Genomic DNA, 72,089 nt, shown 5'->3' on the forward strand with positions numbered 1-72,089 from the left:
AAGATGTGCATGCCACGGTGCTAACAACCACCAGCATCCTCCGAGCTTCCCATGGCTTGCCAAACACTTGATCTCATATGTGATGCACTGTATCAGTGTTGGTGAACCGATGGCACATGTACTATTGTGTTTTTCTTTTAAGATAAAATATGGTAATGCAGAGTTTTGGTTTTTATTTTTACTAAAACTTCAACATTCAGGATTAATTACAGTGTTGACACTTTGCGATAAATAAGTGAGTTTTGAGTTGCAGTTTTCACTCTGCAAGGTTTGTCATCTCTACACTGTAATATTTAGTGGATTTATATTTAATGGGTGGAGAATCTAGCTTGATAGGGCTCAAATTACCATCCAGTGTTTTCAGGTGGGGAATCTGAGGCTTCAGTTATCTCTGGCTATGTAACAAGTAACCCCAACCTTTAGTGGTGTAACACAATGACAACCATTGTATCATTCATCTCTTCTCATCCTAGGGACTGACTGGATTCTCCCAAATAGTTGTTATTAGGGTGTTTCTGAGGCTGTAGGTAGACGGTTGCTGCACCAGGTCATCTGGAGGTGGCCTGGGCTCACTAATTTATCTGTCACCTGAGCTCCAGAAGACTCAAACACAAAAGAGTCCCTCCTCCTCTTCCCTCCCAGCCTCTTTCCCTTTCCCTCTCCCTCTTCCTTTTCTCTTTCACAGTTCAGGTCACTAGAAGTTCAGAATCCAGACATTAGCAAAGTTGGTAATTTTAGGAATCTGGCTGCCGGGCGGGGTCTGCTCCTGGCCTCTCTCCTGGCTGCTGGCACTGTTCACCCTTCTGTGGCTCTCTGCCTGGGTTGTCACAGGAACATGTTCCCTCCTGTGCTTCTCTGTGTCCTCTCTGTTCCTATAAGGACACCCGTGTTTGGATTTAATGTTCCCCTTCATTGAACACGACTGCATCTTAATGATGACGTCTGCTAAGATACTTTATCCAAGTGACACCACTTTTTGAAGCTCCAGGTAGGTAAGAATTTGGTGTAGAGAAACAATGGACTGGGTGCAGCATTTTAAAATAAACTAATGAAGTACCGGTACATTATAAAATACGTGCGTAAATGTGATATTGTGCAAAATGTTGCAACCTACTTGATCCCTTTATTGTTTTGTCTCTTTGTTTTACATTGTATTTACAAGTATAGAAATTTCTTTAAATATGCTAGGCAGATTTGGACAAGGTATTTAATATTTATTTTCTTTCTTTCTGTGTTTCTTTCTTTCTTTCTTTCTCTGTCTCTGTGTCTCTATCTCTCGGTCTCTGTGTCTCTTTCTCTTTTTCTCCCTCCCTCCTTCCCTGCCTTCTTTCTAGTGGAACAGCAGCCTCCTGCCACATTCTGCTCACAGATGTGATCCCAAAGGCCTGTTCAAGTTTAAAGGGAGGGAACTTCAGCTCAACTCCTTGACGGGAAGCACACTGCAGAATTTACAGACATCATTTTCAAGCCACCAGGCCAGATCGTATGACTCCTCATATCATGGTGATCCATAACATCATTTCCTCTGGGAGTTAACCCTGGAGAGCATTTATTATTGCTGCCTCTCCACACCTCGTTTATCCCTTAGCCACACCCTTAGTAGGGCCCGTGTCTCCCTCCTTGGGGCCTTGAAGAGGCGGGTTGAAGACAGAGTTGATCCTAGAGGATATATAGCTGGAAACCACTAAGGTTCAAGGTTCAGGTAAAATGCAGGAGAGAGGGATGAGAGAAGGAAGACCGGATGAGGCACAAGAAAAATACCAAATGGCTTCTGTACTTCCTTGGCCATTTTTCCTCCTCCTACTCAGACATCAGGCAGGAGAGCTGGGTTTTACAGGTATGAAAGGCTCCACCACTCTGCCCTCCTCCCTGGCCAGCCCAGTCTAAGCCTGGTGTTGTTTTTATAGGATGAAGCAGCTGAAAGGAAAGGATTAAATTGATTCTGCCTTTACAAATCATTGGTGAAATCGATGCTGCTGGTAGCTTCCAAGTTCATGTACGTCTGAGCTCCTGGGCTCTAAACACCTTGTTTATTTCCAGCAGTAAAGCGTTCATCAAGCCATCTTTTCTTTTTAATTGAGCTAATAATTTCACTCCTGTCTGCTGAGTTGAGTCTCACCAGCTGAACAAATCCCAGAGAAAAGAATGAGGCCATCATGGGACAGAACTGGCACAGGAGGCTTCCTGCTCTGGCATCTGCAAGCTGGGTGTCCCTGAAAACCACTCCCCTTTTCTGAGCCTGTCTTAACCTCATGTAAGAAAAGGAAAATGCTTTCCATGCAGGTATATGTTAAATAGGTGCATCAGGACCTACACCAAGGGCTGGTGTGCAAGAAGTGATCGATACATGTAACTTGAACTTTTTAAATTAAACTTGTTCTAAATCTGATCCAACAGTCTTACAGACTTTCTTGGCCAGTCTTCATGTACTCCAAGAATGCTTGCTTCTCTTTGTCAGATGAGATAGGGGGCGTGACTAATGCTCATTACAGAATGCATATTAAGGTAACACTAAAATAACAAAGAAGAAACTGAAAGTCACTGCCACAGAGGAATATCCCAGCTCTAAATATTCTGATGCTGTCTTCTCAAGCTCTACATGCCAGTGTACAGGTGCATTTGTAGTTGAACATATGAATGTATGAGCTGTAGTCTATTCAGGACACTGTAACAGAATACCTTAGACCACATAGCCTATAAACTATGGAGATTGTTCATAATTCCAAAGATTTTGAAGTCCAAGGCACCAGCAGGTTTGGTTTCTGGTGAGGGCTCACTCTAGACTCCAAGATGGTTTCTTCCTACTGCCTGTTCTCATGACAGACGGGCGAGCATTTTCCTTGAGCTATTTTCCTAAGAATACTAACCCCAGTCATGAGAGGGAATTCCTTGTGATCAAGTCATTTTCCAAAAGTGGTGCCTCTTAATACCACTGCTTTAGAAATCACTGAACCATGTAAATTTGGAGGAAGACACAAATACCAAGACCACAGTAGTATGTATAAGAGGTGGAATGGAAAAATACACTGAATTTTTGCTTTAAAAAAACACAGTAAAAGAAATATTGCCATGGATTCCCCTCTAAATTGTCCCCATTCTGTGAATGTATTTATCCTACCTTTCTCCCAGCTCCCTGAAGCAGGTCTGGAAGTTTTCCTTCCTGAGTTTCTTAAATTGTATTGTTGTGGCTGCTTCGATGTTCTGAATCAATTTGTGTATCTTCTTGTCGTGGTCATTTTGGCTTTGGGGAAGAGCCAGAAGTCAGATAGTGCTTATCCAGTGAATTATGCAGGTGAGCACACATTCTGATGTTTTAGGAGTTTGCCTTTCTGTTGGATATGTTCGGTAGCAGCTTCATTGTATTTTTGATCATACCTAGAAGAGACATTCACAAAAGAAGACTTCCAGAACTGCTCCAGCAAGTGACAAGAACAATGGGATAAGTGTGTTCAAAGTGAGGGGAACTATTTTGAGAAGAATCAATAACAATGTGCCTTTTACTGCCATATATTTTTTTAAAAAGTTTAACACACATCATATTTTTGATAAGCTGATGTGCATGTGTGTATTAATGTATGATTTACCATTTTATATCTCATTTCTGACATGCTATTTTACTGTAAGCATTTTCCCATGTCTCTACATGGTCATTAAATTCTGCTTTTCAGTGGCTGCATGAGAATCCATTGTATGGACTTGCCTCAGTTTAAACCGTTCTTCTATTGTTAAACATTTCATCTCCCTCTAATTTTCTCTACTAGCTTGTTAATAATAGAGAAATATGGATAGCCTTCTCCATACATCTTCGTCCAACCCTGTGATTATTTTCGCAAGACAGATCCCTCAGCACTAAATCACTGTGTCAAGGACATAAACAATTTAAAAGATCATCACACATATTGCCAGAAAGCTTTTCAGAATTGGCATCAATTTATATTCCCATCAGCTGTTGGGAACTCCAACTATAGCGCTGTAGCACGCCCACTATTACTGCCAAGGTTTAGTTCTTTGCATGTGTGGTAGGGAAAAGTGACCTGGTGTTTTGCTTTGATTTGGCAAACCCCCCCCCCCACCACCACCTTTTCTTAAACTCACTGGGTTACGCAATCTTATTAATTTGTTCTATCTATTTAGGTCTTTTTACATTTCTCCACTGTGGTTTTCTGTTTCTTACACATGTAAAAGCTTTCTCTGAATAAAGTAATGATGATGGTCTTTGCACTTAATGTTTCTGTTGTTGTTCTTGCTGTTCGTGATATTTGCATGAATAGAACTTTGGAATACTTGTTTGAATACTTGTTTGAGCTACACACTGTTTTGTAGTACTGAGAATTGAATTCAAGGACTTGGCACTGAGCCACATCCCTAGCCCCTTTTTTGAAGTTTATTTCATTTTACTTTATTTTATCTTATTTCATTTTAAACAAAGTCTCCTTGAGTTCCTAAGACACCTAGGGTGGACATAAAGTGAGATTACAGGCTTGTGCCACTCTACATAAAGATTTTCATGATTAGAAAAATTTCCTCTTATCTGCTCACATTTAAATTTGTTGTGAATTTATTGTCTTCTTTGAACTTTAACCCAGGTAGGACTTATTTTGGAGTATGGGATACAATGAGGATTTCAAATGGTTTTAATTCAAAAAAATTAGCCACATTTCTAACATTGCAACCCCCCTCTTTCACGTATGTGCTGGTACTGACCCAATTTAGTTTTTGATTGTTTGTTTGTTAGTAAAGTTTTGAAGTACTGGAGATTGGCCCAGAACCTCTTACATGTTACAAGTGCTCTACCGCTCAACTGCATTCTAGCCCCTGATGGAGCTCTGTCCTGTTTCTTTGACCTGTTTGTTGACATTTGCATCATGTGACCTCAGGGTACGTACTGTATATGGCAGGGTACATTACATCACACCAATCTTCATATTTAAGTTTCTTAATTTTGAATCTCATAATCCTTTGTAATTCTTAACTTTTGCACTTCTTGATGGTTTTAAAGCCTTTTATTTTGAAGAAAAATGTGCTGATTGCACATAAAGTTAGAAATTTAGTACCTAAATATGTGAATAAGTCTCACATACTTTTTTCACTCATTGCTGGGTTTCATGTATATTCTACTACACCTTGTGCTAAAGACTTAATTCTTCAATATGGCAGCGTTAGGAGGTGGAGCCTGGTGGGAAAGGTCCTGGAGTATGACCTCCAGGTCACAGAGTGGAGCTTTCTGGAATGTTCTTTCATGAACGGGTAAGCATGGCAGGAGCTTGGACCACTGTTTCCTCTGCATACTCACTTGCCCTCCCTCCATGAAATCCTAACCAAACCAAACGTAAGAAGATACTTTTGACTTGCCAGCCCCCAAACCCATGAGTCAAAGTAAACTTCACTGCTTTGCAGATTACCCAATCACATGTGTTCTATTAAAGCAACAAGAAAACACAATAACACCTTTCATCAATCATGTTTACATGACTGTAGCACAATATCAAACCAAAAATGTGAGAGTGGCAAAATATTAAACTACCAACATTGTTCAGCTGTTATGATTTTTACTTGCATTCATTTGCATGTGTCTGTGTGTGTATGTGTGTCTCCATCCCTGTGCTAGTGTACACAGCTTTGTTTCGTGTACAGACTAGCAATCGAGATCCACTTCCACTCCGTCACCACCAAGGAGCACCGTCAGGTATGATACTGTTTTATATCTGCATTTCCATCAGTGTCCTGGCAATCACTAACCATTGCTCCATCTCTATAGGATCAGCATATTAAGAATATTTTATAAATTAAAGTATACAGTATGTGGCATTTTAAGTTGATCTTTTTTCTCTAACCATAATGCCCTTGTGGTCCATCAAAGTTTTTGTGCATATCAGTTGATTGTCCTTTTCTTTCATTGTTCAGTCAGTTTCATTTTGTCAGAATTTGTTTCACCATTCATCCACTGAAGAACATTTGCACTGTTCCCAGTTTGAGGCTGTTATAAAGCAAGACTTCTGTGAGCCTTCATTTGCAGGTTTTTATATAAGAATAAGTTTTTATTTCTCCAGAGTAATTCTCAAGGGTGTAACAGTTAGATAGTTTGGTAAGAGTATGTTTGTTGTACTAAAAATTATCAACAGCCTTACACAGTTACAGTCCCATCTTACATCATTTGCAACATACAAGTGACCCAATTTTTCTGCTTTCTCCCCAGCATTTGTTATGACTGTTATTTGGAGCTGTTCTACTCAGTAAGTAGTGATGTCTCACTGTGGTTTTAATTTTTATTTCCTTAAAGGCTAATGGTGAATTATCTCAATATTTTCTTTTTATTATTCTAGAAATAATTTTCTTTGTCATCACTGGGGATTGGTAGACCTAGGGCCTCCTCCTTTTTTTTTTTTTTTTTTGGAGATAGAATCCTGCTAAATTGTCCACACTGGACTCAAATTTGTGATCCTCTTTCTTATCCTCCCAGAGTGCTGGAATAATAGGTGTGTAATACCATATCTGTTTATTTTCCAGATGAACTTTAAAATCACGATTCAGTACCTTTCAAAAGATCCAACCAATATTTTTCTTGGATTATATTTAATATCCATATACCTTTTCTTTTTGTATTTTTATCAGTGTTTGTAGCACGTAAATGTCACAGTGTGTGACAGTGTCACAGAGGATGAAAAGATTACTCAGAGATGACACTTGATCTGGACAGTGAGAGGCCCAGAACGGCTTTCTCAACTCAGAGCACCTAAGATAAGGGAGACGGACTCGCAGGAGTAGCACTAAAGCTGAGGGCTCTCTGGCTTTTATTTCTACTAAAAAGCATAACATAAAAACAGAAGAAAAGCAGTCTGAGCAAGGAATGATCTCAAGGGTAGGCAGTTTGTCAAGGAAAGGGGAGGAAGACAGTGAAACACAACCGTCTTGCTGTTCATTCATTCCCGCCTCCCAGAACCTGCAGGCCTTTGCCCACAGTTTAACCCTCCCCTCCTCAGGTGAGTCTCCCCCCATGAGGAGCACGCTCACGTGGGGAGTTAGCACATGTACAGGGCACGTGCCTCCTCCTGCACTCCTCCTCCTTGCATCTCTAGATAGACAGTAGACAGATAATGTTTATAGCACATGATGACACATTCCTCGTAAGAACTTGGTGCATGTATAAGCACTTCACAAGCCCTGTTTTTTAATCTCATTTCTCTCCCCTTTCTCCCCTGCCCCATCTCTCAGTTCCCTTCCGGTATACCAAAGAAACATCTCACTATTTCCTATTGAATATCTTTTATTTTGTATTTTATTATATTTGGGGTATCTTATAAAAGAAAAGCCATGCAGTATTTAAGATTTACTTTGGTTAACATTATGGTCTCAAGGTGCTCTATTTTCTTACAAATGAATGAAGTTTATCCTTCTTTAAGGCAAAGTAGCATGCCATTGTGTGTAAACGTCACATTTTTTTTATCCATTCATCTGTTAATGGCTATATAGGCTGCTTCCAAGATATATCGATTGTGAGCTGTGCTGCCATAAACATGTGCATGCATATAGCAGTCTAATATGACATATTTAACTCTTTGAGAAGATACATAGATGGGGAATAGTTAGGCTGAATGGGATTTGAATTTTTAGCTTTTCTTTTAAAAAAGAGATTCTAAGTCTTTCCAAATTTTGCCTCCATTTGCAAACTCTATATCCCTTGACGAATACGACCACAACCATCTTCCCCACACAAACACAAATGCAGCCATCTTCCCCCAAATCATAAGACAATTAAGTTTGTAAACGGAGGTCCCAACCATATATCTTAAATCATGAGCGATTTACATTCTTAAGTTATACAATCTTCTAATAAAAGAATAAATTCCCTCCACTTATTCATGTTTTGTCAGCAATCATCTGTGTTTCCTTTCATACGGATCCAGCATTTTCCATCACACTTTTCCTTCTTCTGCTTACGTTTTCCTTGCTTCTGCTTTCTTTCACTTTCCCAGCTGCGTAGGATTTTCTCATTAAGCACATAGTAGAAGTTTAGAAGTATGTTTGTCTCGTTTGTCTTTTTATTCAGACTTTTACACAGTTCTATGATTAACTGTAGTAGTTTTACAGATTTTCTGTGCGCATATACATGTGTGATGAAATAAAACAGCTCAGCAGTTCATACGTGCTGACCATTTGGAATGTATCAGACAGGCACTGTATGTTCTTTCTGTCCATGAATCTATTTAAATTCATTTGTCCTCTTAAAAAAGCTCATCTGCCAGATGTGCCTCTTGCTTCAACCGATCATGCCTTACACTGGTCTCAGCTATTAACTGTAATTATAGGTTGTTCCAAAATGAGGATCTTTACATAGTGGGCAGTTAGATGGAAGCGCTGACTGAATAATCACACCTTGCCCTGTTGTTCTATGTATGAATGTATCCAGGCTGGATATTGTTTGCTCCCTTCAAATCTTGTATCAAAATGTAAACCTCATTAGATGTTAATACAGGGAACCAGCTGGGACCTTTAAGAAACTCTCCTTGTGAACAGATTGATCCAGTCATGTGATTAACAGATTAATGGGTTAATGGGTTACCTCACTGGTAGCTCTGCCAGAAAAACCAGTTTGACCTTGTCTCTCATGTGATGCCCTCTGCCACCCAAAACTATGACCCTGAAAGAAGACCACTGCCCCACATGGACAGTCAAACTTGTATCACAGCCATGAGCCTAATACACCTTATTTCTTTAAATTTATGGAAGACAGGATATAGTGTTATGGGCACAGAACAAGAACTAGGCCAGGAGTAAAAAAGACAAACTCCTAGTGGAACATATCATGTCAAGTTGGGAAGAAGGGCCTTCCTTGGGCGAACGTGAGGAGCCCTGGATTTTACACCAACAGGCTGCCTTCCCCAGATCAGTCTGCACCCCATCTTGGCAGACATGCCAGGCCTACCACAGCAAGGGGATACATTCTAGTCCAGCCTCTACCTGCCTTCTTCCAAACTTCCCCACAGCCATGCAGCTGGATTTCTGAGCTAAGTATGCAGTTTATTTATTTACATCCTTTCCTATTTAAAAAGTTAAGTACATCCAAGGGCACATTTATCTCTCACTTCTACTTTAACTGCATTCTGTTCCGTTGATAGGCTTTGTCTCATTGGCATTATTTTTTTAAATGCCTATAATTATGGTTCTGATTTCCTCTTTGACTCACAAACTTATTATTGTTTTTGTTTTAATTTCTAAGCAAGTGAGTATTTTAAGCATTTATAATTATTGTTATTATTTTGCTTTGTGATCAGAAAATATGAACCCTGCAATTTCTGCTTTTTGAAATTTATTAAGTTTTCCACAAGGCCTGGTGAATGGCCAACACTTTCATGAATGTTTAATAAGGAAGTGACTTCCCTGTAGATGGAAAAGGCTTATAAATATATGGAGGCAGGCAAGAGGTAGAGATACATACCAACGAATGCAATCTTAGTGTTTGAATATTTGATTATTAAAACACAAAGATGTTGATAGAATTGAATCTTCTCTCACACTAATTGTTTCTGTGGTATTTCTTCTATTTTGAATAGCTCTGATTCTGTAAATTTTGATATTATTGACTATTCTTTTATTACCAAAATAAAATGTCTCATTATTTAATGTATTTTGCCTTCAACTCTACTATTCCTGGTGACTCTTGAGTCTGCTAGTTGAAATTAGTGTCTCTACTCTTATTTCTGTTTTGTTTGCATTTACCCCATAATGTTCAATCTTTGTTCATTCTTTAAACAGGGGTCTCCAGCCCCCCATAACCAGGCCTCACTCTAGAAGGTGAGCAAGTCAAGCTTCATCAGTGTTCCCAGCTGCTTTTCATGACTGGCATCACTGCCTGAGCTCACCTCCTGTTAGATTCTCATAGAAGCGCGAACCTGCTACAACCTGTGCACATTTGGACTTAGGCTGACACTACTTTTAATCATCTTGAAACCATCGCCCCTCCCTCTGATCAGTAGAAAAATTGCCTTCCAGGAAATCAGTCCCTTGTGCCAGAAAAGTTGGTTACTATTGCTTTAAAAGATGTTATGATTCATTCTGTACAAGTACCAATAAGAAAATTAAGCTTGAAGAAAGTCTGAAATAATGTGGTTAAACCAAACAAAGATGGGCTGGTAAGAAGTACGTTGATCCAACTTCATCTTGTCATTCACTGGAGATAGAAAAGCCGATTCCAGGGCATTTCCTTGTCTTCTGGCAGGTCCACCCTCTAGGCATAGATGGAGCTACTATATTCCTTACTAGTTTATGGAGAGGATAGCCAGACCTTTCCTTAAGACCCAAGCCAGTGTGGCTGAGAAAGCCATTCCTTGGTTTCTATGGGAGCCAAGACTATTCGGTTGCCACAACAGCCTCCTCTTGCTTCTGGGTTATGAATGCACCCTACACACCCAAAGGGAAGAAGAGAGCACTAAGTTGCCAGCAGGTCAAGACAGATTGCCAGTCCTCGTTCCTCTTTCAAGATCTTCTCCATCTCTGATTGCAGTCACTTGGGCCCTCGGCTAAGCCAGATACACCCTGAAAACTGAAGCAGGGAATGCCAGGCAAAACTTTCCCTACTAGACTTGTCATTTTACCATCATGCAATTATGGTCTCACCAATCAAAGCTAAACAAATAGGGTGGCAGTAATTTAGAATTTCTGGAAATGTAACTATGGCAACAAATTAAGAAATGTGGCTACAATTTGTCATTCCTTAAAGTCATACATATTACATTATCCTAATAATTTATGTAGTAATTGCTTCACAAGCCCAAATGAGAGGAATAAATAATCATATGAGCATGAGGTTGGGTTTGTGTGTGATTTAAGAGTAGATGGCATTGTCTTAATTTTTTTTTTGTTTAACCTTGTACTTTCTATGTGTCCAGCAAAATAAATGATTTCTGCTTTCACCAAGATCAAGGCTGCAAAGGCAAAGGAGATAGTCACAAAGGAGATAGTCACCTGTGTGGAGATAGTCACAAAAGACTGGAACTACTGTTTTGGTTAATTTTTCATTGCTGGGAGAAAATACCTGACAATCACAAGTCAAAGAGGAGAAGTTCATTTTACACCGTAGTTATAAAGGTTTCAGTTCCTTCCAGGTTACACCCACAATGACCCATCAGGATTTATCTCCCAACATAATAAACCTCTCTCAGCTATAAAAAATCAGTGAACTAATCCAATATCTCACATTCATCATTCGGTAACTCCCAAAAGCTCCACCTACAATCACGTGAGACTTTGGAAGACGTAAGTCATAACAACTGCACATTGTACTTTTTCATGTGATAGGCGTAATTCACCAGATCACAAGTGGAATAATCCAGCTAACTGTCATATTGTGGAGTACCTTTTTTCTGGTTTTTAATTATAGTCCACTTACCATATTCATGGATTCTGCATCCACAGAATCAAACAAGCACACAAAAGAATTGTGTTTATACTGAATACACAAAACTCATTTCTTTGTCATTGTATTGTAACATTACATTATTACAACATTATGACAACTATGTACAAAATATGTACAATATATTACCTAATATCTTGGTTACTTTCTCAGTTGCTGCACAAAATACTTGACATTCATAAGATTAAGGAAGAAAAGTTTATTTTAGCCCACAGTTTGTAGAGGTTGTAGTCCATAGCTGGCTGGTTCCAAAGCAGGGCAGCATGACACAGGACCATCATGGAGGAGAAGCAGTTCATAGGATGGCAGGTAGGAGGCAGTAGCCTTCATTCTGCTTTCCCTTTTTATCCCATCCAGGCTACAAGCCTATTGGTTGGTGTCATCCACAACTAGGATAGGTCTTCCCTTTTCAGTAAATCCGTCACCCACACCCAGCACTAGGCTAATCCAATCAGTGGACTAATCGAGTATCACACAATCACAATCCAGTCACTGTCCAAAGCCCCACCTGTGAGTACATGAGGCCTTGGTGGGCCATCTATGTACAACTCATAACAATTAGTGTAAGTTACTGAGAGAAGATTCAAAGTACAAGAGGTAAAAGGCATAGATGGTATGCAAGCACTACACTATTTTTTGTATTTCACTACATGTGTGTAGTACGTAGCACTCACATTCCTGTGGGAAATTGGTACATGTACATAATGCATCTTAATTCTTGTGCCCTTTCCCTTCCCTCCTTCCCCTTTTAAGCATCCTTGATCCCTTTCTCTCTTTTTCGCCCCACCTCTCTCTCTCAATGTTTGCAGTACTTATGTAATCTTTAAATGTCTTATCTAGAATTCATATATGGATCCAACCTTACAGTATTTTACATAAGATACTTGAATTCCATGAATTTTGGCATCTTTTGGGATACTGGAGCCAACACAGTCACGTATAGATTGCATTTGGTCATTAGGGATGTATCCACTTTCTTTTTATTTACTGACTTTTTATGAGAACGTGTTTGCTGTACATAATGTCTGCATTCCTGTGGGAAGATAATACATATACATAATGCATCTTAAATCTTCTGCCAGTTATTTGGAATGTGGCAGCCAAGCTCTTTGCTGTAAGTGAGCATTCGAAAGGGCAGACCTGCACATGTCTATAATCCCAGTACTCTGGGAGGCTGACTCAGGAGGATTGGAAGTTTGACTTAGTCTAGCCAGTGTAGCAAATCAGCAAGATCTGTGTCAAAATCTAAAAATATTTTTTTTGAAAAGTCAAAGATTTAGCTTGATACAAACCCCTCAGATTCTTCCCTACTAACTCTTTTCCCTGCAAAAAGACAAAACTGCCAAATGAAGAATGAAGGTGGGTTGGAGCTTCCTGTAAGACTAACCAGAAGCAGGGCAGCTGAGAAAACTTAACATCGGTTCTCTGCCAATGCAAATAATTGGTAAAATTCACTTTTCCAATTTTTCTCCAAGTGAAAGTTATTTCTTGGCTTCCCCTCACAGGTAGTTGGAATATTCACTTTGGAAATTACTTCCTCTGCATGTTCTCATCTTTACCTGCAGATTCTGGGCACTTGATTTATTTTCCAGGTCAGGTCAAGGTGTTCACTGAGTGCTTATTATATGCGAGGCACTGAGATAGATGGTGGGAAATGGTAGTGACTCTGGATGTCTTGGCTTCCCTCCTATTGAGGTTTATGGACCATGGAGGAGAAAGCTGTGCTTCAAATATTTTACCCCTGTCTGCTTGTGCCAAGACTTACTCCTTTATATCCTGTGGTCGAAGCCACCTGTCCTTCTAGCTGCTCTGGTCCCCAGGGACTGAAAAGTTCTGCTTCTTCAGGGTAAGTACTGCTGCCATTATTCCAGTGCCACTGATGTTTCTAGGTCCTACTGATCCTTCTGTTCCCCCCCACCCAAGGACCAGCAAGGGATTTGCCTGAAATATTGTTTAACTGTGAATCTCTGGCCCACTGTAAACTTAATGATCAGAATGGATACAGTGACCACAAATTTACCAGATGATTTCTAATTGCATTCTAACAGTGTGAGCAAAGCCTCAGTGTAGTGCCCTGGCTAGAGACCTCCCATCACTCCAAACACACGCTTCATTCTTGCCATTATCCAAAGCAGTTACGGAGATCCTCTTTCACAAGTTTTTTAGCTGGACTCTTGTGGCTTCCTCCACATCGAAATTGAATCAAAATGCTTCTCTTCTGTGGTCATGTTGACTTTGGAGAAGGGCCAGAGGTCTCACAGAGCCACAGGTGCCAGATCGAGTGAATAAGGTGGATGAGGATATGCTGTCATGTTTTATCAGCCTCCCTTCCCCCGATAGCTCTCAGCAGCAGCACTCCTCATAGTGTTTTAATCACATCCTGTAAACAGTCAGGGAAGAGGACTTCAGAGCTGCATCAGAAAATAACGAGAACAACGGGCTGTGTGCTTGACGTCAAAGGAACTGTGTGGAGGAGGACTGTGTCTTTTACTGCAATAATCTTGTAAATTTTAAAATCTCAATTTTTAAAAATTTAAACATTCACTATGTAGTTTGATCACACTGCAAATCCCTGACAGTGTGCAGTAATAGTCTTGTGCTTTTATAACTCTAGATAGATATACTCTATCTGTCCCCTTCTGCCGGACTCAGCCACCTTCTTACTCACTCGTTTTCCTCTCCTGGAGTAAAGAATAAATACTTTCCCAGTGTCTTAGTTACTTCTCTAATTGCTGGGACAAAATACCCAACACTTACAAGTTACAGGAGGAAAGGTTTATTTAGCTCGCGGTTTGTAGAGGTTTTGATTCCTAATCAGCTAGCTCCAAGGCAAGGTGGATGGCAGACAGGCATTGCCAAAGAAACAGCTCATGATGGGCAGAAAATATCAAAGTAACGAGGGATGACTGCAGCTTTCTATTCCTTATATCTTATCCAGGCTACTTAACAGTTGGCAGCACTGACACCCTTGATCCTAGCACCTTGTTCCTAGTTTTGCACCATGAATCAATCCCAGTGTCCCACACTCTAGATGCAGCCACTTCTAAAATAAGCCCAAACTATGACCACATGAGGCTTTGTGGGGACATCTAGACACAAGCCATAACACCCAGCTACCACATTGCCTATCTTTCCTCAGTCACCTTTCATTTCCTCTTCTCTAGAAAAATTGTACCAGGCTAAGTAAATGGAACTTTAGCTCCTCTTTATTCTTTCTGCTATATTTTTATTTTGCTGAAATTATATTTCATAAAAAAGCCTCTGAACAGCAGAGAGTTCTCTGAAGACAGGCTTGCGTTTGTAGTGAGCACCTCGGCAAAATAAATAACATTTCACACGGGGGAGAGATTAAATCTTATTTTTAAATAAGGGAAATTTATTATTTGAAATGATCATATGTTTAGATTCTTTGAAAAACAAATAATTCTCTCTTTTTCCTGTTCATCTAGACTACTAATCTGCCTTTGAAGAAAATCTGCTCCTAGATAGGCATGATTGTGCATGCTTGTCAACACAGCACTCTGGGAGGTGGACACAGAAAGATCAAAAGTTCAAGTCCAGCTGAGGCAGCAAAGTGTATTAGTGAGACCCTGCCTCAAAGTGAAACAATGGACAAAGATTTAGCTCAGTGCAAAGGCCTTGGGCTCAATTCCATGCACCTCCCCCCCCCACACACAAATAGCTGCTCACAAGTACATGCACACAAGCACACACTAGCACAGCACAGACACATATGTATGTGTGTTTTAGTACCACAGGGGCATTTGTAAACACACAAACAGACAGCCATGTGTGGTTAAATCCTTTTTCCCTCTACTGGATGGTGGTAAGAGGCCAGGAGAATGATTAACAGGTTAGAAGCAGACAATGAGGAAAGACTAAAGGAATTACGGATATTTGCCTGGAGCCAGATGGCTGATATGTAGTTAATTACAGTCTTCACATTAATGAAGCAATATTTTATAGGTGATGGTGAACCACTGATTTTTATTTTAAAAACAAGATCTCATGCTACAGTAAGATAGACCAGATTTTCATGGAGCTGTTTTGTTTTTGTTTTTTTTCTTGGTTTGGTTTGGTTTGGTACCCAGGATTGAACTCACAATCTCATGCAAGCCAGGCAGGCACTTGTGCCTCTGAGCTCAATTCTCAGCCCCTAGATAGACTAGATTTAAAGTAACAGTTCTGATGGTAAATGTTTGGGGAGGGAGAAAATTCACACCTAATAATATCATGGAATTATCTCTAAATTCTTAGAATAGATTGAGTAACCTTTATCCTAAGTGTTTGAGACCAAAAATGTTTTGTATTTCTGAAATTTTGGAACCACTGCATGAGCACTCCTAGGGAAAAAACCCTCGAAGTCTAAGCACGGAGTTTATTTCTGTTTTATATACACCTTATATCTGCACAGCCTGAAGGTATCTTTACTGCTTGTGTGTCAGTGACCTATCTCAGAAAGTCATGTGTAGAATTTTCCACTTGCAATGTCATGTTGGCATTCAAGTAGTTTCGGACTTTGGAGAAATTTGAATTTAGAATTTTCAGACAAGGATGCTGAATTGGCAGGAGAGAAGGAACTTGATGGGAGTCTGGTTCCAGCCTGGTAGCCCACAGACAACAGTTACAATCTTTGTGCCTCTTCTCTCTTTATCCATCTTTTTTACTTTTCAGTTTTCTAGTTTATTATGTAAATTTTTTTCTCTATTTCAGAGCACCCTGTCACTTCTTGGCTTTCACTGTCTACCGCTTTGCTACAGTGGCTTAGTCAGGATAAGCTACTCTTCGTTGCACTAACAAAGAACACCAAATATCATTAGCTTCAAATACAAGGGTTCCTTTTCCTTTTGTTTTGATTCATTCACAGTGCTTGCTAAGGCTGTGTCACCTTCCCCAGACAGCCCAATCTAAGCAATAACCCCAGAGTTCTGTCTCGTCTGTTTCAGTGAACTTATTATCTCTGGGTTTCTCTGATGTGTACAACAGTTATGTGCCAACCCAGACACCAGCCTGTAAACCATAGCGTCATCTACGCTCGCATCCCACTTGCCAAGATTAGCCTCCTGCAAACCTAACTCGCTGTGAGGAGATTGGGAAAATGCAGGTGTGGTGGGAAGCGGCTTCTGGCATAGACCACTCTCACTTTCCCTACCACCAGAATCTTCTCTGAATAGAAAGCTCTGTCTCCAGGTGAATCTTGGCACCTTGAAGTTGGTACATGATGTGCCAATTGATCATGGTGAGGGCCTCCCTGGTCCCACTGATGAACGTCTGTTTAGATTATGGCACAGATCATTAAATTCAACATAAGCAGAGAAGAGAAGAGAACACGATACTGAGAGATGGAGTCTTCCACATACGCTGCCATCAAACATGTCTGATTTCCTAGACTTGACTCTGCATCGGTTTCTGCCTGTCATGGACTCAGAGTCTTAGGACACCAGCTCTTACTATGTCCTCATTAGATTTAATGTTTGCCTTATTTCCAATACAGATATTGAGCTATATGCTTCTCACTGAATCACTGAATGGTCATGATGATCAGTCCCTCACTGTCCCAGGACCAAGCTTCAGATTGATTGGGGATTTAGGATCTGACCTACGATGTCTCTCAATAGTTAACATGATTTTTGTGGCATTTATTGAAGTACTTTAGCATCATTTATATGTGGGTTTAAATCTCATGTGCCCAGTGGAACTAATAGATTCATGGAGATAATAAAAATTGTGTGGCCTTTGGTGAGAAGGAAATGAGGTAAAAACATATGTTTTTTTAGCTCAGTGTCTGGGATATAGTATGTGTTCAATAAATACTAAGTAATAGTATTTATTGAATAAATCATTAAAATATGCAAGTTTGAAGTATTTAGGAGGAAGTGTTCAAATGCCTTTATACTGTATCAAAAATGGAATGGATTAACATAGGGAGAGAGGAATTGAGATATAACTACCAAAGTGTAGTAGTTCCCTTATCCAGAGCCTTCTATAGTTCCAGTTGCTGAGATCAGTGCTCATCCATGATCCAAAAATAGTAGATGGGAAATTGCAAAATTAATTCATGAGTTTTACATTGAACATCGCCCCTTCCACTGTGCCCTGCTCGGGGTGTGAACTGTGCCTCGGTACAGCATAGCTGTGCTGTATTATGCTTTTATCCCAGTAGTCACTTGGGTAGCAGCTGTCTTATTTGTGAAGTCAACTGTTGTGGTATCACAGAACTTGTGTTTAAATAACCCTTATTCTGCTCAATAATGGCCCAAATCCTAAGAATAGTGAAGCTGCCAGTGTTATTACAGTAAATTATTAAGATTCCTCTCTGGTATTAGTAGTTGTCATTAATTTCTTGCTCTGCTTTTGCGCAGGTGGATATTTGCTATGGTTTAGATCTAACGTCCTCCAAAAGTCTCATATGTGTGGAAGCTGGATGGATCACGGGGCACGATTCGTCCATGGGTGACTTCAGCAGCTGAAAAAGCAGCTCGGAGGTGGGGCCTGTTGGAGACGGTCACTGGCCTCGGGGCCTGAAAGGGTGTGTTCTGGCTCTAGCCTCTCCCCATCTCTCTGCTTCCTGGCCACTGTGGGCTGAGCGCCATTTCACACCTGGTCCTCCTGTCATGTTATTTCTGCCTTAGAGCTGGCTAACCATGGGCTAAAACCATGAACCGGAATACACTTCTTTTTCCCCAAATTGTAGGTGTCAGGTATTTGGTCCTGGTGATGAGAAAGTGACTAGAATGGTATGAATAGGAAAAACATAGTATGTAGAGAGTTTGGTACTATCTGTGGATTCGAGCATCCACTGGAAGCCTGGGAACATATCTTCTTTGTATATCAAAGGGGTTATAATACAGTAGAGGTGAGGGGGGGGAGAGAGAGAGACAGAGAGCGAGAGAGAGAGAGAGAGAGAGAGAGAGAGAGAGAGAGAGAGAGAGAGAGAAGAGAGAGAGAGAGAGAGAGAGAGAGAGAGAGAGAGAGATTGTACAAACAAATAAGATACAAATGGAGTTAAAACCTCAAGATAGCTATGCAAACCCATTTACAGCCAGGTCTCCAGGTTTCCCCTCCCCTGCCAGCCCCTCTGCCTCCTAGAGGGAAATCCTGCAGCCACTGGTGCTCTGGGTTCCTCTGCTCCAGCCTCTCAGTCTCCATACCTTTCCATCCCTGTGTGTACCCCCTTGGGATGTCCTACAGATGTTGCGGATTGATCTTTCTTAAATGTAGTTATGATTTCACTCCCATTCCACTTGCTTCTTGATAGCTGGCCGTGCCTGGTTCCTGCATCTTTTGGGATAACAGCTCACCCAAGAACTTCTTATCCTTTAGGCTGCAATTGCTTCCACCAACCCTGGCATGGGATGCACAGAGAACTTGTTCCACTTGAGACTCTTGCTTGGTGTGCAAAGTCAGAGATTCTACCCACATGCCACTCCCAGAATTCCAAAAACAGAAATTCCACATCCACGAAGGGAATCTCTGTAACAAAGGGTGTGCCTTACCTGTGACACATTGTTTGGCCTTCACTAATGGTATTTCCCATACTTTGCATTATTGTCAAATTTGAGTTTTGTCTTTGGTTTGTTGTGTTAGCTGCTTTGCTACATTGCAGTGTTCTTGAAGCTCCAGAAAGAAGCAACCTGAGTCCTTCACAAGCCTTTACGCTGCAGCAGGTACTTCCTCCTTATCCTGTGCTTAAACCTCATCACAGCAAGGCAGACAACACTGGGACTTTCCATAGCTCGGCAGGGCTAGATCAAGAGAGACAACACTTTACCCTTCATTAAATCACCTCAAATATCTAAGGAATTAATTAAATTGTAATTTTTTCTAAGGTTTTTGAATTTATTAAAATATGCCTTCTCAACCTTTCCTCCACAATGCAAAGATGAAAATGTGTAGTGCTAGTTTTAACCCACATTTATTAAGGATGCTTTATTACGTACCCATTAAGTGGCTTCCCTTAACCTCATTCTCAAAAATAGCTCCATGTTTTTGAAGTAAAAAGGCTCTTACAGAGAGGTCAACCCGGTAATGGTGAAACGCAGACAGAGAAGCAATGGGCTAAGAGTCAGTTTGAAAATCCCAGCCTGCTCAGAGAAGGACAGGAAAGTCAAGAGGCAGGGATACTTTTCTTCAGTGGGAGGACCAGTCCCAAGCTTGGGTATACTTGTGTGGAGAAGAGGGGGAAATCGGATTCACCCTGATCATAACGGAAGAACTGGCGTAGAGGGAGGGACGTTAGCTTTAACTCACTCAGCTCAGCAACAAGCGCAGCCCTATGCTTTTTCAGAGAGCAAGAAGGCTTGAAGCTGTTGGAGGATGACAGTGGAAATGCAGCATACTCAGAGGGGCGGGGCACAGCCGTGCCTTCGTGCTTGGCCCAGGAGAGCGCCGGCACAATTTCTACTCATGCCCAAAGTTGAGGAACACACTAAGTTGCTCCAGGAAGAGAAATGTACTCAAAATATGAAAGATGTGATCAAAGATACATTATCATAAATGCCTCTTCAAAATACTCCTCGTTTTGAACACACGTACGCCACAGTTCATGCCACTTTCTGAAACGCTTCTGGAAGTCTTCTTTTATGAGTGTCTTTATGAGATCAGATCAAAAATACGGTGAAGGCCATTGCCAAGTACCATCCAATGGAAAGGCAAGCTTATAAATTATCATGGTGCGTCCCCATGCCCCTTATTCTTCAGATCTGGCACTGTGCCACATGTAATGCTTCCCTAGGGTCAAAATAGCTGTGAAAAGAAAGATTAATTTTCAATCTATTCAGGACATGCAAGCCACCATGACAGGACAACCAAAGATGTGCACCAAAGAGGACTTGCAGAACTGCTTCAGACAGGGGGAAGAAGGCTGGAACAACTATATGAAGCAAAGGGGAGTACAGTGAGAGGGATCTGTGGAAACTATTTTTAATTTTAAGTATTCACTATAGTCTTGTATTACCCCTTGTACAATTAAGCATGATTTAAATAGTACAGAAGGAGTCATGGTCAGAGAAAGATTTTCAGAAGGTTTGGAGGGGCGTGAATTTTGACTTCACTTTGAGACTGAAAAGCTCTCAATAGCATTCATACGGAAGCATTGCTCCCTTCTGAAAAAAAGTCAGAATTTAATAATGCTTTGGAGAATTGGTAGCTCCTCATGTAACAAATCCTCTGTAGCTGTGCTGAAGTTACACTTGAATATACTGTATTTGCATTCCATTTATTAATCCACATGGGTTGTTCTTTCTAATCTCTACATCACAGCACAAATCCTTGTTATGCCCCATTTCCTACACACAGCAGCCTCCTATTTTGCAGATAATGTTCTTTTTTTCCACTATGATTACAAATGACTGGAAAAGAATACACAAGTCCAACCAGCCCCAAGTAATAACCTGCTCACCGTCACAATGTGGATCGGTCTTGACTTTTGACTTATTATTTTTCCCATGTAGGATGGGGACATGCCAAAGGCCAGAGGCTCTTTGGAAGATTAAGAGTGGATTAAAGTATATGATTGTACTTTAATCTCTTGATAGTGATCTGATTTTTTTTATTTGTCTCTACCTTTTTCTCCAAATCAATCTCCCCCCCCCAAGTTTATTGTACCTGAAGTTTTCCAAAGCACTGTTTTTTAGAGAACAACATTGAAGTGTAATGTGTTTTTTTCCCCAAATCTTCCAGATCAATATATCTGGCCCCAAATATGCTTTTAGAACTGCTATTACCCAGTCAGTGATGCAGTCTATTTTTCTTCACTTTGAAATAGGATGGTGTCTTAGTCACTTATTCACGGAGACACAAAACCCAACATCTGCAAATTAAAGGGGGAGTGTCTTATGGCTCATGATTCCTGTCGATGATTGACAGGCTCAAATGAAGAAGACAGTAAGTCAGAGGGGTACAGCAAGGAAAAACTGCTCATCGCGTGGTGGCCGTGGGGCAAAGAGAGACGTGAGGAGCAGAGAGAGAGGTCCACTGTTCCAGGTCACACCCCAGTGACCTGTCTTTCCTGACCGGACCCTATCTGTTAAGGGGCAGTCAGCTATAGTGCCACCATGATCCATTCATCTTCCAAGAGCCCACCTATGAGCCCCTATAGGCTTTCATGGACATTCTCAGTCTGAAGCATAATAGATGACTTTGGTTCTGTGTTTGCTTTAGTCTCTCCTGATGAGAAAAATTCAAGGTTGGTGACACTACATACTTCTGAGATGAAGTTCCAAAAGGCAGTATGACTTCCCTTTGACTCTGGCCCTCACAAACCAACCACCATGTTATAAGGAAGCCCAAACTAGATGAGGTGTCACCCTGTGGGTGTCCCACCAGATATCCTGGTCCTAATTCAGTTTCAGCTAACACCAAACGCTCAATCTAGAAATGACCAAGCCTCAGATAATCCCAGTCACATCCGTTCAGCAGCCTCAGTTTTGATGATGCCAACTGTAATGAAGATAAGCTATGCTTGTCAAGCTCTGCCCAAACTGCAAATTTCCTGGGAAAAAAGTAACATTATTATTATTTTAAACTACCAAGATTTGATATGATTTGTTACACAGCACTGGATAACTAGAACAAAACACGTGCAGAAAACATACATCTTATAAATATAAATTGGTGAGTTTTTACAAGTGAAAATAGCCATATAACCACCAAATCAAGAGGTAGCATTTTAGAAAGCTTATCCTTCCTTCTGCTGCCATTATGTCCTAAGTATAACCACCATCCTAATAGCCTTGATTAATTTTGCCTATTTTAATATTGATCAAAGACTTCATAAGAGTGTTGTGATCCCATTAGGGATGACTTCCCAGAAAATAAGTTGAAGTCCTAAGAACAAAGAATTCCTGCTACTGGAATGGATATCAATTAGAGAAGTTGTTCAGTTTTATGCAGTAGCTGTATGCTCCTCAACTTCATATGTTGAAACTGTAATGCCAATGTTACCATATTTGGAAATGAGGCTCTACAGAAAGTGAAGTCAAATGAGGTCATATGAATGGGGGTCAAACAATAAGGCTGGACAGAATATATCAGCAGAATGTGTGTACAAGAGAAAGGCCAGGTGCAAACATAGTGAGAAAGCAGCCGTCTATAGTCCAGGAAGACATACCTCACCAGGAGCCAACCGTGACAGCACTCTCATCTGGGACTTCCGGTTTCCAAACTGTGATATAAAGACTTTCTATTATTTAATCACCTAACCTGTGTCATTTTGTAATGTAGGTTAGCATTAGTTGAGCAGAGTAACATTCAGTCACATACCACCTAAGGTCATTTCAGTAGATGATGAATTGAAAATAGGACATGGTTCCATAGATTATATCTAGTGTTAAAGTTTAAATCTGCCACATCAGTTAAGTTTGGTATTGCGTACTTGAAATCCCAGCACTCGGGAGGCTGAGGCAGCAGGATCACTGCAAGTTCTAGACCAGCCTTGGCTACAAAGGGAGCTCAAGGCTCACCTGAACTGCATATTGAGACCCTGTCTCAAAAAAACAATAAATAAATAAATAAATAAATAAATAAATAAATAAATAAATCTGCCATATTCCCCAGACACTCATGTGTTGAAGGTTTGGTTTCCTGCTGTTGGTGCTATTGGGAGGCTGTAGTAATATTAGGAGGTGGTATCTGGTTGGAAGAAGTAGGTCATGGGAATGTGTTCTCTCAGGGTCTATTAGGACTGGGGGTGGCTATCATAAGATGAGCAGTTCTATTCCACCATATGCTCCCTATCCTGATGTCCTGCCTCACCAGGGGTCCAGTAACAATGGGGCCAAGTACCTGTGGACTGAATCTTCTGCAACTGTAAGTCCAGTAAACCTTTTGTCTTTTAAATTGTTTGCCTCTGGTATTTTGTCCCAGTGAAGGAAATCTGATTAAGATACTAGTGACATCATAACTATCGTAGTTTGTATGAAAACATTCAGGATGTTCACATGATGACAAAACCTTCTAATTGCCTACTTCTGAGAACACAGTCCCACTGGTAAGGTCACTGATGCATGATTGATCTTGGAAGGCTGAACAAAGAATTTGGTTTGAAAACAGCAAGTGAGGTACTGTCTCCTGAAATATGGCAGACATAGATGAAGGCATGGTTCAGAGGCAATAACTAGTAGATAAACTTAGGCCACTTTCCCAGCTCATGCCACCTCATGGCTAATTCATCTCATGGCTATTGATATAGGAGGAGCCCAGAGGTTCTTGACTGTAGGAGGTAACCCTCTCCCTGGCCTGGTGCACACTTGGACCAATATCTCCATCAATGTTGCCAGCCCAAGGCTATCCAGCAGCTTTTAATCCTTTTCTAAGCCAGCAGGGAATGCTTTCATACTGTACTCTCTCTGCAGTCCTCTTCTTCACTGTGGGTCTCTCTTTGCTCAGATTATGGTGAACTTACTGAAAACAAGCTCTGTGTCCCACTCAACTCTTTAGTCCACCAGGATCAATCCCAGGGGCTATGTACATGATGCGAAGGAGATGATTTCTCATCTTGAGCTGTCACCAACCAGCTGTGTCACCTTAGGCAAATCAGTGAACTTCCCCAGCCTTTGGCTTTCTAAAAAAAGTCAGGAAATGAGGCTATAACATCTTTCATTCCCTTCAAGCTTTAAATTTCAATATACTCTATTTATATTCCGGCAAAGCTATGAACTACTTACAGAAGAAAATCCAAAACCCTAGTGGCAATCATCTCAAAGTAGTATCTAAATTAGGCTGTGATCTGTCCATCTGTTTATTTCAGAGATCAGTCGTCCTCCTCTTTCAGGCGCCAAGCCCACGGACCACCTCCTCCGCTCTTGCCCCCTTCCAGTCTTGTCGAGTGTGACAGGCTGATGTTTGATCTTCAGTTCACATTTGTTCCTGCTCTCACTGCTCTTGGGAAGCTGTATTACCCTCTTCTAATGCCAGCAAAGGCCTTTAATGCCTACCTTTCAACATACTGTGTGTCATCTTGTCGACACTGCTGCGTGTTAGCTCAGCATCGCCCGGGGATATCCCAGACCCAGCGAATGACAAATGAGAACGAACTGAATTTCCTCTCTTCTAACTTGTCTCAGAATAGAACTAACAAATCATAAGATTCATCTGCCCTTTTTGTTAAGGGGTTATTGAATATAATTTCTACACATCCCTGTCTGTAGAAGCCAGGGGTGGTAGGTGTAACAGGAAAATCTCAAACTAGGAGCAAGGACAGCTGTTCTCAGGGGGCCACATCCTTACATCAACTTTGGGATACTCGACATCATTTCTTCTGGATGCTACATGGAGATTTTCTTTGATTACCTTATGGAGCTTTTAGCAAAATGTCCTTAAAAGTAACCAACCAGAGTATACTAACATAGCATCACAATTTGCTATTAGAAATCCTCAGTGCATAAATAGATTGTCAGCAGGGTGATGGTTTACTTACTGCTAAATTTCAAGCTTTGAGCAGCATTCTTAACTTTGCGTCTTGGAGCACTTTCCGTGCTTCTCTGTGCTACAAGGCCTTGCTTCTATTGCTCAAAGATTTGCAAGAAGCAATCTTGGGTTTTTGTTGTTGGTGGTCGTGTTTTTGTTTTACTTTAAAGGGAATAAAACCAAGCAAGATAAAACAGAATAAAGCCAATCAAAAGTGACACAGTACTCTAAAACTATCAGCAATGGTTACCATAATGCCTTTTATGTTCAAAATAGCTGCAGATACCTCCAGATGTAGCAAAATCAAAAAGGAACAGAATAGAACCAATAAAAATAAAAAACTAATGAAATAAAGGACTTCAAAATAAGAAAATAGCAAATCCAAATGGCTACCATAATATATCTTGTTATCTTTAAAATAGCTGCCTATGCCTTTGAGTATAATATGATTAAACAAAAAATGGAATAAAATCCAACCCAACAAAACAATGAAAATAATACAGGACTTGAAACAGGACAATAGGAAATCAGCAATGGCCACCACCCTCAGAAAGGGATCCCCCCATAGTTGGTACATGATTTAGGGTTATCCTCTGAATTGATGATTAGACCATCAGCTTTAGGCCCACAAACCAGTGAAACACTAAACACTACAAGCATTAAGTTGTATTCCACCTCAGTGGGCATCACTGTAGCCTGTGTTTCTCTGGATCAGCTGGTCGCTTACATCTGGATTGTAGGAGTTGGCTCTTCTTGTTTCCCAGCCTGAACACCGGAAGGGGCTGGCATCTGGCTCTCCGGCCAGTGGCCTGCTCACGGTGCCAATTCACAGGCAGGGCTTGATTTTTGGTGACTGCTTGTAATCTTCCCCCACAGTCCACAAATGACTCTGTCTCATGGGAAAAGGCTGGCATCTGTTTGTCCCAACAGCCCACACATGGTGCTGATTTTCAGGGATGGTTTGAAGAAGCAACCCTTGGATCAAGCATTTGGGGTGGATTCTAGCTTGGATGGCCTGCCAGGGCCCTGCTCACACTGTATATTCTGCAGTTTCATTGGTGTCATTTCTACATGAATAGGAGGTAGTCAAGATGATCAAGAAGTGCTAGAGCTCAAGATACTATGCAAAATTGCATGTATTCCTCCAAAAAAAAAATCCCACCTTAATTTCTAATACTATTCCCATTGATTATTTTAATAGCAAAGAATTAAAGAAGACCTTAGTCAGTTTTTACTTAACATTTTAAACAGAATGGAGACAAGGAAGCTTCTAATCCATTCAGCACACCTCAGGAAGAATGACAGCAGTGGAGTTTGGCGCTGAAGCTTTAGCAGAGGGCACTGGCTGTGTCAGCCTGGGAAACCTGGCCAAAGCTTCTGGGATCTGAGTGCTCGCCAGCTCCATATTTCTCTGTTTAAGCCACATGACCAAACCTTTTAACTTAGGGTTCAGCAGTGCTCCTTATTCTGTTTACCCAAAATTGTATCTTTGTAAGAGCATTTCTTTTAGGAAAAACCCATTTCCATGACATTTCAGAAGTGCTTCCCCCCCAAACACAATGGAGGCACAAGCCTGCAATCTCAGCATTCTGGGAGGCTGAGACAGGAGGATTGCAACTTCGTGATTCAGAAATCTCAAAAATTAATAAAAATAATAGGGATGTAGCTTAGTGTGAAGGCCCTAGGTTAAATCCCCAGCAGCACCACCACCACCACCAAAAAAAACTGCAGCATTAACAGTAAGTACTGCACATAACTGAAAAGCAAACAAGCCCATTAATTAACTTCTAACAGGCCCATCCTCATTTACATTCTATCCGAAATCTCTCTGTCTCTGTCTCTGTCTATATCTCTGTCTCTCTTTGCTCTGTTTCTCTTCTCTCTCTCTCTCTCTCTCTCTCTCTCTCTCTCTCTCTCTCTGTCTGTCTCTATCACTATCTCAGAATAATGATGCAATCCTCATACAGTTTCTCTCTGCCACACGATGCTCTGAAACATCTAGTTTACATTTTCCCTTCCTCGTGAATCTCTCCTGCCGCTCTCAGGCATATCTGTGTACCCAGCCATGTGGGCAGCGCTTGTCAATAATGGCACTCAACACTCAGAGTAATGATCTTGGCACACCTCCCCCATCTGTTATTTCCATACATCTGACATCTTCAGAGCAGCTTTGCAGGGAATAACACGTTCCTCCTTTACAAACCATACTTCTCTCTCTAAACCCTTAATGACAAAATTGTTTGGGCTGTACTATATGAGTTTTCCGCAGCATCATGCCTGAAACTATCATTCTAACTCTTTGTAATAATCACAGCTCAGTTTTGCAGCCCAGACTGATTTCTGGCAGGTTTTAGGTCAGGACTCTATATTCATGGGGTATATATCATCTCCTCCATTAGATGTGGGCTCTGGCTGGATCAGTTGATTTCTCTCATGTGCAATGTTGCTCGCACCATTTCATGTGGTGCATTATCCTCACATGAGCTCAGGGCTGACCTTTCAAATGACATGAACTGTCCTCAGCTCCTCGTGGTGGGTGGGAGTTGGCAATAGCGACATGGGACATTGACCCTCCCCCTACCTATGTTAAATCCAAGCCCACAGTCCAAACCCAGGGAGTAATGGAAAGAATACAAGATCTAACAGTGGGGAAAAGAAATAATAGCCCAGTGTGATTCTGGAGAGTTGGCAGTGTAAGGCTGGAATATGGAAGGTATGAAGGACACCAGCAACTACTGCAGTAATAGTATCTAGTATTTATGGAGTGCTTCCATATATCCGTGGCTGGCTTAACCACTGTATCAGTAAACTTCTCCATCTTCAGGGATCTGCTTGGGACATGTTGGACCATCACCATAATTGTACAGCAATTTATATCAGGGCAAAAACCTTTCAAGAAGGAAAGGGGAGGAAGGAAAAAGAGAGGAAAGAGGGAGGCGAATGAAGGAGAATGGGTAAGGTGGGGTGTGGGAGGGAAAGGAAGGAAGAAGGAGGAGAAGGAGGGTAGAGAAAGAAAAGGGAAGGGACGGAGGGACGAGGGAGGCACGGAGCCTCCGCTCTGGGCAGGAGGCTAAGCTGGCCTCCAGACACGCGGCTGTCTGCCTGCACTTTGCACACGGAGGAGGTCAGCTCCCTGTGAACGGCCGCTCCAGCCCCTAACTGGATTTGGCGAGCGCCCGAATGATAGCGCCAGTTCTCTTGCCCTCACAAATCAAAGCTGAGGAATAATTCTAACAGTACATAAACAGAGAATATGAAAATTAATGCTTGCAGGAACCTTATTTAATTTTGCTGTAAACCGATTTCCGTGACATTTATGTTGTTTGTTTTGCTCGGTGGTGCCTCTCCCCCCCTACACTGTCACTTCTTTTTATTTTGCTTTCTGTTTTCTTTTTCCTTTTGGCTCCATTTCTGAGCAGCTAGTTATCTGCACATTCATCTCCAAAATGACCTTCCTTTCTTGAAATGCATGTCCTTCTGTTTGTAATAAAAGGTCATAAACTTGTTGGGCCCATCAAAACCATTAGGATGGCAATCCACTACAGGATTGCGATTATTAACCTCTGGATAAACAGGCAGGCAGGGAAGATGGATGGAGCAGGATCCGGCTTGTGTTTATACACATTTATCTTTGGTAATTAGCCATCTGGGGGAAACCGCAAATACAGGCAAGAGAAATTGATTTATCTTCAAATAATAAGTTTTGCTTTACAACCAGGTCTAAAAGTGGATCCTCTCAAGTGCTAATTTTGCATGTCACTTGCATGCTTTAAAGATGAAAGTAGTAATTACCAGGCCTTTTATATGCAAAAGCAAGGTGCTGAGGAGGGGCTGGCTTCATCCGCAAGAGAAAAGAAATGATGTTTTTCCTAGAGAGCTCCCAAGGTCCTAAAAGTCTTGTCACCAGAGGACAATGTTTCCCTGGGAGGTCAGGGCCAATCCTGAGGGCTGTGATCTGGATTTGGGGAATCAAAAGCTCTGTGACTGCTCCTGTGGGCTTGGGTTTGGGTTTAAACTGACCTTTCTCCATGAATGGTAAGGAACAAGGCCAAGAGAGGGGCCACCCACACCCAAGCCACAGAGCCCTGCTGAAGCCACAAGACAGGAGAGGGGCTCTGGCAAGCCAAAGCAGCTTGTGTCTCATTTCCATCACTGGCTCAGCTCCTAAGAAGATGAAAGACCCAGGCAGGATTTGTTCCCATGATTGTTCTTGTCCTACATTATCCCTCAGGAGAGCCCCTGCTCTGACTGAGCTGTGGTTCCATACTACCCATCCAAGCTCACAAGTGGAAACCTCTGACTTTACCCAAAGACAAAGGAACACACACACACACACACACACACACACACACACACACACACACACGGACTCCACAGAGACCATGTCCACATTTATCTGCTACAGCTGAGCCTCTCCCATTAAATGTTCCTCATACACAGCATTCTGGTGCCAAATGTTTTTGGCTGTTTTCACTAATAACAAGTCAGAATGGTTGCTGTCTGAAATATGCCCAGCCTGTTTCCACCTGGAAACCCCTTTGGCAGGGGGCAGAGCTGCCCACCCCTAACACCCGTCTGCATGTTAAGGTTGATGCCATGACTCAGTCCCAGATGCCAGGCCTCAGAAGCATCCTATGACCTAGGGGATGCCCGTACTATTTACCCACAGTGTGGCCTTGAGCAGGTTTGTTAACTCTCTGGTCCTTATTTGCTAGTGTAAAATGGAGATGTTAACAGTGACCACTCCATAAGGCTGCAGTTGGCAGGACCAGGCTGGGCTGCTTTTTGAGCATCTTGGCAGAGGCTCTGATACTCACTGTGTGATCCTGAGTAGCATCCTAATTTGGAGCCTCAATTACAGAATTAAATTATGATTTTAAGGAAAGATAAAGAAAATACGTACAAGCTCTCAGCCAATGCCTTGTACGTATAACAAAACGTAATGACTAGCTTTTAAAATTCTGCAGTTAGCCCATGCCGTGACTGTGTGAGTTATTCTAACCATAGGGAGAATCACAGCATAGAGAACAATTTTTAGTTAGCTTATTAGTGAGGCAGCTAGTTAGCAGAAGGACATGAGACAGAATTAAGTGACTAACCATATTGATAAAAATGAAGAATAGAGAGGAAGCTAGGATTTGGACACAAAGAATGACCCTCCTCTGGCAGTATGGGATGCAGCACATTCCCTATTAAGCTGCTAAATTTGGAGGAAATTACAATGCATATTAATGAGTTTTTCTAAGATCCCAGATCCCTGTAAGCCCTACATGTTGAACTGGGTGAAAAGTCTGAATTCCAGCTGATCATTTTAAATCCACAGAGCCATCTATGATGGGTGGCCACTAAACAGTTCTCCAGTCCTTGTGCTGTTGATCAATAATTAGCTGTTGGGGTTGCACATGGTCACCCCACTCAGCAGCCTTGCAGGAGCTATTCTCCTTCTGCTTATCCTAAATTCCTAAGTTGCTTCTCAATTTCATTCCTTGGCATTTGTGGAACCACAAGCCCAGTACACACAGTATCAGTATCTCCTAATTTATGAATAAGTGTCTTCCCAAGGCCACTTTTGAATTGATTTGCATATTGACATATCCTGGCAAGATGAACAGATCTGGGCCAGAAGAGAGATTAACTGTCCACCTACCCCACCTCACAAGTCTTCTTCATCTAGTAATAAACGCTTCACATCACAGCAGGACCCATGGCTACTGCAGGCAGACCGTATTTCCTGCACCCACTGTGGGCCTCCACTCTGAGCTGCATCCCCAACTCTTTTATTTTGTATTCTGAGGCAAGGTCTCGCTAAATTGCTAGGTTGCCCAGGATAGACTCAAACTTGTGATCCTCTTGCCTCAGCCACCTAGAGTGTTGGGATTACAGACATGCACCACAATGTCCAACTTTGTTGCTAATTCTCAACAGAGAAGTATGAACACAGCCTTAAATGGAAAAAAATTCCTTCACAGGTCCCCTTTTAGTGCAGGAGCTGGGATGTGCTGATCCCAATTTTGTCATAAAGGTGAATCAACTTGAGAAGACAGAAACAAGGCACAACACAAAATGAGCAAAAGGCCCTGTCCAACCTCACAGAAAAAGTTCCTCACATTTCTTCACCACCCAGTACCTCCTAACAGTTGAGAAAAAATTGATTACTATTTCATTAAAGTCATGGAAGTCCTGAGTTTCTCTGAATAAAAAAAAGTGGTGAGTGATTTGAGTCACAAAGCATTGATGACAAGTAGGGCACAGATCCAGAGGGAAAACTGTTACACAGCTTGGTTAGTTTCCTGACTAATATATGGCAAGGCACTCCTGGGTACTCCTTCCTTTCCATTTCCTTTAAATATTATCACATGAAATGTTCTACCATATTCGCTTCTGCTTCATTCCTTCACCTCACTACTCTCTCTCTGCCACTTCGCTTTATTATATGAGTTAAGTTGACTTCACTCAAAAATCTCATTCTATTTGTGCACTGATATTTTCTATCTTCCCTTCATAACTGTTCTTATTTAGCACATTCCTTCTTTTTCTTTCTTCTTCAATTTCACACCACAGTAATTTCATGCCTTTTCTTATAATATTATTTTCTCTCATTCTTTATTTCTTTGAGAAGACAAAACCAGAGTTAGTAAAAGCTAATAATGATAACAACCAATGTTGGCGATATCCCTATAGCATGAAGGCAGAAAACTGTAAATGGGAATCCCAAAGTATTCTGGGGGACGGTCCAGATACCCAAATTAACAAAAGCTTGTGTCTCATATTTGTTTGCATAGATTTAATGCAATTCCCTGTACAATGTAAGTTATCTCTTGCTCACTTTAATTTTACTTGGATTGTCCTTCAGAAAATAATTAGAAGAAAAAAGTCTGTACATGTCTGATACAGACACAATTTTTAAAAATATTTTAAACCTAGAGTTGATGGGATGCATGGATACAGAATGCGGAAGGCCAGCAGCGTACTATGCTAATCAGTAGTTTAGGGCCACTTTGGAAAAGAGTGTTGGAAGACTTTGGATGAGACTTTTCAAATAGGACATCGGTGGCCATGAAGAGATGACCATGGCATGTCGTGGTCTCAGAACAGGCTAGGAACACATGAAAGCTTTTTTTTTTCCTTCTTGGCAGATTATAACTGCTAACTCATACTGTATCTCCATTAAAACATTTCCAAGAAGTAGAGCACCTGCAGTGGAAACTTGCCTTTCTTCAAGACAAAAGTTAGGTAGTTCGTATCCTACATTGTTGTAGTAGGTCTCTAAATCTTTCTGGTTAAGGCCATGCTGGACTTAGCAGGGAACTAATCACCCTTCTTAATATGAGCTTCACTCTTATCCTATCTCTGACCATTTCCCAAACAGAAGGCAAATTCTTTGAAAAAGTATTAATCACTCACCACTTTTTTTTATTCAGAGAAAAAAAGCAAAATAGAGAAAAAAGACTAGAAATAATACAGAATTTTGAAAAATAACAGTAAGAAATCACTAGTTGGTAAATTACACACCGTTATCTTAGAAGTGGTTGTTCAAGTTACAAAATCAAAGCACAAAATGTGGACAGACAATCAAACAACATGAAGAAATGTTCACCATCACTGGTCATTCAAGAAATGCAAATAAAACAGCATTGAGATTTTTATCTCATCCACCACTTTTAGCACAGTTCTGAGAAAATACTTACTGATAGACTTTAAATTCTCAGGGAAGATTTTCCTCTGCTTGTTTTAATGACTTCCCCACCCACCTTCCTCTCCTGCCTGCCAATGCTCTTCCAGACCCTATTGTCCACTGATTATAGTGCTTACCAATTTAGTTTTCCCTCTGGATCTGCGCCCTACTTGTCATCAATGCTTTGTGACTCAGAACTTAAGCATACACCATCAAGTGTCCTTGGTTACCATTTTAAATGTGTGTGGCTCATCTTCAGGTAGACAATGAGATGCTTTTCTTTGGGACCTACCTGTTTACACACAGCCATGAGTTGGAAAGCTGATATGACTTACCAACCTTTCTCAGATATGGGGGACCATTTTCCTGATACCATCCTCTCCTGTCTGAGTCTGCTTGATGATTATGCCAAACATACTCTAAGCCCACTGTGTCCTTTCCCAGTACCACTGCCTACAAAACTGAGCTGAACTGACCACCCTTGTATTGGCCAGCTTTCCATCACTGGTAAAAATTCTTGGCACTGCAAATTAAGGGAGAAGGGCTTATGGTTTCAGAGGTCACAGTTAATGTATAGCTGGTTCCAAAACAGAAACTTCATGGTAGAAGGGGCAGGTGAAACAAAACTGCTCACTTCATAGTAGCCAGGAACCAGAGCAGGGGAAGAATGCCAGGGAGAGATACACTCTTCAAAGACACACTCCCAGTGACCCATCTCCTCCAACCTGGCCCCACCTCCTGACACATTCAGCACTGAATTTTAGTAGATTAATTCACTGATAATATGTACAACATCCCAAACTGATCACTTCTCCAAAAGTCTCATAATCCAATAAAGCGGAGAATTAACATTAACTGGCACAGGTCTAATGTCCTGAACGTCTCACTGGTCTACTCCATGGGTACCAGATGTGTAACTAAAATCTCTCCTCTTTCTATAAATCCTGAATGTCAATCTCAAAGAATGTCTCAAAGACAAGTTTTTATACCTATGTGGTCTTCATTACATTTTGAAAAGTAGAATATGCCACGTCAGAATATGCCACTTGATGTAAGGAATATTTTGAACTGAAGGCAGTTGAGGAGAAGCAGATACAAGCAAAGGTCCTGTATTACCTTACAGCAAGTCATACATTTGTAAAGATGCCTGAGCCTTCACGTCTCTTCCTCAAGGGATAGAAATTAATCACTGTAAGCAAATCTAGAGCTTTCCCAGCATAGAGGAAAAGCCATGTGAAGTGTTACTTTGCAGTTTTATCCCACTGACTGCCATTTTTCCTAATCTAGTGAACATTAATTACCCCAGCAGGGGCTCCCTCACCCTGGCTATAGAAATTTCTCTCTGTGGCAATACTAGAATCCAGTGGGCAGTTTTCCCAACATGTATGGAATTAATCTCACAATCTCTCACCATTCCCTATGCCCACCACCAAGACACAGCACCAGACAAGCAGAACTCTTCCACAGAACCCTTCCCCTGGCTTCTAAATTTGAATCATTCCAATTCTGAATCTGAAGTCCTGAAGTCCTGAAGAAGCCACATCTATACTAAGGATCCTACAGATTGGTTGGCCTTGACTGAGTCAAACCAGCATTGTAATTGTGGAGAGAAGGAATGTTGCATATATGTGGAAAGCCAAAATTAGCTGATGCTATTCTAGAGCTTTAGATAACCAACTACTTTCAACTTCCATATAACATCTAGTATTCTTCTGTTAGGTAAAACTCTGAGAACATTAAATTTACTATACATTTCTAGTTTGCAACAAAAGTAAAGCTAAGAATGTTTATGACACCTGAAACCATGGAAGAGATTTTCCCACTTTAGTCTACCTACCTAATACCTCCATCAATATATTTGGTAAATGCATCCTTTATTCTGTGATTGTAAAAGATCATGCAACTTCTGCCACACAGAATGTGTCATTCAGAGTAATTTAAATTCCCATTCCACTGCCCCTCATACTTGGCTTAGAATGAACTATTTTCAAATTTCCGTTAAAGCAGAATCAATATCTTCCATCTGCACAACTTATTCTTTTTGTTTCCATTCCAAAGCATGGCAGTGTTCATTCATTCACTCCTTTCCATCTCTGTATCCTGTAATAGGTCTTCTCGCTATGCCAGGTACCTGGAAAACTCTTCATGCTCATTTCTCTACACTCACATGGCTTGTGTGGGTCTTTCTTCTGCCTGGCCCTTGATCAGTACGCCAGGAGAGGTTATTTCAACATGGACGTGAGATGAGGCAACTCTTATTCTGGATTTTGCCTCACTCATAACATCTCAGCTCTCTGCAAACAGCTCTTTAAAAGTTTACGCCCAGTGGTGTTCAGGGCCATGTGATAGTCAAGCAAAGCCACAAAGGTGAGCATCATTCCAGGGGGAATCAGCAGATTCTCCCTAATGAGTGTCAGACAAGTGTCAAGATTCATCCACATTTCAGGCAAGGTCTAAAAACTTCTCTCTCTCTCTCTCTCTCTCTCTCTCTCTCTCTCTCTCTCTCTCTCTGCTTCTCTCTCCTCTGTCTCTCTCTTGCTAAAATATTAAAAGCAGCTAACTTCTCCTTCTACAGCATTGCAGTCTTACAGTGCAACAGCTTACAAGCAGAGCTTCACAGAAGGAGCAGAAATGTGGCTTGCAGGGTCCCATCTTCAAGCACCCTAATGCAGAGCTTAGAAGGGAGAGGTTAGAGCGAAAAGACAGCAGCTTTGTAGCCGCTATGCTGAGGGCAGGGAGTTGTCCCCACCTGGTGTCTGTTTTATAGAAGTATTCCTCCGAAGTCCTTGGGATGAGAAAATCAAGTGTGTGCACATCATCTACCTTTAGGCAACGGGGACAGTGAATACCAGAGAGGCTCAACTTCTCCAATGCAAAGGCAGGAAGAGCAGAGAACTAGAAACACAGCACAGATGTGCAAGACTATGCCTATAAGCAGGACAGGGAGACCTGGGCTATCTGTGTCTGCTATGAACACATAAGCAAACTCAAGGCAGGAAATTGGAATAGACAATTCTGCTAAGGCTCACATCATATCTCCTCTAGTTCTCAGTTCTTTCTTCTGTCCAGTTAATACTTCAGTTCAAATGCGAAACCCTGTTCAGCACTGACACTCTGTAACTCCATCTCTTTGTCCGGTAGCACAGGATCTAGGAAGTAACTAGTAGCTTTGCATTTCCCTTAACTTTCAATTCTTCCTCCAAGCAGACATAAATATTAAATGAATCCTCCCTGTGTACAGAGATAAAGACAGGAGGGACCTTGCTCAGCAGTACATGGGAAGATCAAAAGGTACAAAAATGTAAAGAAAAAATGTACATCTGCAGTTCCCAGAGATTTTGGTGCTTTTGAAGTAAAGCTTCATGATCTTTGGGGGAAGGAGGAAATCAGAGGGCATGAAAAGAGAAATTTATACTGCTTTATTTAAATCTTTACCATAAATCCAGCATCTGCAGAATGCTTCCAGGGTGCAAGGCAGGTAAAGAGATCAAGAAGTTAAAGGCACAGTTTCTGACCTTAGAGTATTTGTACTTAACAATTTCAGTCATTTTATGAAGGCTTCTTATGCACCTGCTGCGGTGAGTGGCTTAAGCACAGAGGACAGAACTGGCCATGTGACTGTCCTCCAACACCTGAGGGAAAGACATAGAGAATATATTCCCTGCCTCGAAGCTTCTCTCCCTCTCATCTCCATCCTGTGTCTAGTGGGTCTCAGATTCAATAGCTCTTCCCCAAGCAAAGAAAATAACACACTCCAGAGTCCAGATAGTTGAAAGTATGGCCTGTTAGAGAAACTTAATTTTTTGTGGCCAGAGGAACAAGAATAACAGAAGAGAAGGAAAGTAGATAAATAAAGCTGGATAGGTGAGACAAGCCAGGTGAGCAAGCCAGGCCACTGTGCTCTGCTTTGTATATTAAGATGACATGGGCTACTGAGGTAGACCAGATGGCAGCAGAGTGCTCAGTAACAAGTTTGTGCATTAGAGATCACAGTGGCTTATACTATTGTGGAAATGGAAATGGATGAATGAAATATATATATGCAGGCTTTCTCCTAGGCTGGATGAGGGGGATAGAGAAATCAAATTGTTAGTTTTCTTAAAGGACGTTTTTCAGGGAGAATCTGTGCATTCGTAAAGTAATTATGAAAAGATGTATATTGGAGACAATAAGGCAGACGCCACAGAAAGATAATGCATAATTTATTTCCAGCTGCACAGTGAGTGTAGTAAGTGCTATCAGTTACCAAACACTGAAGCATCTAAGAATAGTCTCATGGGAGACAAGAGATTTGACAAGGACTTGAATGAGGACTAGAGCAGAAATGGTTTGAGAGGCGAGAGAGGAAGTTCTTGCAAGCCTCAAAAGAGATACAGTGAAACAAAGGAGCTGGGACTAAACAGCTCTGCCAAGAATGTTGCATTGAGGCAGCAAGCAAGGGAAAGGTAGACCTGCAGCGTCATCCCAGCCTGGAGAAAGGATGAACTGTGTCTACCCAGTTCCATGCAAATAGCAACCTGGGGACTGCTCTCCCAGCACTGTCTGCTCTGGGCTCTGGGTGCTGAGCTGTTACGGGAACGTCTGCCCAAGGCCATCACAGTGACCTGGGGGAATGTCCAGAGGAACAGAAAGGCGGCCTTCTTGCTGGAGTCTGTAAGTGCAGCCAGTATCATTGGACTGTCTTCCCTAAGGACAATATCGCATACAGTTAGGGTAGCTTATGTTCAGTGACAAGAGTCCACTGAAACAGATGGAATTGGCTGGGCTCTCAGACAGAGACTGGCACCATCTATTGCCTATATGGTGTCTCTTCTTCTAAATTGTGCTTTCTAGGAATCTAGGCATTTGTGTCTGCTGTACCTTCCATTTGCTAAGGCACGGCCTGGGGCTCAAGAGCTAAGAAGTGTTTTTTTTTTTTTTTTAATATGTTTTAAATAGTTGGAAAAAATCAAAAGAATAAAAGTACTTTCTGACACATGAAAATTTCAGTACCTTCAAATAAAGCATTGTTGGATCACAGCCACACTCACGGAAGGTCAATGGCTGGTTTTGTGTTATGATAGTGCATTTGAGTCTTTGTGATACTGACCATATGGGCTCCAAGGCCTAAGATTTTATTACTGGGCTTTTTCAGAAAAAGTTAATCAACCTGTGTTTTAAGACAGCCCTGAATGGATATAGCAAAGGTATAAGAGAGTATAAAAAAGAAGTACATCCATTAGTATTCAAAATGTTTTCTTCATGCACACGGAAGGCCCTGAAAACCAGGCTAATAAGTGAGGATTTGGTTTTCTATTCACTAAGGAATTACATTCAGTGCTGAGTTGTTGAGTAACATCATAAAATGGTACTTTTTGAATTCTAATTAGAGTTTATGTGCAATTTATTTATCACCAAATCAGAAGGAGGACATTTTAAAAGCCATCTATTAGACTCAGAAGTATGCATTTTAGATAATAATAAATATTAAAAATAAATATATGGGATAATGATTGTCACTAGGAACAGAGAAAAATTGTCTGGGAAAAGATGAGAGGAAGTATCCCACACAGTTATCTACATGGTGATTACACGGGCATCATTCTAGATCAAAGATGAGCACGCATCCTTCTCCACTCCTGTACCGAAAAGGTGACTGCAGGGACTTCGTCATGCGATGGATTCAGTGATCTGGATATCCTGGGATTTTTGAGACCTCACTACTTCCACCCAGGTTTCTTGAAATGTGTGCTCTGGAGAAAACCAAGGCCAGTAAAATCTGGCTGCTCCTAGACTGCCATACAATGAGGAAGCCCAAGATAGTGCCAGGGAGTATTCAGAGGAAAGAGACAACACTATCCCCCTGTTTTCTACCATCTCAACCCAGGTACCAGATATTTTAGGAAAAAGTCTTAGATCACTGCAGCCCTAGCCACATCTTAGTTATAACTAGATGAAGGATCATAGGAGACAATTGCTTGGCTGCATGTGGTCAACCCATAGGAACTTGAAAGAAAATAAGATGTGGAGTTTAGATCATTAAGTTTTGTGGTGGTTTGTTGCTTCACAACAGATAAACTGAGCTGGGCATGGTGGTGCATGCTACATTCCCAGCACTCTAGCACTTGGGAGGCTGGTAGTTCGAGGCCAGCCTGAACTACATAGTGAAACCCTGTCTCAAAACACAAACAAATGAAACAATAGATCAAATCTAATAACCTATACACTAAGTACATTCTAGATGTGTGTTATTCTTCAATTAAAAATGAAGAGATAAATACAGTTAGTAAAAATGCAGGCATAAGGAGGCCCAGTTCTTATCTTCCTAAGTTCATTGTAACTAGGAGTTAATGGAATGAAAATAAATGAACAGGGACTGAATACTTGTGCATAAAACAATTACACCAATATTCAGTTTTCATGGCCATCCAGTGAAATGAAAATTATTACTTTCTTTAGAAAAATAAGTAAGGTAAACTTAAGGGATTTCTCAAGGTCACATAACTGAAAAGTCACAGATTTCAAATTTGTACCTAAATTGGTTAACCTGTAAGTCTGCTCTATTCATGGTTCTATGTGGTACTGTGTGGCCAGTGATGAATTTCCCTGAAGTTATAGCAAGTTCTTTTTATTTACAATGGTTCCTGTTTTTAATCACATGGAGGGATTAATTCAACCTGGATGAGCATAAAGACACAAACCAGTGACCAGTTGTGGGGCTGTTTGAACCTAAGATGTTACAAGAAGAAAATAATCTTATTGTTTCCTCCGGTCACTAGCTTTGTGCATACAACTTCGGTCTCATATCCAATTCAAAGCTGCTTGTTTCCACATGGTCAGGCATCATCTGTAACTGTGATCTCCCACCTTTCTGGCACTAGGGAATGACTTCATGGAATACAAGCTATGGGAAGGAGATGATGGTTGCAGGGTGATTCAAAGATGTGTGTAACACTGGTCCTGTGCCTGTGTAGTTCACACCAGGGTCTGCACATCTCGGAGAATCTAGTGCCTTGCTCATCTGATAGGAGGCATGTAATGGCTGATACACTATGTACCTGAAGTCTAGGAGCTTAGCTCACTCAACAGTTCTACATCCTAGGTTGTAGAGGACATGCCTTTCCCGTTCTAAGATGTTCTTCATTGTGTCAAATTGAGAAGTTTAGAAGTTTACCTAAGTGACTCAGTAAAGGATCTGGGCCCCCAATTTGTAAACATCCTGAGCCCATGCAAGAGAAGAGTAGGGCTTGAGTACTCTAATTCACAACCTTACCTGCTGTTACTCTCCTCCCATATACCTTTCCTCCATCTTCAGGTCTTCTGTAGTTTGGATGGAACTGGAAATGGGCTAAGTGGAGATTTGTGGGAAAAGAAGAAAGTGGCTTTTTTATAGGAGCTCTGATGTTAGTGAAGAAGGCAATCTTGCAGTCCAGCATTGTGGACCACAGGCATGGTCTTTGGATGTCTCTAAGCAATCTCCACTGTTGTGGAGTTCAGTTCAGTGATAAGAACACTATGCTTTCCGTAGGACATCCTATGACTCCTGTCAGACCGTTTTCCTCTCCCAGGTCCTTCTACATTGTACCTCCAAGGTGTCACCCACGGTCCCTACCATACCCTTGGGTGGGGCCTCAGTGTCTTATGCATGAGAAAACTCCTACAGTACTGCTGCTGGAAAGACCTGGGAAAAATAATGGCAATGCATTGTTAGGAATAAGACAGGACCAAGAGGACTGGGACAGGTCTGATGTCAGGGAGGAGGACCGGAGCCTGAGGAGCAGGACATGCTGGGAGACTAAGAGGAATGGCAGAAGTGGAAAGCACTTGTGTGGGAAATCATACTCAAGAAGTAGAAGGGCTTGCAAGTGAGTTATGTGCATCCTAAAACATTAGGTAATTGAAGAGATTCAAGCAGAAAGGAATTTGGGGGCATAGTGGGAACCTCAATAATGATGTCCCCAGAACACCCACACTGAATCTGTGTCTCTTTGACCATGATCAGGCTTCTATATCTTGTGATGCCCTGGAGTCTAGAGAAGCAAGATGATGGAAGAGATGTGGTCAATCTGCACCTTGAGAGGACAGAGCAGAAATTTGACACACAGATGTTAGGAGGAAGATGGGTTCTGTGCCTGAGTACAGCTGGAGGAAGAGACATCTTCCAGCTGAATCACATCTGCATATTTTCCTTCTTCTTTCCACGCTGGACCTTGAATCCCTACTGCCCATCTTTTTGCAATGTTTTCAATCATACTAAAATTGTTAGCAGCATTGTCTGATTGCTATCAAATACTTATTAAACACAATTTTTTCTAATCATACCTCGAGGTTTCCTTGACTCAGAATCCTTATCTTGAACCAAATCCTACTTGCAGTTCAGGCCCAAGTAGATCATCCACCAAACTGCTTAAAGGATTCACTAAAGTACTTATTGTTGGACCTAGAGTTGGGAATGAAGAAAGGAAGAAAGAAAAGAAGGAAGGGAGGGGGGAAAAGAGGAAGGAAGGAAGGAAGGAATAAAGGAAGGAAGGAAAAGGAAAAGGGAAGGGATAAAAAGAAAGGAAAGGAGGAAAACAGGAAAAAGAAGAAACGTTGATCTGTGACCCACGGAGACCATTAGAAAAGAGTACAGAGAAAGGCAGGAAACACTTCAGGAAGATTTATATTCAAAATGCTTTTTGAAACTCAGACTTCAGTTATATAATCCAGTCGTATGTAATACATCTTTTCTCAGCCACAGACTCAGAAATAAATGAGGCCTCTCTGTACCCGGGGGGAAAACGGATACAGGTGCCAAGCATTTGAACAAATTGTGAAGTCATTGACTTTGCCCATGTCGAGGACATTTATTTTCTCTAAACATTTTTGCTGAGTTAATCCCAAGTGCAAAAAATGACTTAATTTACAACTTAAAAAATTGTAAAAACTTCTCGGCCAGAAGAACTCCCTATGGAGCAAAATCACATTCTATTAAGGATGTTCACAGACTACCTCTGGGGCCCTCTGAAATCTTTAGCAGCATTCTGTGTTATCAGATACTGATTAAGCAGACTTTCTGTTTAAGAGATATCCTTGGATATGATTCTGTCCAATTAATTTCTAGAAGCATATTAGATCTGCCTCAGTCTCAGTACCATTTTTTTTGTTCCTTAGTGGAATGAGTGCATTGGGAAATAACATTGATTTATCCAAATGGATTTGTTTTGCAAGGTGAAAATAATCCTGTAATATTGCTGTGTAAATATGGATGAGCAATTGACCATATAATTAACTTCCCATCCTTTGTGCTGCATCTAGTTTGTGACATGGTGCATCTTTCAGTAAATCCTCATTACAGCTCAGCATGTTGTCTGATAGGCAATGAATTTTCACAGTGTTCTTTTCATGTTGCTACAGAGTCAGACTGTCCCAAATTTTGTGGAGGAGGATATGTCCATCTCTAAAAAGTCAGGCATTTTTTTGGTACCTCCAGACAGTATGGTGGCTTTCTTTCCTCCCAGTCACTTCTAGAACTTCAAGAAGTTCTCCTTTCTTCATTATCTTCCCTGTCCAACCAATCTACTTATATGACAGTCATGGACCAGTGATACTTTTTTCATACAGGGTGTAGGGGAAATAAAGTAGAATTAGCTTCTTCTTTGAAGTCAGGTAGATCTGAGTTTGGACTTTAGATTACTATATTTTAACTCTGGTCTTGGGCAGTTATAATTGTCCCACCAAGAGAAGGGATTAATTCCCTTAGTAGATTAATGGTTCTTAGTACTCCTGATAGAGTCAGACTGTTCCTTTACTCATGAGACGAACTGTAAACATTTGGTTTAGGGCAGTAACTGTCAGGTTTCTCTACTGACTGTAAAGCTAATTATGTCTCCACTTTAACGAAAGCACACTTTGTGATGGGACACTTTGAGAGTAAAATATGGATAGGGAATTGATTTCAGGACTGAAACAGATACCAAAATCCGTTTTATTTCATATATAAAATGATGCAGTAATTTGAACATAAGCTATGTGCATCTTTCTATTACTTTTAATCATCTCTAGATGACTTGTAATACCTAGTACAATGTAAATAGTATGTAAATGATATGCAAATGGTTATCCAACTATAATTTTTAAGTAATACAATAAGGAATAAAGGCCCATGTATGCTCAATACAGGTGCAACTTTTTTTTCAAATATGTTTGACTTGCAGTTGGTTGAGTCAGATGATAAAGAACTCATGGATAGTGTGGGATAAGTGATCCACAAATGTCTCATTCTTCCTCAAACTTTCAATCTAGCTTTAGAACCCAGTGTTAACTTTAACAAATTCATGCTTAATTTAATGGTTTTCTGCCTCTTTCATGTCTTTCCCATTCATTAGGCCTTCTATGATAAGAGAAAGCTTTGTGTGTGTTTATTACCATTATTGATTCATGGTTCTGATTTTGCTCAGTTGGGTGCTCACATGGTTCCAGATTTAGCCCAGAAGAACTCCATTAAGCTGGTACCTGTGTCTTTTTATGTGGCCCTCTTTCTTTCTAATAAGCTTTATACTCTGTTGGACAATATGATGTTATGGCTTCCCACTGTACTCTTCTTGCCCCCATCCTGGAATTGGTGACACTTTCGTCCAAGGTCTCGTATTCAGAGAATAACAAGGACAGTAGCCCCAGATCCTCTCTGCTATTCACTGACCTCTCCAAAACCTCAGTGCTAAAAACTCACCTGTTTGTAAGCTATGTGCTGCCTCGATGGTTTCTTCCCAGAGTGCAGTCTAACTCAGTCCAGAGTGGACCAGGCCACTTAAATATCATCAGAATTTAGGCGCTGGTTAGCAAGTCCCAAGCCTACATTCCTCACCTAAGAAATGGAGATGAGATCCAGTTCATGGTGCTTGTGGAGATAACAGAAATGACATCTCTGAAGCTGAGACCCAGCCTTTACCTTAAAAGGAACTCTGCATCCCTTGAAGAAATCCCAAGAAGCCAAACTACATAGCTATGAATTTAGATGAGTTTCTCTTCTAACAGGCAATTCTGTGTATAAACATGAAGCTTTCTTCATTTTTTTTTTTTTTTTTGCAGTACTGGGGATTGAATCTAGGACCTTTGCATTAAGCAATATCCTTGTCATATTACTTTTATTTTGAGACAGAGTCTCACTAAGTTGCTAAGTTACCTAAACTATGCTCACATTTGTGGGCCTTTTGCCTCAACTTCCAAGAGTGCTAGGATTATAGGCGTGTTCCACCATGTCCAGCTCTAAGAGTTTTGAAATCAGCCATCACGCTAGTCCCACCAATGGCTCACAGCTCAGTGATAATCTTCACTCTTTGTCCCTCCAGCCATCTGTAGTCTGAAATAGTGAGATAAGCTAACTCTTGTTGACATTCAGGTTCTCCACTGGGAAACACTGGCATATTCACTATCTCAGCCCCTCCAGCCCCAGTGTGGGAATTAGAAGTAACATGCTTCTTTTTTAATATTGCAGTCAGAAAAGCTGATGCCTACTCTAAGTGACACTCTAAGTGACATCTCTCTAAGTTGCTAAGTTGCCCAGGAAGAGCTTAAATTTAGGATTCACCTACCTCAATCTCCCAGAGTGCTGTGATTACAGACATGTAATCTGAGGTCTAAACTCACCAAGCTGTGTCACCAAGTTCTATTTACAATTTGCTTTAGTTGGGATGTTATTCAGAAACCTTTTCCTCCACAAGCTACTTTTCTTCATGTACATGACATAGAGATGTCCTCAGCCATTCTGGGCACTCATTTCTCCTGTCTTCATCCCCACAAGCACATTCACCTTCTTGAGTATGCATGGTCCCATTGGCTGTTTCGAAAAATACTTGCACAGGTACAGGGTGTTTTGCTACAAACTATGTGCTTGCACAAAGACTTAATATCAAAATATTTTCTAAACTGATCCGTGAGTGTGTCCTATATCTGCCTCTAAGAAGTGCTTCTCATGTCTCTTCTTTAAAAAATATTTTTTTTTTCTGAGAAACAGTTCTTGTTGTACTCTAGGAAAAAATAGCTTCATTATATGTGTATTATAGCAAAACCTGTAACTTGGCTTTACTGTATATGTGTTTTTCCCTAACCCCTCTGGATGACCTAATTGATAGTTAATCAATGTTCTCCTCTGTAAAAAATTGTAAAATCTTACCTAATTGATATATTAACCATTGCTGCCCTCTACAAACAACAGATGTGGTGCTAAAGTAAGGTAACTAGGGTTGTTAACTGCAGTTAGACTTTTCTATTCTTCGTTGAAGAAAATAGGTTTTCTTCTTATCTAAACTTGCTTGTATACAGGGAGACTTGCTTGTTAGCACAACCTTACCTGATCTTGCTCTTCCCAAGACATGTAATCGCCGTATTTCTGTTTTGTAGTGCACCACACCCCATTCCCCTCCTTACATTGTGTGACCAGCAGCTCTTTGTGGATTTACAAGATAAAAGCCCTGACTTTTAGCTGTCAGGTGAGCAGTCTCCAAATTGGCTCCTGGAGACTGTGTCACTGGGCCTGACCTAAAATAAAGACTTTGCTCCCTAAATTTTAATTTCTTGCTTTCCTGGATTTTATTCTGGTGTCTGAATTATCACAGTTCTGAAGAGTGAAATGGTCTTTTCTGCTCAGGATTAAGGACATTCACACTGATAAGTCAAGGATTCAATAAGATGCCGCATCTCCTTTAATATCCCTCCCCTGCAGCACAGGCTGTGATCTATATTCTCAAAATGACCCCAAGAATCCCTACGAGAACAGGGAGCAGCTTCATTTACACACAGAGATGGTGCCTTTCCTGGTGCTGTTAGAAAGGGCTGCTTAGGGATAGGTATAACCTTAGCTCAATCTTTCACTCACATAAACTTCCTTTAGATTCCTAATGTATAAATCAGAAATGTTTGATTCATGAGGTGGATTTTGGGTTAATAAATGATATATAAAGTTCTTGGCAAACAGTAAAAAATAAAACAAATAAAACTGAGTTATTATAATCTGATGAAGAACCAGGAAGAAATTTCTACTCCCATTCTGTCACTTTCGGTGTATAACTCTTATTTTCTCATTGCTAAGACAAAAAACACAACATCCACAAGTTAAGGAAGAAGATTTTATTCAGTTTACAGTTTGTAAAGATTCCAATACAAAGTCAGCTGGCTCCAAGGTAGGGTGGCACAGCAGAGGGGCATAACAGAGCAGAAACAGTCCAATGTATGGCAGGTAGAGGCAGTAAGCAGCAGGCAGCAGTAGAGTCAGCCTGCCTTTTCCTTTTATCATAGCCAGGTTACCAACCTTTGCTGTGATGCCACCCAGAACTATGTTAATTCCAACTAGTGGGCTAATTTAGTGCCACGTACTCTTAATCCCAGTATCACACACCCTAGATACAACCGGGTCCAAGAAGCCCCACCTATGAGCTCATGACACTTGCAGAGGACAGCTGGATACAAGCCATAACAATGTCCTTACGGATGAAATGAGTTTCTTGCAGGAAGCATACAGTTAGTACTTGTATTTTGTAAGTTTGTTTGTTTTTGTCCACTCAGGAATTCTACGTGTTTTAATTAAAGAAGCAATCATTTATATTCAAGGTTATTATTAAAGGATGTGGGCTTATGCCTGTTATTGTGTTGGTTGTTTTGCTGTTCTATGAAGTTTTTGTTGTTGTTGTTCCTTTTCTCTAGCCAGCATTACAATTATGTGCAAATTTAAAATACCTAAGAAGGAAAGAAAACTATATTTTGGGTCCATTGTATTTGGCTTTATATACTTTTATTTTAGTGCATATTAATTATACAAAAACAGTGTGTTTACTTTTAGCACATTTTTGCATGCATACAGCATTAGCCAGTGCATTTAAAATGCTACTGAATGTATAAATGCAAATAAGTGATTAAGTCTCCTAGAAGGAGTGAAACACAGAGTTCATTATTTCAGAAAGCTTGCTTAACCCTGACACTCTGATGAAGAATCTGGGTCAGAGAAAGGAGCCCTTCTAGTTTTTGACCATTGGTCTACACAGACCCTTAGTCAATGAGTCCTACACTTCACCTCTAGAATTTCCCACACAGGTGTTCTTGAGCTGGCATGGAAAAAGTATAATAGAATAATTCTTTCAGACAAGTTTAGAGAGAAGTTTTCCCAGAAGACAGGATTCTGGCTGTGAGTCACATAAAGTGTGTGCTTTGTCAATAACACAGTGAGCAAAGGCATGAATGAATTTTATTTCATTGGACAAGCCATTCAGAATACAGATAAGGCTGGGCAAGCAGCTAAATTCTTAAATAAATGTTTTAGCACTATCTAGAAGGGAAGACTGCAATTGATTCCAATCTTTTCTGACAGAAAATCAGTTCTTTTAAAACTCCTGGGGCAACAAACAGTAACAAAAAGGTCTTGTTTCTAATAAAAGTCGTAAAGGGCTTCAAAATAAAACCTTGTCACGGGGAAGCTACAGGCCACAATTAGCATGCATGTAATTTCTCAAGGTGTCTTCCTTTTCTGTCTCTTTCTGTTTAGTAAAAAGAAATAAGAATTTACTGTGATTCGTAAATTAATGAAATGATACTAATTGTTCTTAGTGGCTTTCGATATTTCCAAAGACGTAGAATGAGATATTTTAATACCAAAGAAGGCTGGATAGAGCTGCAAAGATGGTATTAATGTCATAGCCGTGAGTGCTGTGGAGTTGGTTAAGATAGGAAGGGATTTTATTTTATTTAAGCAGCTTAACTGTTGTCAAGATCTATGTACACTCAAAGTCTGTTGGGTTGCAGACAGCACACGAGCCTAGGGATTCTCCAGCTCCACCAAGTGTGTATCAGAACGCTTGTAGAACTTATTAAAACACAGGTAGCTGGGTCCCTACCTCCCAAATCTGCCGAGAGTCAGCAGGTCTGGAAGGGGCCTGAGCATCTGCATTGCTTACAGAGCTCCAGCCCACGCTGAAGCTGTGGGTACAGGGTGCCGAGGTGAGAAGCACTTTCCAGCATTGAGAATCACAGGCTCATTTCACTGAAAAAAGAGATAAGAATGTACCCCCAGGAATGATAACACAAAAGGGAAGATAATGCGACACTGGATTAGCAACCTCAATGCTGGATTGTTCTTTCTGTTCTCTGAGCTATAATTATCTACCTTAGAGAATATTTGGCAATAAGGCCAGTTATCAGTCTTCCATTGCTCTCTCAGCCTGGTCCCTAAACACCCAGGCCATAGAGCTCTGACCTCCAGTTCTGAATCTGACAGCTCTGGCTGGACACCCTCAGTGGCCTGGCATTGCCTAGGGAATAAAAAGAAGGCATCCAAGTCACGGTGCTTGATGCATCCTCTTCCAAATCCCTTGGCTCTACCTTCCCATCACCTCACCCTATTGGCTGTGCCTCTGCCAGACGCAAGGCCAAGGTAGCACTGAGCACATGCTTAACCTCTCTGAGCCCCTTTCTTACTAAGCAGCCAGAAGTTGAGGAATTGCCCTCCTCACAGCTAAGCTGTCAAGGGAAAACTGTTGCTTGAAACCCAAACCGCATTTTGTCACAAAGGTCTGGTTCGCGGAGTAAATGAAGCCCTACCAAGCAGAAAGCAAATTACTAATCCCAACCTTTCTGAATCTAAACTCCTTTTTTTTTTTAATTAGAGAAAAAAGGCAAAACAAAAAAAGTAGAAATAATTCAAAATTTCAAAAAAAGGTAAGAAATCACTAGTTGACAAATTACATATTGTTATCATAGAAGTACTTGTTCAAGCTACAAAATCAAAGCATAAAAAGTGGTCAAAGAACGAAAGCACAAACTACTCTGTTCGATGAACTAACAAAAACTTAGTCATACAGTTATCTATCTTGCACACTTAAACATAAAAATAGTTATATCCTTTAGAGCACTTTCTTTCCCTTTCATTATTACAATATCTATTATACATTTGGATCTTATTATTCTTTCATTTTATTATTATTAACTTTTATACTTGAGAGACAATACTATATTTACAAGTGTGAGTCTGATTTATTTCACTTATGAGGATAGTCTCACATTGCCTCCATTTACCTATAAAAGCCTCAAGGTCATTCTTTTTATAGCTGAATAATATTCCATTGTACAAAAATACCACATTGTTTTCATCTATTCTGTGGTTGATAAGGCACAAGGTCATGAGTTCTATCCCTGGTACAAAAAAAGAAAAACCTGAATTTAAACTCCTATAATGAGTGTTCATTGACATCTGTCTGTTCCAAAACATTCCGCCAACAGACTGGTGCAGCAACAAGTCCATTGGCGTACCATGTTCTGGCAAGAGAGCTGACCACATTCAATCCCCCTAACATCCTCCCTTCTGAGATGCCTCATGGGCCCCATGAGTGCTGACTCCTCTGCTGTGGCAAGTCATAAATTTATCATTGTTCATTACAAGGATGTTCCTAGTGGCCTTTAGCCATTGGATAATAACAGTAGATAGGGCATATTTCCGTAGATTAATTCAGAGGCATGATAGTTACAGTGGAATGGCAAAGTGATTAATGAAAAGGATCAGGGTGGCCCAATTAGTGACTGAAACATATTTCAAGAGCAAAGCTAGAGTGATTCATTTGGATCTGGGATGGCTTTAGGTTCACCTGTCAAAAGGTTGGTCTCCAGTCAATGGTGCTACTGAGTAATGATGGAGACTCTGGAAGCTGGGGCTCACTGAAGGAAGCAGATCACCAAGGGCAGACTTTGAACAGTACATCTTGTGCCTTGGCCTCTGGTGTCCCCTCAACCCCCATGATGTCTCTGTCTCAACACAGGCACAGAAATGACAGAGCCAAGTAAGCAGGACTCAAACCTCTGAAGCTGTGAGCCAAGATGATCTTCTCGGGTACTTTGTCACAGTGATGGACAGCTGAGGAACACATATGGGGATGTGTTATGGCCACAAAGTGCTTCCACCAAAACAGGGTCTTACACTCCAGCATTTATAGGGAGATCTGTGTCTATAGGCCACACCACCTGTTCAGGGAATGAATTCCCTAGTGAGAGGATATTTGTCAGTTTTTGACTGAGGGCTTCATACACTCTGACTCGTTACCTGGTCACCTGTCACAAGCTATGCATCTGCCAAATTTAGCTACACTACCTGTTCAGCATGCACAGGAAACCAATACACAGTGGCCCCAGTCCATTCCTGAGTGCAGCTGACTTTCCAAATCTGGGGTGCCAATGACCCTAGATCAAAAGTATTTAGAAAAATAGGTGCATCTGTACTGCGCATATAATGAGGTTTTCTTGTCGCACTTCCTTTAATGGGTAGTATAACTATTTTCATAACATTGATACTGTACTGTGGAGTAGGAGTCAAGTAGGTATGTTTTCAGGTGTACTACAGGATGTGCATAGCTTCTATGCAAATGCACCATTTTATGTAAGGGAGCTCACCATTTGTAGGTTATGGGATCCATTCTGGAATGAATCCCTGACAATACCAAGGAACTTGCTGTTGCAGTTACTGTGAGGCTAAATAAAGTGGAAGCCAGTGTCTCTGTCATGATCTTCCTCAGTACGGTCCAGCATCAGACTTATCTGAGGTCCTCTCCTAGAATATGTCAAACCCTATATAATGTCCCTTGGGTAGCAGGTGCTCAATAACTGGTTAATTACCCCTCCTTTACACCTCTCTTTACTTAAAATCCCATTCTTCCTTTAAGAACTGTTTATTTGTACTTTAAGCAATTAAACATTCATTCCTACTCCTAAGGTACACAGAGAAATCTCCCTCTTTGAAACTTAGGACTGTGTAGACAGATCTCATGATCATCTCACTCCCTGTGGATTTAGCACCTTCTGTGATGCCAACTCCTGGGACTCAAGCCCGTGTGCCACCTGTGTTTGCCTCACATATTGTGCCTAGCAAGGACCTCACATCTTTCAAGAGTAGGTATTTGATAGTGGAGACCATTATTAATTTGAGAACAGAAATGTAATGTCTTGAGATATGTCAGCCAGAAGAAGGTTGCCTACTTTTATTCTAAATAGCATCCAGAGAAATCAACAGATTTAGTTGCATAAAAAACCTGAGTCAGACATGCTGGTCCACTTTCAGTCCCACCAAACAGAGGTGGAGGCAGGAGGTTACATATTTGAGCCCAGGTTGGATAACTTAGTACCTTAATGAGATCCTATATAAAAAATAAAAATTAAAAATAATCTGAGACCATAGCTCAGTGTGAAAACCCTGAGTTCAATCTCCAGTATCAAGAAACAAAGAAGAAAAAAGAAAGAGAGAAAGAAAGAAAGAGAGAGAAAGAAAGAAAGAAAGAAAGAAAGAAAGAAAGAAAAAGAAAGAGGAAGAAAGAGAAAGAAAGAAAGAAAGAAAGAAAGAAAGAAAGAAAGAAAGAAAGAAAGAAAGAAAGAAAGGGCCTGGGAATTTAGCTCAGTGGCCTAAGCAAATGTGAGGTTGTGAGTTTGATCCAGAGAGAGAGAGAGAGAGAGAGAGAGAGAGAGAGAGAGAGAGAGAGAGAGGAAAGAAGAGAAGAAAGAATGACGCAGTTTACTTTTTACTCACCAGGCTTGTCACACACAACTACATGAGCTTTTTATAATTTTCATTTCCTGTGGAGAAATAAAACAACTGACTCTTTAAGTCCCCCAAATAAATTAACTGAACACTTGTTTCTACTAGCCCTAATAAATTTCTTTTCTCTAAGGAATGACACTCGTAGTGGAGATAATTGCTGATAACCCTGGGTGATTCATTTACAGAGTCCGTAAGGTGGTAATGTATAATAATATTTCAACTTCTCAAACCTCAGTGTCAAGGTCACACAGGGATTTTATTTGTTCAAGTGCTCTGGTATGTCCAGTCATGTGGTCACATCAAATACCATTCTATTGCATTCTGTTGACATTTTAAACTGGCAGTTTCTATGTCATGGGGGCTGATTAAATCCATGGTCCATGCTCACAATAATCTCTTTATTGAAAGCTTGCTTTGCTATCCATATCTTTGGTCTTCTCTCCTGCACAGCCACTCTCGTTTCCAACATGGATAGCCTGAAAATTTGCCAAATGCTTAAGTCCTGTACTTACATGCTTAGCAATTCTGCCTCCAATTCTTCCCTCTCTTATTTTACTATAAGTGGTCATGAAGAGTCAGGTCACCCTCTGAGACTTTGCTTACAAATCCCTTAGCCAAATACTCAATTTCATTGCTTTAAAGTTTTACCATCCACATAACTCTAGAACACAAATAAACTTCAGCCAAGTTCCTTAGCACTTTAAAATATGAGTGTGTGTCTTCTGATGTTTATCACCCACTCTGCATTTTATCTGTGATCTCATCAGAACAGACCTCATCATCCGTGGTCCTCCCAACATTCTGTTCCAGGTTACTTAGGTCTTCTCTAGGAAGGCAGAGGCTGTCTCTACTCCTCTTTTCTTTCTGGCCTCACAATTTCTCACAGTTCTGCATGCTAGGACGTTCAAGATCCAAGTGCTATTGGATTTAATGTCTAGAGATGACCTGATTCCTGCTCCAAAGACAGTCATCTTCTAAATGTTTTCACATGATGAGGAAAACCATCCACTCAAGAAGCCCCTACCTTCACTTCGTAAGCCTCCATCTCCTATGCCATCACATCAGGCAGCATGTATAATAACTTGTATTCTGCCTACTTATAGAAAATCCATGAGGGGCCAACAAATAAAACACAAAATAAATTCTTAAATTTAAAAAGTAAAATAGATTTAAAACCCAACCTCACAGTAGAAATGGGGCAGGGTTTAGGCAAATCACCAGAATGAGAATAGTTCTAAAGAAAATTATGTGGACTGGTCACAAGCATCAGTTCTAAGGTTCCTGTAAATTAAGGCCCAAAGCACAGTGTATTGTAAAAATTACAACCAAAATGCAATGACTGAGCAGATTTGTATTATTTCATTGTTTTCCTGTGAAAACCATTGTGCTTTATGTTATTATTATCCGTATTTTGCAGAAAAAAAATCCCTGAGAACTAAATTATATAAACTCCCTATGATCACTAGTGCAATCAGGGTTTGCAAGGGAATAAATTTAATATAGGACATATAATTTGCAAAATTGTTCTATAATATTCACCCAAAAAGTCCAATGCAGAAGAGTACAAGGAATCTATCCATATACAAGAGACCCAAAGAATCCAACTGAGGGCCTGGATCCCCCGGCACTGTTCTGCATGAGTCCAGCTAAAGACCTAGAACCCACAACAGTGTCCATGTAAGTCTGTATCAAGGATCTGCTCTGAGAAGGCCCAAAAGCCAGTGGTGGAAGCTAGAAAGTCGGTGCCAGTGGGGTAAAGGATGTATACCAGTAGAGGGATCACACTGGACCCAGGAAGAGATGCTCAAGGTAAGGATCAAAGCTTCCCTGAGAAAAAGCACAGTCATCCTCAGTCAAAGCGGGGAACTGAGTTCTCTGACAACGACAACTCAGTTCTTATCAGGAAAACCAGCATGGAATCCTTCTCCAGGAGAAGCAACAGCACGCCGTCTTCCCCTCCAGTTATACCACTGTACTGTTGGCAACGGTCCTCAGGTGGGCCCTCCGGACCAGCAGCACGCTGATTCACTTCATCTGGGTGTTACAAATTGACCAGTAATTAATCTGCTATAATCACAAACTAGTAAGTGTGGCTCCAGATTTATCAGGTATCCAACTCCTGATTAATCCCAGAGCTGAACTCTCCCTCTATCTATTATGCTGCTTTCATATGTGAGATATGACTCCTTACTCAACTCTAAAACAAATCTGACCTCAATTCTTATATTTTGTATAACTATTCAGGTATTTTACTTTCTTTCAATTATGTACAGTGGATATGAACTGAATACAGTATTTCCCATCTATCTCACACACTGTATTCAATATAACAATGTAAATATTCAAGTGCAAAAGGCAAAGTGATCACTAGTGTGCTGGATATCAAAAGAAAGAGACAGATACTATTTTCTAATACAGTCAGAGAGAAAGACATGTAAGTAATTCATCCAGGCACAGTTGGTTAAGTGGTTAAGAGGATGACACATGAGAGACCTGCAGATGTTCAACTACTAACTCTCAGGAGGCTCTACAGTCCATGAGGAGGATAAAAGAGTACAGGCACAAAGGAATGAGGAAATACAAGTACTTAACATGGACAGTAGGTAAACACAGAGACACAGAGATGTCATGGAAGAGGTAGGCAGAATTGTATCAAGAAGGGTTTTCTATGACATCCATCTACATAAACATTTCTTAACATTTTCCTTAACAATCCTGCAAGGTATATAATCTTAGGATGCAGTCTGAGAAATGTGCCATTAGAGGATTCCAGGGTTGTGTGAACATTGCAGAACACACTAGCAAAAACCTAGATGGTAAAAACTTGCTGCGCACCTACAGTGGATGGGACCACGATTGAGTCCTTGGTCCATCACTGATTGAATATCATCTTTTAGTAGATAACCATCCCCCAAACTCACAGACTGGATAGTAAGCATTCTTCCAAGATTCACATACAAAATAACTATGTGAGATAGATACTCCTTGCTTTGTATTTAACACCTCATGATGTGTATGTATCAAAGCATAATGCCGTCACCTTCATATCACTTTCATTTGTCAATTATATCTCCATACAGCTGGGGAAAAAAAGCAAAAGGTTGGTTTTCCTAAGTTCTTTGTGAAATATTTAAGAAGTGGCAGAATTCAGTTTTCTTGCAAATTTCCTAGCTATTGCAGTTATAACAAATAGTCATAAACTTGGTTGTATAAAATAACACATTTTTATTTACCTAACCAACCTGAAGCTCATAAGTCCACTTATGAGTGTCACTGGACTGAAGTCAAGGTGTCAGCAGAATTGCAATCTTGGGGTAGAGGTGGCGGGGGGGGGGGTCCAGAGCAGGATATGTTTCCTTGTTCAGTGTGATTTCTTGGGTTTCCCATATTTATGGTTTGTGGCCTCTATGGTCTGAATGTTTATCCCAAAAAAATACATGTTGAAACTTAATCCTGAAAGTCATATATGAATGGAATCTGGAAAGGACATAGCAGTAGCTGAAATTGTGAAGATGGGACCTCACAATTGCATTAACAGCTTTATAAAAAGAGGAAGGAGGCCACAAGTTAGCAACCTAGTTTTGTCTCACTATGCCACACCCTGCACCATAGAACTCTGTAGAGAACTCCACCAGCAAGAAGGTTCTTGCTAGATGCTAAGCAGGTGCTAGTTCTGTGCTCTTGAATTTAAAGAACTAAAGACAAATACATCTCTGTTCTTTATAAATTACCTAGTCTAGGGTGTACTATCATAGCAACAGAAAACGGACTGAGACATAGCCTCTTGGTTACTTTGAAAGCAAAAAGTACCAGGTCAAGTCTTTTTTACATTTCTACCTCTTTTATTTCCTCAATCTGCTTCCTTTTTCATGTTTAAAGACCCTTGGGATTATATATGGTCTACCTAAATAATCCAAAATAAAGTCTGCTTTTCAAGGTCAGCTGCTTTGCAACTTTAATTCCATCACCAATTTTCCCATGTAAACTTACATAATCACAGGTGCTGGAGGTTAGGATGTGAATTCTTTGGGGCACTGTTAAGCTGCAGGTCATACCCACCACATATTCCTGGAGCATGTGGTGGGAGCTCCCAGTTTCTCAAAAATCAAACCATTTTGCCTTTCTAAGGCACATGGTTCTCTGCTGCAGTTCCTAGGGATTACTGCCAAGGTATTCAAGGAAGCTGCACGGTAGTGTGCTTTTGGGGAGGAGGCTTAAACTTTCTAAGCCAGCAACTTTTACATGTTTTAAACCATAAGTCAGTCCTGCCAGTTTTGCTGAATGAACAGTTTAGTTCAATGTAGAAAGCCAGCCTGAAGGTCGGATGGTGACCCCCAAGAAATGTAGCTTATAGGATCTAAATTCTAATTTGTTTGGCAAGGTTAATGTTTTCCAGCCAAGGTAGAACAGATAAAATGACTTCCCAAAGATTTTGCTTATCAGCAGATGTCTTTATTTTTAACCCAAGGCACTGATATATTTTATTCACTGGATTATTTTCTTTTTAACTTGGAATCAATTCACTTTAGTAGTCTCAGTGCCTTCCAGAAGAAAAAAAGATATATAATTTAATGATTATTAAACTACCAGAAAAATTTCCAGCTGTATTAACTTTGGAATGAGATCTTTGAATTCCTTTTTCTTCTCCCCAAGGGTTGGTGCTAAGAGAGTTGCAGTCGGACCTACCAAAAGCCTGGCCCCAACTCAGGTGTGGAAACTTGATAAAGAGACAGGTTTAAGGGTCAGTACTAAAACACACATATTTAAGTGTGCGTCTAAGTCTTTGTGCACAGAGAGCATGTGATGGGGTTAAAGGAACTGTCATTCTTCAGAGCGGAAATGAATTATTGTAATGTAGCCTTTTCTTGGTATCCACAAAGAATTTCTAGGACTCCCCAAATATACCAGAATCTTTGAATTCTAAAGTTATTATAGAAAATGATGTATCTGCACAAAATCTACACATACCCACTTGTGTACTTGAAACCATGTCTACAGTACTTAGACTGTTTAATTTGTATATAGCAAATGCCATATACAGTGGTACGCTGGTTCATGAATGCTTGGTCCATTTGGTTTGTAAACAAAAGTGGTAAATTTTTGTTTTTGCCTGAAAATTCTACACCTATGACTGAAGCTGTATTGCCTGCACAAACACAAACAGCCATCTTTTCCAAAATTGTGGGACACATCAAGTTCACAAACCAAGGCACCACTGTAAATCATTGTTAGACTGTCCTGGGGAGGGGTGCCAAGGAAAAAAGCCTGCAAATGTTTGGTACAGATGCAAATTTATTCCAAGTATTTTTGACCAGCAGTTGATTGAATTCATGGATGTGAAACTCACAGTTCTGGAGAGGCAGCTGTACCTTAAATTCAGCCTTAATTAAAATTGAAAAAAAATAGAAGCTATGAGAATTTTTGGCAAACATTTAAGGGAAAATTCAGATGCTTTTTACTTTGAACAATTAAAGCACTGAATTAATAACCTGCACTGATCAGATGAGAAGCATTGTGCATATTTACATGATAGTCACCCTAAAAATTAACTTAAATTTCTACTTAGTCTGTATTTGATTACCATAAAGGAGACTTTAAATCTGTTGATGAAAAAGAACAGAGTTTGTCCTGTAATACTGAAATAAATATTGAACAAACATTCACCAAGTCCTCTGACTTATAACCTTTAATACACTATGAATGCTTGTATACAAAACTGTGTTTATTGAGATAATCATTTGTCCTCTCAAATTTGGAAGGTGTATTTACCATGAGGATCAACTTAGTCAACAATCATTTTGATAATTAATTTGCCAAGCCTGACCTCACTATACTAACTCTAATTAGCTCAACTGGGGCAACAAATGATGTAGATTCCCTAAAACTACAGATTACCCAAAGGCCACCATCCTAGAAAAAGACTGTTTTATGGCAGTGATTCTCAGACTTAGTTGTATGTTAGAATCACCTGAGGAATATTAAAGAAGCCCAATGTCAAGGTCACATCCCAGAGTTTCTGGGACAGGGCTAAAAAATAGGTATTTAAAAAATATTTTTAAACTCTTACTGGCAAGTAATGATTACTCTTGTTTTGGGGTTATGGCATAATATTCCAATATATGTGTAGAGTAAATAATAATCGTATCAAGATAAGTGACATATCCACCACCTGAATTCTTTGTATTAGGAACATTCAAATTCCTTTGTACTTCATGTTTCTTGAAATATACAATTGTTAACCACAGTTATGTAACAGTGCTGTACATTCTTGTCCACTGATTCCGCTATCCCTGCTAACCATTCTCTCTCCAAGTCCTACCCTTCTCAGATTCTACTCTAGTCTGCCTACTTTTATGAGATCAGCTTTTTTAGGTTTCACATGTAAGTGAGAACTTATTTCATTTAGCATAACGTCCTCCACATTTATGTAGGTCACTGCAAAGAACAGGATGTTGTTCTTGTTATGTTTTCCTGATGTTTCACTATGTTGAATCTTTTTTATTTATCTATTTTTATCTGTTTGTTTGTTGGTTGGTTTTTGGCAATACTAAGGATTAAACCCTAGGTTTTGCACTGAGCTACATACTAACTCCTTTTTGTGTGTGTTTTTGAGATAGATTCTCAGTAAGTTACCAGGTGGTCCAGGTGGTGCTTGAACTTATGATCCTCTTGCCTCACCTTCCCAGAGGGCCATGATTATAATCATCATGCCTGGCTTAGTGTTTTTTCTAACAGCACAGTTTGTAATAGCTAAATCTTCAAACAACCCATAAATAATACCCATCAACGGAGGAATGCATAAAGATATGCGATATTTTTATGCAACAGAGTACTACTCAGGCATAAAGAAGTATAAATTTGATACTTTTATAGTTAAATGGATGAGACTAGAGACCATAGTCATAAGTGAAATAAATCAGACTCCCATGTGTAAACACTGTATTGTCTCCCTCATGTAAGAAACTGAAAGAGTAAATAAGATCAAAAAGGCACAAAAGATACCGTGAAAGGGAATGAAACTGCTCAAAAGGAAAGAACAACTAGGGTGGAGAAAAAGGAGGAAGGGAACACACACACACACACACACACACACACACACACACAGGGTAGCTAATACAACTGTACTATTGATCCCATTAGTTTAGGAAAAGAAACTATGATTGCTTATATTTTTATCCGTTTTGCTTATATTTTTTATCTTCTAATCTAAGCAACTATTTTGAAGATAACAATAGGCAATATAGTGACTATTGTGAATTTCCTACCAGCTTAGTTTGAAATTCTAAATCATTTCTAGTGTTCTGTTATGTTTTTATTGTTTTGTTGTCTTTTATCATTATAAAATTAAAAAATTAAAGATTAGTGGTTTTAAAGCTCTGCAGGTGACTCCAATATGCACCTCGGCCTGAGTGTCTGTGGCCACAGCCTCTGTCAGGGAGTGTGCAGAATCCCAGGGCCATCCCTCAATTTTACTGAATCAGAATCTGCATTTAGCTAGATCCCCCAAAGCGACTGAGCACATTAAGCTTTGAGAAGTATCGCTTTATACCACACTTCCACTTTGACACACACTGACCAAGATGTAAAGCTACCCTGTTCAATGATGCAATTTCAGCCAGCCTACTTCTCTTTTGGTTGAACCTCAGTTCCTAAAGCATTAAATGAGGAGCGTGAGTGAAACCTCATCCAGTAATTTACACTTTAGATGTCTAGGATCCTACTGCATTACTCAGCTGCTCTATAGTCTGCATATGTATGTATGTATGTGTGTTTCTCCTTTTTGATATTCAGAACACTAAAATATACCAGCCTGTTCACTCAACAGTCAGCAGAATGTAATGAATTGACACCCTTGCTATTTAGCAAGCGTTTACTTTTCATTATAGCTGAGTGTGTTTCAGTGTTCCTGGGACCACAGGCTGTCTCTGGAATAGGTGTATGGGACTCTCATCATTATGCACTTTATTTGCAGGCACACTTTCAAATAAAAGTGATAACATTCAAATGCTATAGCTTGATGAAAGATAGCACTGCCTCCACCAAACTTATTTATGCAACTGCTGTCACCTCTTTTCATGGGGTCTTGTTACTGCAAAAGGAGCCCCCCAAAAATACCCTAAGACATTATCTTGGAGAACACAGTCTGCCTTTAGTGGATGAAAGAGAAGTTGCCTTCTGTGACTCACCCACTCGCCAGGTGCCACAGGCGATAAACACCGCCTGGCAGTGACACTCAGGAGGACCAGGTGCTCGTCTTGGACTTGCCATTTTCCAACCATGTACCTCAAGGAGTTAACTGATCATGTCTGTGCCTGTTTGTCCCTCTACAGTGAAAAACTGGAGTAGAGAGAGAAACCATTTCTCCACACATCTATTAAATTCCTTATTCCTGTTTTCAGAACTGGCAGACAACCAAGCTGATTTTCTAGGTAGACTTCAGACCATTTGGTTATTGTCCATGTTTTGTGGAACTTACTGTCTCCCTCCGAAATTTGACTCCAGCTAGTTTTCAGGAAAGAAAATTATTGAACTCTTTATTGCTCACTCTAAGCAAAAATGTGAAGTGTGAAGCCAAATGTGTGAAGGAGACAGGCATAGAGTGTGGCAGGACCAGTTATCCCTGGAGTGTGACCCTTTTTTCATGCAATTTACTTGTGCCTTTAGGACCTGCTTGGTTTAATCCTATAAATACCACTAGATAATGAGTGCTTGTTTTAGGGTAATTACTGCTAGCTACTCTCACACACAGCTCTGAAATTCAGTAGTAATACAATAAAAATCCATTTTTCAGTCATATTCCAGTCTTGTATGGTTCAATGTCTCTCCTTTAAATAACAACACAGTGAACCAGGTCAGTGGCACAGTCCTGCAATCTCACTGTGGAAGGCTGAGTGAGGCAGAACAATCAAGCCCAACTTGGTCAACTGTCTCAAAAAAAAAAAAAATTAAATAGGCTTGGAGCCTTGGAACACAATGCAAAGGCCTTGTGTTCAATTTCCAGTATAATGGGGAGAAAACTACAGTGAGCTGAGCCCTATGTAGCCCTTTACTTCCGGTTCCATAGGTAGAACAAAGGAAATTGTGATTTTCTGTAATTCTGTAATGCACACCTTGCTCCAGTTCACAACACGGCACCAATGTAACTGCAGAAAGCTGTCATACTTCTTCTTCTTGATACTCAGAATTAAGCAATGGGCCAAGAAAAAAGCCTAGAAGTCTTGTCACAGCTGTACTCAAGAAGCCAGATTCACGGGCAAGTGAATTAACTGATCCTCAGCAGCTGAGGTGACACAATTACTTGAATGAAGCTTCATGAATGAGAAGTTAGCATTCATTGAAGATCCATTAAAAAATATCACATTAGCACTCAATTTTGACTTGTGTATCTGTGAAACACCACCATTCAGATGATAGCAGCACTGTTGTCTAGTGTAATGAGCACCCCTTCTCCCTCTCTCCTCTGGAGGCTAAGTGCTTTTGCTGGTCATGTGTCAATTCTACACTCTCCCACTTCCCCTCTTCTCTTTTGAATTCAAAAGGTCCGGTTCAATTGTAGAATCCCAGCATCTTCACCCTATTAAACTGCTTTTCAGTACTATCAGAATTTCCTTCACCAATTAGAGCCTAAAATTCTTAATGAACTGATTTTATTGTGAGGCTCCTTCATTGTGAGAATATGGCTAGAGAATAAATGGACAGTTCTCAAATGACAAATGCATTGCAGTGTATTTCTCTGCCAAAGTATTTTCATTTCTTCTTTTACATTTATTATGTAACTTCTGGCATTTATTTTTCTAAGGTAAGCAAAGTTAGATGTAGATTTCCTCCCAGCTGCTCAAGTCGGTATGTATATTCTGTATATGTATATTTCTGGTATGCACATTTGTAGACTCAGCTCAGTCCAACATTATGACTCGACCTTGGTTGACTGCACTTAGAATTTGTATCATATTCTGCCATTATTCATTAGCAATGCTTTATTGGATAAGATGGGTTTTCTTGAGATTTTAAAAGATTTAATTGACAAAGATTTAATATACTCAAAGTATACCATGTGATGACTTGACAGTGTATATGTGTGAATTACCACGATTTTTATCTTGGTGTGGACCCCTAGAGACTATCTGGGTATGTACAGCATAGTAAAATTGCCTTCCTGTGATGATCGTGGGAAATGCCCTCTGATCCTGGAGATTTCAGAAGGGACATCAATGCAAAAAATTCTGAGAACCATTTTCTGATACTCCAGCCCAAAGGCTGATAAAAATTATTTAGGCATGGTAAGAATAAGAACCATTTTTTCAGCCTATAGCTTAACCAGAGAATTTAAGTGTTTGAGATTGTCATTCTCAATGATGATAACAACACCTTGAGATCTTTGAATTCCTTGTGCTGTCTTCATTGCTCCTAGGCACTTACAAAAAACGATCCTCAAAGCTTTTTCCCTAACACTTGAGGCTGAGTAACCATACACAGTAACTTTTATGTTGTTTTGAGATATACTGATGTGTGACAAATTGCACATGTCCCAAGTATGTGATTTCACATGCTTGGGTAATGAATACACCCTTGAAACCATCAAGAATACAAGGATAATGAATATATCTATCACCCCCCACAAAATTTTCACATCTTTGTTACCTCTCCCCAAAGTCTCTCAGCCCTAAGTGAACGCTTACATGATTTCCTCCACTTGTGGATTACTTTGCATTTCTGAGCCTGTATTCTCTTATTGACTATTTTCTCTTGTCCAGAATAATCTTGAGATTACTCTATATTGTTGCAGGCACCAATGCTTCATTCAGTTTTTATTATTGATTAGAATTACATTGTGTCAACTTGTTTATCCTCTTACTTGCTGATTGCCATTTATGCTATTTCCAATTCTATAGCTGCTCTGAACACCTGCTCAGAATAGGCAGAGCCTAGGGAATTGTTATCATTCAGATTTAAATGTGCCCCCAAAGTCCCAAAGTTGATGTGTCCAGAGGTAGTGCTTTTGTAAAGTGATTGAATTATGAAGGCTGTACCTTCATGAATGGGTCCATCCATCGATGTGTTCACAATTTGATGGCATTATTGGGAAGTTATGGAAACAGGAGATTGTACATGTTCGAAGAAAGTGTATCATGGGTGTATGATGTTGAGACCTATTATCTGGTCCCTGACTCTTGCTCTCCCTGACCCTTTTCTCTCTCTGGCTTCTGTGCTCTCTCAGTGCTTCCTGGTAGCTATGAATGAGCAGCTTTTCTTCACCATGCCTTGATGCCATGCTATCTCTGCCCACTGAGAGCTGTAACCATGGAGCCAAATAACCATGGATGGAAACTTCTAGAACTGTGAGCAAAATAAATCTTTACTCCTTTTAGCTGGTTTTCTCAGATACCGGGCACAACAATGAAAGCCGACTAAAGCAGAAATACAGGAAAAAGGAATAGAGAAAGGTTGTTGAATGAGTATAAAATTGCTGTTAAATAGAAAAAATTGTGTAATTCTATAATAATAAATTGATGTGGTTTAAAATAACTAGAAGAGATGATTTTTTAATGTTTTACCATGAGGAAATATGTTTGGGATGATGGATACATTAATTATCCTGGTTTGATCATGGTACAATATATACATCAACATTTATGGTACAATATGCATCAACATTTTATATCTGATAAATTTGTATGATTATTATGTGTCAATCAAAAAACAAACAAAAAAAGACAGAAAAAACAAAGAAAAGACTTTCTAGGAACATACGCTTTCATTTCTCTTGGGTAAATTTATTGGAATGGTTTATGTTTTTAAGAAACTTCCTGTTTTCCAAAGTGGTTGTTTCATTTTTAGCCCTCCAGCACAATAAAAGGTTTCAGATTCCCTGCAGTCTCAATAGTACTTAATGAGTTCAATAATTAACAACCATAGATTAATAATTCAGGATAAATATCACATTAGTCCTGCATCCAGGGGTTAGAAAATACAAGCCATCCCCAGTCACTAGTACATATTAATTAGTGTTACAGGAAATAAAAAGGACGATAGAGACTAGGTTTATTATGGAGAAAGGAAAGGTTTCAGTGAAAATCTTTTTTGATATCATTTTGCCATGGTGTTCTTCATTCTACACCTGTTTTCTGGAGCTCAGCCCTTCAGAAAATTACTTCCAAGCTTCACTAGGGAATAGAGCCCTTCTATTTATTGTCTACCCTCTCAAACATGGATTATATCTCAGGCTTGTCTTATTGCACATAATTGAAGAAGATAATATTATATGTTGATACCCATACCCACAGTCAAGTGGTTACAATGGCCAAGAAAATTAGCATTTCAGCATCTTGCATAGTTCTCATTTTATTTTTCTGGTGAAAGCCCCTAAAAATCTATCCTTCCCTCAAAAGTTCTGAGTGATATGATCTTATTAACTCTAGTCTTAGGACTGTACACTGGCTTTCTAGGTTTGTTCATCCTACATATCTTCAGAGCATCTTTAAAGATTAACATTAGCATTAGCAATCACATCACCACCAAATCAGTGGAAGTGGCTTTCTTTCCTAGATTTATATTCAAAACCCTTTGATTTCAAGATGTTCTCTAAGTCTTGTGCTTATGAGTATTTCAGTACTGAAATTAGCATAGCTTTTGTCTAGCGGGTTTTTACAAGCAAGGCTCTTTTCTATCCTGTGCTACATAATCCATTGTCAGTGCCTCTTAATGTGGAATTTCTTAAGATAAATAGCCTGCCTCTCAAGAAAGGACCGCCCCTGCGCCCACACTTTTTTTCTCACTACAGAATTCCTCTCCGTGGAGAGGATAATTTTAGCTGAAGTTGATATGTCTGAAATGTGAACCACTGGGGATCTAGTGAATGGCATCTGTCTTTGGACTCCTCAAGAAAAAGAAAAGAAAAAAAAAATCATTCTGCTTTTTGAGTAGCATTTCTTTGTCTTGCAAAAATGAAGATTTCCCCCATGTGTTGCTCTGTTTAGGGTATAATAACGCAGCCTGTTTCTTCAGTTACTTGCCTACTCCAAAAAAGCAGCAATAGGATGGACTTGGTTTAATGAATTCAAATGCCTTCTACCTTTCTTCTCTACCTTTGCTTTCCTTCCTAGACATTTTAATGTATATGTTTGTTGAATTCATATCTATGTAGTGAAAATGACATTTACAAGAAGGGTTTATACATCTTATGAATTTCTTTAAATGCATAGATTTGTGTAACCAACACCACAGACTAGATACAGAACAGATCCGTCTCTCCCAAAACCTACATCACATGGCCCTTTGTAATCTCACCGACCTGTAACAATTATCCCAACAAATGATCTGCTGTTGCAGTTTTGCTGTATAGATGAAATTACACCTTATGGGACCCTTGAGACTGGCCTCATTTACTCGGCACAAGGTTGTTGAGATTTGTCTACCTTACTGTATGTATCAGTAACTCATTATTTCGTGGAGAAGTCACTCTGCATTGTATGGCTGTATTACAGTTTGTTTAAGCAGAGCCACTGAAGCTTATTTGGGTTGTCAGTTTTAAGTAATTTTCAATGACTGTTGTAAAAAGTAGTTGCAAAAGACATTTTGTCATTGACCCCCCTCAAAATCTTCCCTCTCACTTTAAACATGCTCATCCCATTGCTTTGCCACTTTCTGAAGCAGTTCTGGAAATCCTCTTTCTTGAGTGTCTTTGCTTTTATTTTACTTTATTTTATTTTAAAGATGGTAAAATTCAAGAAAACAAGAAGCCAATCAAAACAAAACAGTAAAATTGGTACAGAACTTCAAAGCAGGATACTAAGAAAACAACAATAGCTACAATAGTATATCTTACCTTCACAATTTTTGTCCATTCCATCAGATACAAAAAAATCAAACCAAAAACAAAGCAGAATAAAATCAAAGTAGAATATTGAATAAAGCAAAACAATCAGAACAAAGCAAAACAATGAGAAAAATATTGTCCTTCCAAGACAAGACAGAAGGAAATCTCCCATATTTGCTATATTACATCGTGTCATCCTCCCGAGAGATGCTCAGACTGCTGGCCCCAGGCCTGCAAAGTCAACCGAAAAATACAGGCATTTAGTTGCTTTATGTATCTTAGTTGCCCTCTGAACCAGCCTGTTCCTTACAGGAGTGAGGTTGATTCTCGGGTTATAATCGGTAGGCTCATGGGAAGTACTGGCTTTTCTCTTCTTGGAAACCACGCGGCTTGCACGACTTACAAGAAAAGCTGGCTGGTTGGCTTCATGTTGGATCCTCCCAGTCCCAGCATGATGAATTCTCAGGAGGTGCTGACTTTTCTCTTCCTGGAAGACATGCAGTAAGTGTCTTCAGTTGTCTTGCCTCAATATCCTGAATTGATTCAAAATGTTTAACTTTTATGGTCTTTTTGATTTGGGGGAACAGTCAAGAATCACACAGTGCCAGATCCAGTAAAGAAGGTGGATGAGCTCATACAGCAGAGAATGCCACCAGCCAGTGTACTAAATTTTTTTTGTTTGTTTGCTTGTTTTATCTTTTTGAGATAAGATCTCACTACACAGTTCAAGCTGGCCTTGAACTCACTTTGTAGCCCAGACTGGTCTTGAACTTGCAACAATCCTCCTGCCTCAGCCTCCCAAGTGCTGAGATTACCGGCATGCCATGCTGTTATACTAGTTTGTTACTTACCCAGGTAATAGTTCCTGTTCCAGATCCAGTTGCTCCTGCTTCTTAGGAATGGCTAGTCACTGTGATGCATCGCTGGTCATATGATGCACATTGTATAAACCAATCCCCAATTGACAAGCCATTCTGCCTAATTACTTCCTCATAGCTCATGCAATATAAATCCTAGACCACCAGAGATTAGGGCCTGATATTTTGGGAGTGATCCAAATTAGTATCCATCACTGTAAATAAATCTGCCTCCACATCCGTGGTGTTGTTTCAGTGTTTCTGCTTGCTCTTGCAACTGCTGCATTGGCTGGGAAGACCAACCATGCTGACCTCTTTGGCCACCAGTCATGACCCTTATGGATGGAGCAAGGACCTCTCCAGGTCCCAGTGAGAAGGTGCACCCTTGAGATTTCTCAAGTCCCTTCTGAGGTCTGGAGGAGGACTCCTGGCTCTCCACTTGACCAACTCACACCAGAGCCGAAAGGAAGGAGGATACAGTCTGTCTGTCTGCTTGCCTGTCTACCTTTCTGTATGATTCCAGTAAGACCCCCGGGGGTACCCCAGTTAGTCAATCTGTCCTGCTTAGTTTGAGTTGAAAAAGCTTGATCAACTCTTGTTAGTTAAGGCCACCCTCAATGGAAGGTAGGATTGGAATGTTTAACCTCTGAGTGCCTGCTGAATTAACATGTATGTGAAACAGGAAGTATAAGCAACAAGCTGCTCCATCTATGCACCAAGACTGGGAAGTACTGGTTTCAGTGACTGATTAGACCTTCATCTGAAGTTCTGTGACAATCAACATATGGCATAATGGAAGCCTCACACCCTCCTTAGCTAAGTTGTGCCTAAATCACTGCAAGGGGCATGACAGGAAGGTACCCGAATGGTCTCTCTCTGAGGATCACTCACCCTTTTTCTGTTGTGCCATCATTCACAGGTACACTACATACACCACAGGGAGATAAAATGAGAACTAATTTGTTCAAACCCACAGACCCTGATTGCAAGAAAAGGGGCTTTTATAGAGTTAAAAATGAAACCAAGCCACTCCTTACATCTCAATGAAAAAGAAAAAGAAGCTCATTTTTCCTGAAAATTCCACCTCATCAGCTACTAAAGTTTCTGCCAGCACCTATATATAGCTTCACTCCCCACTCCCAGTTTATCTATGTCCAGTTTATTGAACTGATTCCAGCTATCCATTGTCTTCATTTGGCTATGGAAGCCCTCACTCCAGTAGTCTTTTGCTTACACACATATCCTGGTCAGATGGCATCATCTAACAGCCACCCAGGATGATTGTCAACAATTTCTTCTGAACTTCACATATTGATTGAGGAGACACTGAACTGTCAGCCTTGACAAATATGTTACACCCAGTTGGGCCTAAACAGATAGGAGAGACCAAGATCCATCACACTGGGCTCCTCAGAGCCCATGGTCATTGCAAATGTCTGGAGCAAACCTGTGACTTTCCTGTTGACAATGGAACAGAACTCTTCACCTTCAAAAGTTCCCTCTGTCAAAAAATGACCATCACTGGGGCCACTGGGACTCTTGCCTCTTTCCCTTTCTACCAGGCACAAACTTATAGCCTGGAAGGACCTTTCCTTTACACCAAACCAGTCAGCTCCACTTTTGGTTAACTCTATTCATTCAATTTTGACTCTTTTCCCAAGAGAAAAATGATGCTTGCATCAGCCCAAGAGAGATAACTGCAATCCTAAAGCTATGAATCTCTCTTCTCAGAGGTATAAACTAAAGACTTGCCTCTGGGTTTGGACACCCACCATGCCACCTTACTGTGACCCCTGTAGCTATCAGAAGTCACAAAAACACAAACAGGCATCCAGTCACATATCAGCCTGACAGATTGTTAATCACATTTGGCATGATCTCCATACTGTCACAATGCAGAAAAGATGCCTTCCTCTGCTTGTGAGTTGCTCCTGTAAGCCCCTTCAACTGGGAAAATGCTGAAATAAAATGCCTGCTCACTTGGAATCAGTTGCCATAAGGAGTTAATTCTCCCACCTTGGCTCCGCACCTGGGTCCTTCATGACAAGAAAGCCATCCTAGTTGTCACAACAAGCCCACAAGGCCGTCTTAGAGGCTTTTGGATTCAAGGATTTTATCCTGTTCGGGCCAAGGACCCTGAGTCCGATCTACATCCCCTTGACATTCAACAGCCCCAAGTTGCTCAGATAGCCATGATGCCACCACCACCAGTTCTGTGTCCTGCACCATGGCCTCCTGTTCTACTATCAGCAACTGCTTCTGACTCCATTTAATCCTAAAATAAGCCACTGTATTTTAGATGGGGCACAAGCCCAATTACAGTCAAAAGTCACCGCCACCGTGTTTGATCCTGATGTTTAGGTAAACTCAGTTGTTCTCTGAGCATATCCAAACAGGGAATAAAATATGACAGAAGACCATGAAATCTTAGATCATTATTGCACTGCTCTCCTGGGAGAACTCAAAGAGTGAAGCAAGACACCAATAAACGTATAAATTTACTGCAGTTACCCACTGGATGCCCTACTGAACAGAAATTCTTCCAAAACAGACCCTGTGAGATTGGTGGACTTTATCAAACATGAGTTTCGGCACATACCTAAGTGTCCTATACCTCTCCTGGGACATGACCAGCCTCCCTCACACTTGGGTCCACTGTTTCATTCTTGATATTGACACCAACTATACCCTGGGAGGAACAATATCACCTCCATCAGTCTGAAATGCTAATAACCATAACCTTGAAATTTTGAGACTCATTTCAAAAGTATGGACAAAGGACTCAACCCTGGGGCTTGTTAACAATCATGCCCCTTTGGTGATCAAGCTCTGCTCCAAGACAATCCCCACCTGCATCAAACAGTATACCTCTCCTGCCTATAAAGTCAGTTCAGGATCTCCAAGCTGCCCAAGCTACCATGATTGCCCTCAGTATATGCTTCCTACACAAAATCTCCACTACAATATGTCACAGAAACTGGTTACAAGAAAACCCATAAATTTCTTGGAATTGCTGGCTTTTATATTTGTACTCAGACTGTCAGTCTCTGTGAGTACCCTGTGGCCTCTAAGGACTTATTACCCCCTTTGCCTCCACAATCCAATGGCCACTGACCTTCTGATCAAGAAGACTGACAAGTTCAATTTAGACCAAGACCTAACTGTCCAGGTGCCACATGCTGCACTGGGATGAACTGTTCTAAAAACAGATGCTGACTACTACTAGTTTATGGATGAAAGTAGTTCCATTAGAAATAAAGTCTGATGTGCTAGACATGCTATGGTCACCTAGGACAAACTATTTTGGCCAAAACTCTCGTTCAGGGATGATCTGCACAGCAAACTGCTGTTTTGAAACCTGCCACGAATGATGCAAAATAATCCCATCAAGAGACCTAAGGCCCCCCTTGGAATCCAATTGACTGAAACATCAACCACAGCCAGCAAAACATTACCTGGTATTCCCAGAAGATCAGAACCAGACCTGCCCCCAGCATTTGTTCTGCAAGCTCAAGCTGCAGCACTGACACCAGTACCCTTCTTGCAGCAGCTCAGGCTTCAACATCTCTGTCACTGACCCTGACCTCATGCATTAGAGTTGACTCTTCCCATTTAAAGAGATGTAGATACATTACATAGAAAGAACACATAACCCTACAGAAACAGCTTGTAACCATTTAAAAGACCAGCTGTATGTGTAAACATTCCTGCACATGCATATAACCAAGGTACATATTAAATACCCCTACAATCAGAAATCCAGTCTTAGATCTGCTGAAAAATTTACCTGGACAGCTCTGCTGAGACTTACTCTGAAGAGATAATGCACTGACCAGTTTATGCACTACTGGAGCTTAAGGACACAGTTCACAGAATTGCTCCACACCTATTTTTTTTATTTTTGTGTCTTTTCAGATTGTTCACCCCAGTCCTTATTTTTCTGCCCCCTGCTAGCTGTGTTTTGTTTTGTGCTTTTGTTTTTTGTTTTTGTTTTCCTTAAACTGTATAAATGTGTTGCCCCCAAGAGAATAAAACAATCAGTCAAACACTTGACCAAAATTCAATGAGCATCCAAGACACAATGGACACTCTCTGCTAGATCAGATCAGTTCCCTCACTGCCTTGTCATAATAATGCTACAGAACAGACAGGTCTAAATTCTAGCTGGGCCTTGTCTCTGAAGATCATACATAATATGCTCAGCAAAAATTTATCAAGTAAACTAAAAGCAGGAAGGGGGAAATGTAGGAGAAAATGCCCCCTACCCAGTATACTTTGATTTTTTAGCTGCCCAGGTAATAGCTCGTGTTTCAGGTCCAGTTGTTCCTGGCTCTCAAGGATGGCTGGTCATTGTGATGCACAGCTGGCCACTGTGATGCACATTCTATAAACCAACCTTGAACTGACAAGCCATTCTGCCTCTGTGCTTACTTCTTGCTTATCCAATATAAGCCCTAGGCCACCAGAGATCAAGACCTGGTACTTTGGGTGTGATTCCAATCAGTGTCCATCAGTGTAAATAAATCTGCCTCCAAATCCTGGGCATCATTTCAATGTTTCTGTTTGCCATTGCAGTCACACAGTCATATTTTCATTTGACAAAAATTTCCATAAAGAGTTGACCAAGGAGGGATGAAAATATAAAATAAAATATGGTGTTACACTTATGTTATGCATTAAGAACTGATGATCAACTTAACGCCAGCTGGATTACATGAGTATGGTGCTGAGCTTAGATGCTCCCCCTGAGGAAAGTTGCCAGCATAAATAGAAAGGTGGAGAAGACAGTGCATTAATTCATTGTTGCTTTCAGGTGTTGAGGCATTGTGGATTCTCTTATGAGTTGCTGTTTGAGTCGTTGGTTCTCCTAGAGAAGCTTTGATCCTCACAATCGAGCATTGCTCCCTGGCTCTGGAGGGGAAGATGTGTACTGATCCGGCCCGCAGATCAATCCGTGGGGTATATACCTGGAGGGGGAACGGGGATGAATACAACAGGGTGGGAGACAAAGAGAGATGGAGACAAGTTGAGGAGTTCAATCAAGTCTGGTTTATTTAGGAAGTGGTCGGATCCTTTATGGGCCAAGGGCAGGCTGGTGGGACAGGAAGTGGCTACAGAGTGGTTTCTGATGGGTCATCATCACATCTAGATATGTGACATAGGCAGGAGAGGATTATGGGTAATGTAGGCAGGTGCATTATGTGCCCATAGGAGAGAGAGGCAGGGAGGCAGCAATGGGGCTATCGCGCTGCTCCCTACAGTGTGCTGCTTGGTCTCCAGGATGAACTCGTCATGCTGGCTTCCTGGCACGTACCCAGCTATGCTTTTCCTCAGAGGAGCTCAGGGCCTGTGTGTTGCTGAGGATTACTGTGGTGCCTTTCAGGACAGCCCTGGTCTTTTTGTGAGTATGACTTCTCGGCTCCAGCGTAGAACCCTCAATCTACCAGCACAGCTTATTACCCCACTGGCATGAACTTTCTGGCTTCCACCACTGACCCTTGGGCCTTCCCAGCATGGATCCATAAAAGAGATTGGCATGAGTCCTTCTTGTGGACTCTGGGCCTCCAGTTGGACTCGTGGGAGGCATTATCATGAGCTCTGGGATTTCATCTGGACTCATGTGGGACATTGCTGTGGGATGTAGGCCCTTGACTAAATATTGTATATTTTTGGTGTTGCGGATAGATTTCCTGCATTTTCTTGTGTTAACTCCTAGTGACTATTATAAAAATAATATCATAAACTCCATGTCCTGATTCTAATTGTTCTCCACACAACCTCTGCACAAACTCAGGATGTTTAAAACTTACATTTAAAAATGCATTACTATAAAAGATGTGTTGTTAATGCCATTGAAAATACTCAGAATAAACCTCCCTTCAGTCAGGCATATCCTATCATTCTTAGCAACTTGTATTTACCTATAATTTTTAAAAATTTAAACACTCACCACATTTTTCAATCATCTGTTTTTAATCTAGTTTATCTTCTTATGTTCATAGAATTAGTGTAGCTTTCAACACAACTAACTATGTACTTTTTGGTAAAATAATTAGAAATAATATTGTTTAAAATTTTTGTTCTCATTATTGTTAAGATATAGAAATCTGACTAAAGAGCAGGGCATTTAGCTCAATGGCACAAGTGCCTGCCTGGCAAGTGCAAGGTCATGAGTTCAATCCCCCATATCAGTTAAAAAAAAAAAAAAAAGAAAGAAAGAAATGTGACTGAACTTTGCCTTTTGAATTTGAAAAACTTATTGTCATGGTTTATGTCAGTGGCCCCCGGGCCTCTTGTGTTTGTATTATGCATTTGTGATTGGTTCATTGCCCAGAGCTTGGATTGATGGTGTCAGGGCTACATAGGGGTGGATCCAGGATGTAATGCAATGGCAGGAA

This window comes from Cavia porcellus, unplaced genomic scaffold, assembly GCF_034190915.1.
Source record: "Cavia porcellus strain 051 isolate PalLab524CR breed Dunkin Hartley unplaced genomic scaffold, mCavPor4.1 scaffold_23, whole genome shotgun sequence".
Taxonomy (NCBI): domain Eukaryota; kingdom Metazoa; phylum Chordata; class Mammalia; order Rodentia; family Caviidae; genus Cavia; species Cavia porcellus.